Source organism: Sciurus carolinensis, chromosome 14, assembly GCF_902686445.1.
Source record: "Sciurus carolinensis chromosome 14, mSciCar1.2, whole genome shotgun sequence".
Classification (NCBI taxonomy): Eukaryota; Metazoa; Chordata; class Mammalia; order Rodentia; family Sciuridae; genus Sciurus; species Sciurus carolinensis.
In genome coordinates, this window is record NC_062226.1 from 40,186,853 (window position 1) to 40,258,941 (window position 72,089).

Consider the following 72,089-nt stretch of genomic DNA (forward strand, 5'->3'; position numbering starts at 1 on the left):
ATCACTGAAGCAACAAAAACTCATTTGCTGTAAAGTTGACTGTATAAAATTGCAAGTTTAACATGACACCATATTTCCACTGCTTTTTTAAAAAGATGCTTCTTGCTTTTTATAAAAATCAAAATTTACCTAGAAAAAGTTATTCTTCTTAGTATTCATGGATCTCATTTGTCTACATTTTCTGAGTCCTGCCTTCCTATTCTTTTTGGAATCCCTTTGTCTATGAAATTTTGTGTAACTATGTATTAAGTTTTCTAGGGTGTGCTTGTTTTACACTACAGGTCAGTTTAACGATTAACAAAATGGTATGATTGTTTCTTCCTTTGGATTAAACATAACTTGGGCAGAAGACTATTTCTCCAATTTGTTCATAAACCATAATGTTTTTTACAACAACAGTTGTCAACATTTGTTCTGACTCCTCTACAGGGAATAATATACAAAATTCATGTTCAACACTCTCTTGTGGGAATACCAAAGTATATGGGCTGTGACAGAAATTGCAGAAGTGTAAGAACTCTTGCTGTGCATTCTTTTTCTCATTTAGGATAAAACCAAAAGTGTTCTAGTGAGTGACTACAACTTTGTTTTAAAAATATGTACTTATATAATTAATACAAGTAAGGAAATTCACACTCTTCAGTTCTCTATTAGAACTCTATTAGTATGAAACTATCTGCATTATCCATTCCACTGTGTCAGGATGTTATGGTTAAGAACCATCTCTTAGAGAACATCTATATTTTGTTTGCTCAGAGACTTGGGAAGTGGCCACTCCTGGTAAGTTGATACCTAGAAACAGAATTATCTTGTCCCTCTTTGCTTTCTTGGGCAGGACATGTGCTGAGGAATCTGATGAAGCCTTGTGGGTAGACAACAGATTAAAAAACTCTCGGGACAAAGCAAGGCATACACAGATTAAAGTCATCTGAAACTTTTAAATGTTAGTGACCACATAATTTTTTTTTATTTTTATTTTTCCTACATCTATTTCTCCAGCACAAAACCTGAAACATAGTGAATACTCAGCCTACATTTAGAATGATGAACACTATCCAGGCAAGTAATGAACAGGGAGGAAGAACTGGGATAAAGGTCAAGATTCCTCAATGAGTGAAAAGGTTTAAAGACAGAAAATCCAAAAATCATTATTATGGCTAATGGGCAACATTTTCCAGGGAAGTACTATGTTATCTGAAAAGAGCTTTGTCCTCTAGAACAGGGATAGAATGATTATACTATGCACTGGTAAGGTTCCTGACAAAGATGAGTTAGGATGCTGTGCTAGAAAGTTGGACTGAAGAAGAAATGTACAGGGAATTCAATTGCCCTGGAAGAGCACTTTTTGTCACTGTATCTTGGGTGCAAAGCCAGAATGAATATGCATTATCTATGCAATGGCTACTCAAGGGGGGCCCATTAACTTTGCTGCTCGATTGATCTTTGTCAGACTAAAATTATGTGATTTGCTTTCCTGTTTGAACTGCATTCAGCCTGAGAACTGCAATGGGTTAAATGTGGTTTTTCTGGGGAGCATAGAGGCTAAAAAGTAAGAAGGAGTCTAATGTCATACAGATAGAATCTTCTCTTACACAGGGGTGTTGCAGCAGGGTGGTTATAAATATTATGGCTTTAGAATTCAGGATATAAGTATTGGTAGGTTGAACTCCTGCCATGCTACTTATATTACTCCATTTAAATGCATAAAGTAAAATCTTCCATCTTCTATTTTGAGACTATCCTAAGTGACTGAATAAATTGTATTGTCAAATATTATCAGTATTAACTGCAAATATTATCAGTATTAACTGCAAAAAAAAAAAAAACTCTTCATAGGTAGTTGCAGCTTAAACACTCTGGTGACGCTTGAACAATGAGAAATTGGAGTCAATGTTTCTTCTATGGGAAGTTATTAGCCTGGGCAATTATACACTAGTGCTTGAGACAAATTTCTATGAAATTCCTCAAAACTGCACTGAAGAGTATCTTTTCTCTGCCAAGGTATATTTAGAAAAGCATTCTGATATTTTTCATAGCCAAATCCTGCTACTCAGAAAAATCTTTTGTGAAGCCCTAGAGCTAGACAAAGCCAAGACAGTTGGTTCCCTGTTGTCATGAGTGTTAAGGAAGAATGGAGACTGAGCTCTAAATTCTCCTAAAAGTTCTTGGGATAATCCCAAATGATGGTCCAATTAGGGCGAGAAAGAGCTGATATTTTCCTTGTTAAGGGGCAGAAGACACATTAGATTTATTGATTCTGATGTTGTAGGTAAGTTATTATTGAACTAAAATCTTGCCAACATAAAATCTGACCAGTAGAATACAAAACTCAGAAAGTTAAAAACACTGGGTCTTGATAAATATGGACTAGGTTAATATTTCCTTAGGGATCATACTTCTAGCAATAACCAGGAAAGAGAAGGCAATTAACTGTAGGGTACTGTGACACTATTGAGTTTTTACATGCACAACCTCAGTTATGTCCACAATAGCACAGGTATTTTGTCTTCTATAATATGAAGAATTTGACAATGATAAAAGTTTTACCTCTTGCCTTCTTTTTTTTTCTAATCATTAGATGATGAATCAGGATATAAATTCAAGTAGACTGCATTTGGAGGCCTATTTACTTATTTATTGGTACCAGGGATTGAACCCAGGGATGCTTGACCACTGGGCTGCACCCATGGCCCATTTTATTTTTTGAGACAGTGTCTCACTAAGTTGCTTAGGGCCTTCCTAAGTTTCTGAAGCTGACTTTGAACTCACAATCCTCCTGCCTCAGTTTCCCCAGCTGCTGGAATTACAGGTGTGTGCCAGGGGGCTGGCAGGCCCATCATAAATATAAAATAGGTGGTATTTAACCTTTAGAATTTTAGAAAACAACTTTATGTGCACATTCAAATATGCACATCTCAGGGTTCCCTTCCAAGTTGACATCATTGACATTTAATAAAGAAATACTGGGGCACAGTTCACATCTCTTTTTTCATCTTCAACATTCCCATAACCTCAGCGACTTCAGGAAATTCTTGGGCTTTATTGATTCTTGTTTTTCTTCCTTTTCTTCCTTCTTTAAGTGGAAGACAGATTGATCTTTATAAATTAGGAATCAGGCCGTTTCACTCTCCTATGTATGTCATTTTCTACTGACCTTCATCCTCAAATGCTCTTCTTCCCCTTCATACTGTGCTCTAGTCACAGAAAATTCAGCAGCTGAAACTCACCTGGCTCTTTGCTGCGCAGACCTTCCCTACTTCTGGAAGTCTTTACCCATCACTGCCTGACCCCTTGCTAGTATCTATTTTTTGTGACTGGGTCAGATCTCCATGAAGACTTGACTACCCATCCCAACTTTCTGTCTCAGGACTGCTAATTTTCCTATTAGTGCTTATCAGAGGGTACTACTTTAAAGGTATCTTAAATTTATCCATAACACATTCAGGTACATATATGAAAGCACTTAAAAAAAAAAAAAAAAAGCTCCAATTCCAACTCAAAAGATGTCATCACACCCTAGGTAGGAAAACAAATGAAAAAATATTTATGTCTCTTCAAGTCTAAACATCCTCATTTTATTTAAAAATTCAATATATTCAAATTTTGCATTCCTATTATAGATTTTTTTAAAATGTACCTTTTTGATGATTTATCTTGGCTTAAACCCATATATCAACCTCGTTTATTCACAATAGCAGCTAAGACTTCTTAAGTCATATTCCATGCTCACTACGAATCTAAGCACTTTGCATTATGTTAACTGGTTTGTCCCTAAAAAAAAAATATGTGAAGTATGTACTATGATGGCTATTTTCACAGATGAAGAGACTAAATTTTGTATACACAGTTTTCAAATCTAATGAAAAGTTGACAACTCTGTATATTTTTATACATTTTTTTTTCCCATTTCAGACACATTGACTTAAAATGCAAATGGTTTAACAAGCAGGCAACATCTACAATGTGAGCAGTCGCATGTGACTTGGATGTACCAAAAGGCCTAAGATGTTAGTCCTGCTGTTGTTTTAAACCAGTCACTACACTTTTATCAAGAACTTCTGCTCTCCACACATGCCTTGTCCCACAATAATGGTACATGCCAGAGGGGCTCCTTCAATTATTCCCGAAATCAAAGGCAGATGAGGAGATACCCTCACATTCCACACCCACTCTTCTGTTGGTTTATATTGCATGTGTTTGCAGAAATAGTCAAGACATTGTGACAGCACATATTCAGGAGAAAAGGAATTTCCTCTCCACATATACTTTCCTCCACCTAGGCCAAACCCTGGGTGGGTCCCATGATTACTTGTCCAGTGCAGCTGCATATGGACTTGATGAATCAAGTTCACTTTACTGTTAAATTTCTTAAGTCGTTCTGAAAATGTGACTCAGGAATTGAACCCCTTCTCAGTTTTAGAGTGATGCCCCAGAGATCTTGGTTTTCAGAGTGGGTAATAATTTGTGCTTGGGGTCTTTATTTCATTCCCCAAAGAGAGCAAATTCCCCAGACAGTGAAGATGCTACAGCATATACCTGAGAACATATAATCAATCTAGATAATAAAATTAATGTTTTGCCCAAGTTTTATGTACTCTTTAGGTTGTCTAGGTATAGGAAGAAACTTGCAGAATAAATAAGATATTCTTTAAAATCTCCTATCCCCCCTTTTCCTCTGGCTACCTCACAAAAATGGGTTTGAATCTTATTTAGAAAAATGAATAAATACCTGCATAATTGTTTTACTATCTTAACAAATATTTTCCAGATCTAGCTTTACTTGAAACTAGTGCTTAAATTTTCAACCTATCCATGTTTCTGCACCTTCCTCATGAGAAACCATTAACTGAGACCAAGACTACATTCTTGTTTAAGCATTGCTATTGCTTTGTCTTCACCCAGTAAGTTCTCCCTCTCCCTCTCACCTTCCTGGAATGATTATGGTACCTGAATTCCAAGAATCATTTTTTTTTTTCTTTTTTAGAGATGAATGAATTGTAACAGTTTTATGACCAGTTATTATTTCTATTCACTTAGTTCAGAATGAAGTATGTATTTTTAGGGTGAAGCAGAAGATGGTCAAATTAAATCGATGATTTTTTTTTACTTAAAATATGCATTTTGTTTGCCATATGAATTGAAGGAAGAAAATAATTTTCTCTGCTAGAGCATAAAACAAATTAGACATAATGGTACATAAAGGGCAAACCATAATCACCCTCTTGAAAATTAATGCCTTTTTTCAGATATGAAGTCATCAAAAAAAAAAAAAATCTGTCACAACATTTTTAACTTAGTCTGGTTTCCATGCTCCAGCAACGTATCCACTCTCTGGAGATCACATTCTGGGAAGCTGGTGCCAATAATTAAATAAATCACATTGGAGGAAACTTAGTTTATTTAATGTGGCAACAAGTCAACTTTTAAAAATTCTATTACTAGTCTATTTCCTGACTCTAGAAATTTTTTTAACAAAATGGCTTTAGTACAGAATTCATTTTCCTCAGTGGTACATGTGACCTTTGGGAAAGATAGCTTATGTTCTCAGAAATAGGGGCAACAAAGCACTTTACTAGTAGTCAATTTTTTTCACCCAGCAAGGGCAAAATATATTAGGCTTAAAGTATCCATATAATGTGATTATTAGATTGACAAGTAAACAGATTCTCATGTAATTGTGTGAGGGAGACTAATGTGTATTATTATTATTATTATTATTATTATTTTTATTTTTAGAATTTCTAGCGAGGTACTTCTCTAAATCTCAGCCAGGTCAACACTGTGTAAGCTGTATGTGATTGAGGCCTAAATGTATACAACTCCAAGTCTTATTCTAACATTGTGGACATTACCTTCAAGTTTTAAATCTAGCTGAAAGCGTTTTTATGTGTGGTAGTAGGTATAAACCTAATAGCATTTATCTCCAATTTTGTAGCAATTGTTCCCGAAACACCATTGTGTATTCATTAACCACACATACACATTGGAAAATGTGTATAAATAAAACCAAAATGAGGGCAATAAAGGAAAGACATTGAAAATTTACTATTTCAAACTATATTTTTTTCTGATGAGCCTGTAAAAATTTTAAAGATAAAATAAAGCATTGTGGATTAAAAATTGTTTATTTACTAAAGATATGGGGTTAACGTTCAGGGTCCATAAAGAACACCTAGAAACAAGGGGAAAAAATCTTAATAGGAATATAGACATGAGGAGGAAATATAACTGATCAATAATCACATATAGAGATATTGGACCTCACTTGCATTCTGAAAACTGTGAATTAATCCTGGGACACTTACTTTCATACATCAGAGTATCAGAAAATGATTTCAAGTGACTCAACAGGAGGCATTCTCTTATATTTTTCTTATGGGAATAAAGTTTGGACTAGTAATTTCATCAGGTAAACTCCATTGAAATGTAAACTGTACTCTAATATTCCACTTATTAATGTATCCTGGCATTCACTTATAGTTGATGTCTGTACAAGAATGTTCACTGCAGTACTGATTATAAAGCAAAATATCAGAAGCTGTCATTTAACAATAACTTTATACAGTTAAACTATAGGTCATGTACACTATGAAATTCTATAAGATACTTAAGAAACATATTGAATGGAAAAATAATGATGTATATAGTATAAATATTTTATGTAAAAAGAAAACAAAATACACACACATTTAAATATATGCATATAAGAAGATATGGACATAAATAAATACATGCATATATATTTCTGTGGGTAAAACTATTTGTTATCAAATAGGAAACATTTGAATCACGAACTTACAATAGAGGTTACCTCTGGTAAAGCATCTCTGGGTACTTTGGTTATTTGTAATATTGGCTTTTGATTTATGGGAAAGTACTTATACATTATTTGGATAACTAAAAAGAAGTAAATATTTAAGAAATAAATCCAATCTACATTTCAACTGGATACCATTATACTAATGGATTACTTTCTAAAATGGGAAAGGAGTGTTTGAAAAGTAGGACCAAGGATCAATTTGAAATACATAAATGCAGATTCAAAAACGTAAGCCCATGGATTTTTTTTTTATTGTAAACAAATGGGATACATGTTGTTTCTCTGTTTGTACATGGTGTAAAGGCATACCATTTGTGTAATCATAAATTTACATAGGGTAAGGTTGTTTGATTCATTCTGTTATTTTACCCTCCCCCCCACCCCTCCCACTCCTCTTTTCCCTCTATACAGTCTTTCCTTCCTCCATTCTTGCCCCCCTCCCTAACCCTAACTCTAACCCTAACACTAACCCCTCCCACCCCCCCATTATGTGTCATCATCCACTTATTAGCGATATCATTCTTCCTTTGGTTTTTTGAGATTGGCTTATCTCACTTAGCAAGATATTCTCCAATTTCATCCATTTGCCTGCAAATGCCATAATTTTATCATTCTTTATGGCTGAGTAATATTCCATTGTATATATATACCACTGTTTCTTTATCCATTCATCAATTGAAGGACATCTAAGTTGGTTCCACAATCTGGCTATTGTGAACTGAGCAGCTATGAACATTGATGTGGCTGTATCTCTGTAATATGCTGATTTTAAGTCCTTTGGGTATAGGCCAAGGAGTGGGATAGCTGGGTCAAAGGGTGTTTCCATTCCAAGTTTTCTAAGGAGTCTCCACACTGCTTTCCAGAGTGACTGCACTAATTTGCAGCCCCACCAGCAATGTATGAATGTACCTTTCTCCCCACATCCTCGCCAACACCTGTTGTTGCTTGTATTCTTGATAATCGCTGTTCTAATTGGGGTGAGATGGAATCTTAGGGTGGTTTTGATTTGCATTTCTCTTATTACTAGAGATGTTGAACATTTTTCCATATGTTTGTTGATTGCTTGTAGATCTTCTTCTGTGAAGTGTCTGTTCATTTCCTTAGCCCATTTGTCGATTGGGTTATTTGCATTCTTGGTGTAGAATTTTTTGAGTTCTTTATAGATTCTGGAGATTAGTGCTCTATCTGAAGTATGAGTGGCAAAGATTTTCTCCCACTCTGTAGGCTCTTTCTTCGCATTGTTGATAGTTTCCTTTGCTGAGAGGAAACTTTTTAGTTTGAATCTATCCCAGTTATTAATTCTTGCTATTATTTCTTGTGCTATGGGAGTCCTGTTGAGGAAGTCTGGTCCTAAGCCGACATGTTGAAGCTCTGAACCTACTTTTTCTTCTGTAAGATGCAAGGTCTCTGGTCTGATTCCGAGGTCCTTAATCCATTTTGAATTTAGTTTCGTGCATGGTGAGAGATATGGGTTTAGTTTCATTCTGTTGCATATGGATTTCCAATTCTCCCAGCACCATTTGTTGAAGAGGCTATCTTTTCTCCATTGCATATTTTTGGCCCCTTTGTCTAGTATGAGAAAATTGTATTTATTTGGGTTTGTGTCCATGTCCTCTATTCTGTACCATTGATCCACCTTTCTATTTTGGTACCAATACCATGCCGTTTTTGTTACTATTGCTTTGTAGTAGAGTTGAAGATCTGGTATTGCGATACCCCCTGCTTCACTCTTTCTGCCAAGGATTGCTTTAGCTATTCTGGGTTTTTTATTCTTCCAGATGAATTTCATAATTTCTTGCTCTATTTCTGTAAGGTACATCATTGGGATTTTAATTGGAATTGCATTGAATCTGTATAGCACTTTTGGTAGTATGGCCATTTTGACAATATTAATTCTTCCTATCCAAGAACATGGGAGATCTTTCCATCTTCTAAGGTTTTCTTTAATTTCTTTCTTTAGTGTTCTGTAGTTCTCATTGTAGAGGTCTTTCACCTCTTTTGTGAGATTGATTCCCAAGTATTTTATTTTTTTCAAAACTATTGTGAATGGGGTAGTTTTCCTAATTTCTCTTTCTGAAGATTCATCGCTTATGTTATAAAAATGCCTTAGATTTATGTGCATCGATCTTATATCCCGCTACTTTACTGAATTCACTTATGAGATTAAAAGTTTTCTGGTGGAATTTCCTGGTTCCTCTAAGTATATAATCATATCATCAGCAAATAGGGATAGTTTGAGTTCTTCTTTTCCTATTTGTATCCCTTTAATTTCTTTGGTCTGTCTAATTGCTCTGGCTAGAGTTTCAAGGACGATATTGAATAGAAGTGGTGAAAGAGGGCATCCCTGCCTTGTTTCAGTTTTTAGAGGGAATGCTTTCAGTTTTTCACCATTTAGAATGATATTAGCCATGGGCTTAGCATAGATGGCCTTTACAATGTTAAGGAATGTTCCCACTATCCCTATTTTTTCTAGTGTTTTGAGCATGAAGGGGTGCTGTATTTTATCAAATGCTTTTTCTGCATCTATTGAAATAATCATGTGATTCTTGATTTTAAGTCTGTTGATATGGTGAATTACATTTATTGATTTCCTGATGTTAAACCAACCTTGCATCCCTGTGATAAAATCCACTTGATCATGGTGCACTATCTTTTTAATATGTTTTTGTATGTGATTTGCTAAAATTTTGTTGAGAATTTTTGCGTCGATGTTCATTAAGGATATTGGTCTGAAATTTTCTTTCCTCGATGTGTCTCTGTCTGGTTTAGGTATCAGGGTAATATTGGCTTCATAGAATGAGTTTGGGAGGGTTCCCTCCTCTTCTATTTTATGGAATACTTTGAGAAGTATTGGAATGAGCTCTTCTTTAAAGGTTTTGTAGAACTCAGCTGAGAACCCATCTGGTCCTGGACTTTTCTTTGTTGGTAGGCCTTTGATGACTTCTTCTATTTCATTACTTGAAATTGGTATATTTTAACTGTGTATGTCCTCCTCGTTCAGTTTAGGCAATTCATATGTCTCTAGAAACCTGTTGATGTCTTCAAAATTTTCTATTTTGTTGGAGTATAGATTTTCAAAATAGCTTCTAATTATGTTTTGTGTTTCAGTCGTGTCTGTTGTGATATTTCCTTGTTCATTCCGAATTTTAGTGATTTGGGTTTTCTCTCGTCTTCTCTTTGTTAGTGTGGCTAAAGGTTTATCAATTTTGTTTATTTTTTCGAAGAACCAACTATTTATTTTGTCAATTTTTTTGTATTGTTTCTTTTGTTTCAATTTCGTTGATTTCAGCTCTGAGTTTAACTATTTCCTGTCTTCTACTACTTTTGGTGTTGGTCTGTTCTTCTTCTTCTAGGGCTTTGAGCTGTAGTGTTAGGTCGTTTATTTGTTGAGTTTTACTTCTTTTATTAAATGTGCTCCATGAAATAAATTTTCCTCTCAGTACTGCTTTCATAGTGTCCCAGAGATTTTGATATGATGTTTCTTTGTTCTCATTTACCTCTAAGAATTTTTAATTTCCTTCCTAATATCTTCTGTTATCCATTCATCATATAATAGCATATTGCTTAAACTCCAGGTGTTGGAGTAGTTTCTGTTTTTTACTCTTTCATTTATTTCTAACTTCAATCCATTATGATCTGATAGAATACAAGGTAGTGTCTCTATCTTCTTGTATTTGCTAACATTAGCTTTGTGGCATAAAGTATGGTCTATTTTAGAGAAGGATCCATGTGCTGCTGAGAAGAAAGTGTATTCGCTCTTGGTTGGATGGTATATTCTATAAATGTCTGTTATGTCTAAATTATTGATTGTGTTATTGAGATCTATGGTTTCTTTGTTCAATTTTTGTTTGGAAGATCTGTCCAGTGGTGAGAGAGGCATATTAAAATCACCTAGTATTATTGTGTTATGGTCTATTTGGTTTCTGAAATTGAGAAGGATTTGTTTGACATACATGGATGAGCCACTGTTTGGGGCATAGATGTTTATGATTATTATATCTTGCTGATTTATGCTTCCCTTAAGCAGTATGAAATGTCCTTCTTTATCTCTTTTGACTAACTTTGGCTTGAAGTCCACATTATCTGAAATGAGGATGGATACTCCAGCTTTTTTTCTGAGTCCATGTGCATGGTATGTTTTTCCCCATCCTTTCACCTTTAGTCTATGGGTATCTCTTTCTATGAGGTGAGTCTCTTGCAGGCAACATTGTTGGATCTTTCTTTTTAATCCAATCTGCCAGTCTATGTCTTTTGATTGATGAATTCAGGCCATTAACATTCAGGGTTATTATTGAGATATGATTTGTATTCCTGGTCATTTGGTTCATTTTTTAAATTTTATTTATTTATTTATTTATTTATTTATTTGTTTTTTACACAACTTGGTTCCTCCTTTATTTGACAGTTCCTTTAGGATAATTCCTCCCTTTGCTGATTTACTTCTTTGTTTTTTATCTCTTACTCATGGCATATTTTGCTGAGAATGTTCTGTAATGCTGGCTTTCTTTTTGTAAATTCTTTTAGCTTTTGTTTATCATGGAATGATTTTATTTCATCGCCAAATTTGAAGGTAAGTTTTGCTGGGTATAAGATTCTTGGTTGGCATCCATTTTCTTTCAGAGCTTGAAAAATGTTGTTCCAGGCCCTTCTAGCTTTTAGGGTCTGGATTGAGAAATCTGCTGATATCCGTATTGGTTTCCCCCTGAATGTAATTTGGTTCTTTTCTCTCATAGTCTTTAAAATTCTGTCTTTATTTTGTATGTTAAGTATTTTCATTATAATGTGCCTTGGTGTGGGTCTGTTGTAATTTTGTGTATTTGGAGTACTATAAGCCTCTTGAACTTGATTTTCCATTTCATTCTTCAGATTTGGGAAATTTTCTGATATTATTTCATTGAATAGATTGCTCATTCCTTTGGTTTGTTTCTCTAAGCCTTCCTCAATCCCAATAATTCTCAAATTTGGCCTTTTCATGATATCCCATAGTTCTTGCAGATTCTGTTCATGATTTCTTACCATCTTCTCTGTTTGTTCAACTTTGTTTTCAAGGATAAATATTTTGTCTTCAATATCTGAGGTTCTTTCTTCCAGGTGTTCTATCCTATTGGTTATGCTTTCTATGGAGTTCTTAATTTGGTTTATTGTTTCCTTCATTTCAATGATTTCTGTTTGGTTTTTTTTCAATATCTCTAACTCTTTATTGAAATGATCTTTTGCTTCCTGTATTTGCTCTTTTAAATGTCTATTGGTGCTATCATTCAATGCCTGCATTTGCTCTTTCATCTCATCATTCAATGCCTGCATTTGCTCTTTCATCTCATCATTTGCTTCCCTGATCATTTTAATTATGTACACTCTGAACTCCCTTTCTGTCATTTCTTCTGCTATGCTGTCATTGGATTTTATTGATGTAACATCTAGATTTGTTTGGGGCATTTTCTTCCCTTGTTTTCTCATATTGTTCAGGAATCAGTGGGTCATTAAGATATTGCAGATTTCCTCTATCGACTTATAATGTCCCTGAAGATTGCTAGTATATTCCCTCTTATCCTTCAGTAGCCTGAAGTCTTGGAGGAAGTTGATAATGCGGTGCTCCACACGGAAGCTGCCTCTCTAGGGTTGGTGACCCTCAGGTGGGGTATATTCCCTGATAGTGGTCAGAGGTGCCTCCACTTGTTGACCAATGGTCATCCAAAGGGGAATTAGGCTGCGGGCTGAGGCAAGGCCTGTTTGTGCCTGTGTCTCTGGTTTTACCGACCTTGTGGGGAAACCTCACCCAGCAGGGAAGACTCACTCGGTGGGGAGGTCTCGCTGGTCAGTTCCCCTCCTAGAGGTTCCCCTCAATCTACAACTACCGCCTGGGCTGGGCTGTCTTCCTCTGCAATATTCCCAGGGGCCCGGACCTACCTCCTGGGCCTGGGAGCCTCACCCTTCGCAGACAAGTCTCCTTAGGCTGCCTCTCCTCAGAGAATCTGCCCGCAGTCCTGGAAACTTCGCTCCACCCCTAAGTGTGTCTCTGTGTGGCTCTTCCAGCAAAGAAACCACCTAGGTCCTGTTACCCTGCTCTGCACCTAATCGCCTGGCCATGCGGCCCCTCCTCTGAGCCGCCACCTGGAGCCCCGTACAGTAGCTCCGAGACCCAGAGACCTGCCACACACCTCCTCCTCCGGACAGCAGCCCGGTGTTCCGACGCAGTCACTAGGAGTCCAAGCAACTCACTTCGCTTCTCCTTCTCCTGCCAACCGCCCATAGCCCTAGGCAGTCACTCCGAGTCCAAGTGACCCACCCTGTTCCTCCTCCTCCTCGGGGTAGCCCCCTGGGTGTTCAGGAGCGGTCGCTCGGAGACCAAGCGACCCACTGTGCTCCTCCTCCCGGCAGGCCACCGGTGTTCAGGAGCGGTTGCTTTGAGTCCAAACAACTCACCACTCGCCTCCTCCTCTGGCAACCGCCTGTAGCTCTGATGCAGTCACTCCTAGACCAAGCGACCCGCCGCGCTTCTCCTCTTCCTCCGGGCAACCCCCGGTGTTCAGAAGCGATCGCTCTGAGTCCAAACAGCTCGCCATGCAGCTCCTCCTCAGGCAGCCGCCCTGAGCTCCAGTGGTTGCTCTGATTTCAAGCACTGTGCTGAGCCGCCTCCTCTATGATGATCCCAGTTGTCCGTGTTTACCGCTCCAGTGGGGGGGAGGGGCATCTCGCTGGGCATCTCTACTTCACAAAGTTCCCTGCGTTCCGGGGCTACCACCCCATCCGGGACACCTCCCCAACGGGAGAGACTCACCTGGCGGCTTTGAGTTGGTCCCAAGTCTCTCACTATCTCTTGTTTTGAATCCTGCGTCCTGGAGCAACATGAAATGCAGCCGCCCTCTAGTCCGCCATCTTGAAAACCAACCCCATGGATTTCTAAGATAGCTTGGTGAAAGTACCATCCTCTTCTCCATGGATATGATATAGATAAATAGGGACTTAGATTCAGAAAGCTAAGATTAAAATTCCATTCATGGAAGCCAGAGTCAGGCTTTTGTATTAATGAAACTATGTCTGTAGAAAGATTATTTGCAATCATTCCCTAGTTTAAAAGTAAAGCTTCTCATTTATCTTAGCAGTGGCCAGTCTTTAGGATGCTTATTTTGGCTAAGGACATTCATTATATTTGAGATGAAATAAATTTAAATGGAGAACAAAAGACTAGTCAAATGATTATACATAGCTTTATCAAATGCACTGTCAAAATAATATTTGTATATTATCCACATTGCTTCTAGCTTTCTGCTTGAAGGTGAGGATTTTGGGACTTATTTGGCTAAAAATGACTAAAAACTCACTAAACTGCCTTCAGTAATAGGGTAATTAATATATTAACAAGAAGTGTACAGGTAGATGTGACCTGATTTCCTTCAGAGGTTCATGGATATCAAGTATATAGTTCCTGCTATCCTGCTCCATGATCCTCCAAATGCTGACTTTTCAATCTTGTTATGTTTTGCTACGTTGTTTCAAAATAGCCACTATAGCCCCAAGAATCACTTCATCTTCCCAATATCTTTCACTAAAGAGAAAGGAGTATGGGAAAGGCTTTCCATTTCTAAATGTGGGTATTTATTTGGGAAAATAATTTCTTCCAAAAAATTTTTAGCTTATGTTATTCTTCTGTCATCTTACCGGGAACCTTTGTTCCATGATCCATGATATCAATAGAAACTGGGGAAATACATGGAAAAAGGGACTGGTATTATTGTAGTTGGCTTAGACTAATCTTAAATCTTCTATTATGGTTTGGATTTGAGGTGTTCCCTGAACTGCCTGTTAATGAACAAATATTCAGAGATAAAATGATTGGATTGTGAGAGCGATAACCTCATCAGTTCCTCTTGTTTTGAATGGACCAATTGGGTGGTAACTGTAGGAAGGTGGGGGGTGACGGGAGGAGGAGGGTCACTGATGGCATGCTATGGAAGAATTCATCTTTCCCACCTCCCCTTCCACCTTTCTCTCTCTCTCTGTTTCCTGACCCCATCATGAGCTGAGCTGCTTTTTTTCCTCTGAGCAATGGAGTCAGCCATTCATGGACTGAGACCACTGAAACAGTGAGTCCGAAATAAACTTTTCCTCCTCTAAGTTTTTCTTGTTGGGTATTTGGGTCATAGTAATTAAAAAGTTAACTGAAATATATTGGAACCAGCAGAGGGACATATTTTCCCTGAGTTGAGTATATATGCCTGTTTACATTGTTTACTTGAGTGAATCAGAATTCCATGAACAGAGGGTGTGTGTGAATGATGATGGCTTTTGCACACGCTCTGAACAATGGGGATCTTGGTTGTTCACAGAATCTTGGTTCCCAGAGTGGCGTAGCTAGCTTGGTGCTAAGAATTAAATACAGATGTTGGCTGTATGTTTCAGCTCATTCTACAGTGATGGGCAGGCTATATTTTAGATGAAAAGAATAAGGATCTTCCAACATTGTTTTCTTTTTTTTTTTCCCATTTCATAGGACAGAAATTGGAAGTGCACCTAAGATTCCAATTCTGCCTTCTCTTTACTTTATTAAGGGTGTAATTTATATTCTTGCTACCAGATTAGCTAGAAAACTCTGGATTAAGGTGACCCTAATTATAGCAGTGAGTTTTAGGCATTGTGCAAAAAATATTCTTTGCACCATCCTATTCAAGAAACCAATGAGACTCAACCCTCCAGGAGATTTGCAGGACATTTCTAGATGAAGGTCCAATGATTAAAAGATTGCGTAGTGAGTAGAAAGAGAGATGAGTTCTCAATGGGGCTATTTCCAAGACTCATAAAATAAACAAAGAAATAAATGATCCCCTGCCCCTGGAAACAGATGGACTATTTCTGTCTCACCACAGTTCTTGGATATTTAAGCATCAGGGCATTTGTTTTCAGTTTCACTGATTTTTGGTAGTGTGGAAATCACACTGGTGCCATCTTCCTTTGATCCTCTTCCCTTAGTTCTAAGTTCCATGCTTTTTATCTCCCCCTTTGTTAGCAGTCAATAATAATATAGTTTTTTTTTTAAATTTTCACTTAGATTATTTTTTATTTTAAAGAGAAAGTTTCTTTTTTATTTTTACAGACTACATTTTGATTCATTGTACCCAAATGAAGTACAACTTTTCATTTCTATGGTTGTACACAATGTAGTTTCATACCATTTGTGTAATCATACATGTACATAGGGTAATAGTGGCTGTCTCAGTCCACTATCTTTCCTTTCCCCACCCCTCCTGCAACGTTTCCCTCTACACAATCCAAAGTTCTTCCTTTCTTCTCTTACCTCTCTGCCATGCTCCACCCCCCCCCCCCCACTTATGTATCATCATCCACTTATCAGGGAAAACATTCAGCCTTCGGTTTTATGGGATTAGCTTATTTCACTTAGCATGATATTCACCAACTCCATCCATTTACCAGCAAATGCCATAATTTTATTTTTCTTTACTGGGTAGTATTCCATTGTGTACATATACCACAGTTTCTTTATCCATTCATCAATTGAAGGGCATCTAGGTTGGTTCCACAATCTAGCTATTGTGAATTGAGCTGCTCTAAACATTGATGTGGCTGCTTTACTGTAGTATGCTGATTTTAAGTCCTTTGGGTGTAAACCAAAAGAATGGGATAGCTGGGTCCAATGGTGGGTCCAGTCCAAGTTTTCTGAGTACTCTCCATACTGCTTTTTAGAGGGGCTGCACCAATTTGCAACTCCACCGGCAGTGTAGGAGTGTGCCTTTTTCCTCACATCCATGCCAATTCTTATTCTTTGTGTTCTTCATAATAGCCATTCTAATTGGAGGTAGATGAAATCTTAGGGTGGTTTTGATTTACATTTCTCTAATTACTAGAGACGATGAGTTCTTTTTCTTGTATTTGTTGATTGTTTGTATATCTTCTTCTGTGAAGTGTCTACCCATTTCCTTAGCCCATTTATTGATTGGGTTCTTTGTATTTTTGGTGTAAAGTTTTTTAAGTTCTTTATAAATTTTGGAGATTAGTGCTCTGTCTGAAGTGTGTGAGGATAAGATTTTTTCACACTGTGTAGGCTCTCTTTTCACATTATTCTTTTTTTCACATTATTCTTTCTTTTGCTGAGGAAAAGCCTTTTAGCTTGAATTCATCCCATTTATTGATTCTTGCTTTTAATTCTTGGTCTCTGAGGGTCTTGTTAAGGAAGTGTGGTCCTAAGCCAAATCATGAGGATTTAGGCCTAATTTTTCTTCTATTTGGTTAAGGGTTCTCAGGTGTAATTCCTAGATCCTTGATCCATTTTGAGTTGAGTTTTGTACATGGTGAGAGATAGGGGTTTAATTTCATTTTACTGCATATGGATTTCCAGTTTTGCCAGCACCATTTGTTGACAAGGCTATCTTTTCTCCTTTGTATGTTTTTGGCATCTTTGTCTGGTTTGGGATAACTGTACTTATATGGGATAGTCTCTGTGTTCTCTATTCTGTACCACTGGTCTACCTGTCTATTTTGGTGCCAATACCATGCCATTTTGCTGTATAGTAGAGTTTAAGATCTGATATTGTGATAACTCCTGCTTTGTTCTTCCTGCTAAGGATTGCTTTGGTTGTTCTGGGTCTCTTATTCTTCCAAATCAATTTCATGATTGCTTTCTCTATTTTTATGAGGTACATCATTGGGACTTTAATTGGAATTGCATTAAATCTGTATAGTGCCATTGGAAGTATGGCCATTTTGATAATATTAATCCTGCCTATCCAAGAATGTGGGAGATCTTTCTATCTACTAAGGTTTTCTTCAATTTCTTTTTTTTAGTTTTCTGTAGTTTTCATTGCAGAGGTCCCTCACCTCTTTTGCTAGATTGATTCCCAAGTATTTTATTTTATTTTTTGAGGCTGTTCTGAATGGAGTATTTTTCCTAATTTTTTTCAGAGGATTAATCACTGATGAATAGAGATGCTAAAGATTTATGTGTGTTGACTTTAGTCCTGCTACTTTGCTGGATTCATTTATTAGTTCTGGAAGTTCTCTGGTGGAGTTTTTTGGATCCTATAAATATAGAATCATGTCATTAGCAAATAGTGACAGCTTGAGTTCTTCTCTTCCCATTTTTATCCCTTTAATTTCTTTGGTTTGTCTGATTGCTCTGGCTACTCTTTCAAAGACAATGTTTAATAGAAGTGGTGAAAGAAGGCATTCCTGTCTTGTTCCAGTGTTTAGAGAGAATGCTTTCAGTTTTTCTCCATTAAAAATGATGTTGGCTATGGGCTTAGCATAGATAGCCTTTAGAATGTTGAGATATGTTCTTACTATCCCTATTTTTTCTAGTATTTTGAGCATGAAGGGGTGTTGTATTTTATCAAATGCTTTCTCTGCATCTATTGAAATAATCATATGATTCTTAACCTTAAGTCTATTGATTTGACGAATTTCATTTATTGATTTCCATATGTTGAACCACTTTTGCATCCTTGAGATGAACCCCACTTGATCATGGTGCACTATCATTTTCATATGTTTCTGTATGTGATTTGCCAGAATTTTGTTATGGATTTTTGCATCTATGTTCATTAGGGATATGGTCAAAAGTTTTCTTTCCTTGATGTGTCTTTATCTGGTTTTGGTATCAGAGTGATACTAGCTAGCTTCATAGAATGAGTTTGGAAGGGTTTCTTCCTTTCCTATTTCATGGAATACTTTGAGGAGTATTGGTATAAGTTCTTCTTTAAAGGGCTTGTAGTGTAGAACTCAGCTGAGAATCCATCTGGTTCCAGACTTTTCTTGGTTGGTAGGCTTTTGATAGCTTCTATTTCATTGCTTGAAATTATCTGCTTAAATTGTGTATGTCTTCCTGATTCAGTTTGGGTGGATCACATGTCTCTAGAAATTTTTCAATGCCAAGATTTTCTATTTTGTTAGAGTATAGATTTTCAAAGTAGCTTCTAATTATGTTATGTATTTCAATGGTGTCTGTCGTGATATTTCCTTTTTCATCATGAATTTTATTTTTCTCTCTCCTTCTCTTTGTTAGTGTGGTCTAGGGTTTGTCTATTTTGTTTACTTTTTCAAATATCAACTTTTTGTCAAGTTTTTGAATTGTTTCTTTTGTTTCAATTTCATTGACTTCAGCTCTGACTTTAATTATTTCCTGTCTTCTACTACTTTTGGTGTTGTTCTGTTCTTCTTTTTCTAGGGCTTTGAGATGTAATGTTAGGCCATTTGTTTGTTGACTTTTTATTCTTTTATTAAATGAGCTCAATGCAATGAACTTTCCTCTTAGTACTGCTTTCATAGTGTTCCAGAGATTTTGAAATATTGTATAGTCATTCTCATTTACCTCTAAGAAATTTTTTATCTCTTCTATTATGTCTTCTGTTATCCATGCTTCATTCAATATTATGTAGTCTCTAGGTGTTTGAGTAGTTTGTGTTTTTTATTTTATTGTTGATTTCTAATTGTATTCCATTATAGTCTGAGAGAATACAAGGTAGTATCTCTACTTTTTGTATTTACTCAGGGGTGCTTTGTGGCATAACATAGTGTATTTTAGAGAAGGATTCATGTGCTGTTGAGAAGAAAGTGTATTCACTCATAAGGGGATGGTATATTCTATATGTTTATGTTAAGTCTAAGTTATTGATTATGTTATTGAATTCTATGTTTTCTTTGTTCAGTTTTTGTTTGGAAGATCTATCCAGAGGTGAGAGGGTGTGTTAAAGTCACCCAGAGTTATTGTGTTGTGGTCTATTTGGTTCCAGGAATTGAGAAGGATTTGTGTGAAGTACAAAGATGCTCCATTGTTTGGGGCATAAATATTTACAACAGTTATGTCTTGCTGATTTATGTTTCCCTTAAGTAGTATGAAATGTCCTTGTTTACCCCTTCTGACTAATTTTGGCTTGAAGTCCACTTTATCTGACATAAGAATGGAAACTCCTGCTTTTTTACTGAGTCTATGTGCATGGCATATTTTTCCCTATCCTCTCACCTTTAGTTTGTGAATGTCTTTTTACATGAGATGAGTCTCTCGAAGGCAGCATATTGTTGGGTCTTTTTAATCCAATCTGGGAGTCTATGTCTTTTGAATGATGATTTTAGGCCGTTAACATTCAGGGTTATTATTGAGATATGATTTATATTCCCATTCATTTTGACTTATTTTTGGTTTTTAACGTGACTTGGTTTCCTCTTTGATTGGTTTTTCCTTTAGGGTAGTTCCTTTCTTTTCTGACTTGTATTATTTTGTTTTTGTTTTTTTGGTACCAGGGATTGAACTCAGGGGCACTTGACTCCTATGACAGATCCCCAGCCCTATTTGTATTTTATTTAGAAACAAGGTCTCACTGAGTTGCTTAGTGCTTCACTTTTTGCTGAGGCTAGCTTTGAACTTGAGATCCTCCTGCCTCAGCCTCCTAAGATGCTGAGATTACAGTTGTGTGTTCCCACGCCTGGTGACATTGTTTTTTTTTTTTTTTTCACTTCCTCCTCATGGAATGTTTTGCTGAGAATGTTCCGTAGCGCAGGCTTTCTGTTTGTAAATTCTTATAACTTTTGTTTATCATGGAAGGATTTTATTTCATCATCAAATCTGAAGATTGTTTTTACTGAGTATAAGATTTTTGGTTGGCAGCCATGTTCTTCAGAGGTTGGAATATGTTTTTCCAGGCCCTTCTAGCTTTTAGGGTCTAGGCTGAGAAATCTGCTGATCCATATTGGTTTCCCCCTATATGTAATCTGATGCTTTTCTATCACAGTCTTTAAAATTCTGTCTTTATTTTGGATGTTAAGCATTTTATGCCTTGGTGTGGATCTGTTGTAATTTTGTTCATTTGGTGTTCTGTAAGCCTCTCGTATTTGATTTTCTATTTTATTCTTCAGGTTTGGGAAATTTTCTGATATTATTTCATTGAATAATTTGTTCTGTCCTTTGGTTTGCATCTCTGTGTCTTTCTCTATCCTGATAATTCCTTGGTCTTTTCATGATATCCCACAGTTCTTGAAATTTTTGTTTATGATTTGTTACCATCTTCTCATTTGGTCAACTTTATTTTCAAGATTAAATATTTTGTCTTCTTGGCTGAGGTTCTGTCTTCCAAGTGATCTAGTCTGTCGGTGATGTTTTATATTGAATTTTTTGTTTGGTTTATCATTTCCTTTATTTCAAGGATTTCTGTTTTTTTTTTTTTTTTTCAGAATCTTTATCTCTTTCTTGAAATGATTTTTTGCTTCCTGCAGTTGCTCTTTTATCTGTTTAGTGGAATGATCATTCATTGTCCACATGTGCTCTCTTATCCTTTGCTTCATGGATCATTTTAATCATGTATATTCTGAACTCCTTTTCTGACATTTCTTTTAGCATGCTGTCATCAGACTCTATTAATGTAGAATCTTTGGAACATTTTCTTCCCTTGTTTTTTTATGCTGTTTGCATATCTTACCCTCTAGCAGTGTGGATCTGGGGTATTGTAGTTTCACCCCATAGGCTTATAGTGACCCTGCAGGTTTCCACCTCTCCTTTAAGGGTGAGATCAATATTAGTAGCACACAAGACAGAAAATATGCAGCCCTAAACCAAATAAGCTCTATGAAGATGTTAATAGTATTGTCATAATGAACAGGGAGGATGAGTTTGATTGTTATCTACAACGTAACCAATACATTTGCAATAATGTGTACTGTTTCTAATGATGAACAAAAGATGATGTGGAGGGGTGTAGGATGTAACTGTTAATGGGATAAGAAAAGAGTACAGAGGTACTAGATCATAGGAAGAGTGAAAGTGGAATCAAAAGAGATTGGTTGTTAGCATGAGAAAAGGGAGAAAGGGACTCCACGGAAACAGGTAAATAAAAGGAAAATAGAGTGAGAAAAATAATGAAATAAAAACCTAAAAATTTCAAAAAGGAGAAAACAATCTACACCCTAAGTCATATACTATTCAAACCTCCCAGTTTTCAGTAGCCTGATGCTTGAGAGGTACCTGACAATGAACTTCCTGTCTCCAGCAGGTGTCTCAGGATGATAGTTGCTCCACTTAAAGAATGGCAGCTTCTACTTCTGGTGTAATCCAAGATGACTGCACTGGTTTCCAAAGTGTTGGCAAATGAGGAGCCACAGTGCGGGTACTGACCAGGCATGGGTACTTAGTCCGTGCAGGGTGGGCCAGAGGTCCTGCAGGACCTGGCTGTTGTCCCAAAATGGTGGCAGCCACATGTGACCAAATCTGTGGGTACTGTGACAATGGGTTTCCAGGCAACAGCGGGCAGCAGGTGATCTGCTGGCATTCTGTGGGTGGTCTGCAGGGTAATGGCAGATGATTGGCAGGTGGATGTCAGGCCGTGGGTGATGGGTAGGTGAAAGGCAGGTGTTGGGCAGGCAAGAAGCAGGCAAATGGCAGACGATAGGTGGCAGTCAGTGAGTGATCTGCACTCAAAAAGTAGGCAATATGCTGGCAGATGGTGAGTGATCATGGTGAATGAATGAGGTAAAGAGCAGGGGATCAATGAGCAGCGAAGACTGCCTCACAGAGAAATAGATTTCTCCCTGCTTGAATCCCACGTTATGGAGAGACAAAGAACGCAACCTCCCTCTAGTCTGCTATCTTGGGTCTCCACCTTTTAGACTCTTAATATAGTCTTTATACAATAAATTTGGATTTTTTTTTTTTTTGGGCTACAATCACAGTTAAGTCTTACTTCTGCTTTGAAACGTTAGTGACTGATTGGATGTGACAATTACCAAATTTTCTCAGCCTGTATTTATAAACCATCAATGAGCTAAGTACATATATTGAGAAAAATCTATTATTTAAAAAATTCTTTGTGTTCTTTCTTTGAAAGTAAACTTATTTTCAAACTTTAGAGATGATGGTCCCTCATGATTATATTTTCTGTCAGCATTGTAGCCATGTTAGCTCATGTAGGTACTCTATGATGTGTGCACAAGCAAAGAATTGAGTAATGATGTACTTGTCAGAAGGTACTCCATTGTTAGGGATGCATGAGTATAACTTGACAGGTCATGACATGTCTAGAACAATTTGTTAGCTGTTAGGTTGGAAAGTCATCAGAGATGAGGTGTTCCCTTAAATAGGCTACATATCAAATAGGCTGATAAATAATTATGTGATAATTTCAAGGATAGAGTTCAGCTCTTTCTGTTCCAGATCTTGCTGACTAGAAGTATCCCTCAGTCTCTTAAACTTTAATATGAGAACCTGTAAAATTGTTGGATTATTTCCATAAAGACCTACTGCACTGTAACAAATCCACAAGGCGAGCTACTCAAAGCTCATGCCTTCCAATCAGAGTAACAGATCTTGGAGTGCCCTCCAGCCTATCTTAGTTCTTCTTCCTGTAGAACCACGTTTTGTGCACATGGGTTTACTTGTGTTTGCATCCCTGCTTTCCTGTTCCCTGTGTTATTAAGTGAAAAGCTTTCCTAAGAAAGTCAACTGCAGAGATAATGAGAGTCTTTAGAAGCCTCCAAATACATTCGTTTTGGAAGAAAAGTGAAGGACAAAAATAAAAATAAATGCACTCAGTGACATGAATGCATAAAAGATAATAGTAGAGCCATGCAGACAATCCCACCAAAACGATCATAAAGCAAAGAAGCATGGAATTTACTAAGGAATTTAGACTTAGTGAAAAGACCAGAAATGTGTTAAAGAACTGGTAGCTTCACATAACAAATTATTTAGTACTAAGGGATTTGCTCTTACTTTTGGAAAACAAGGAGAAGCCACAGATTTTTACTACCAAAGATATTTTATCTTATCCAGGTAAAATTATGTTGAAGCATATACACATGACCAAAGAACAGCAATACAACACTCAAAAACACAATCAAAGATGATATCTTGTGTCATTGGGTGCTACCTCGTCCCAGGCAATCAGTATTATGCTGATAATTTCACCCCATTACTCATTCTTGTTTTACATGATGTTATCTTATGTGTTGTTTAAAGGACTTGGAAGTGGTGATAAAAATCTGTTAGTCTGAATAAGTTTAAAACTGAACTTACATTATGCACTGTAATCAGTGTGGTTGAAATGCTGGAATTTCCCTGGTAAGTCAGAGAGGACAGAATCAGAAAGTTCTAGGAAATGAAAATATTTAATCTACTACCTATTTGGTTGGACAGTCCCTGATCCTACTTTACTCTGGAAAGGCCCAAAGGAAATTCCCTTCACCAAGGCATAGAGATAAATGTTGGTCAGAGAATATCAGTGTCCTTAAAAATCCATATGATGAACTTTACTCTTTAGGCTATAGCTTAATCAGGTTGTTTTAATTTATAGGAATAATGAGTGAATCCCAGAGTAACAGAGGTCTGTGGAAGCACTTAACTACCAGTGCTAAGATTTGTTACAGTACATCATAAATGCAGAGGAATTTGAGCCTCAGGAAGTAGTACTCAGGTATAGTCAATCATGGGTTCCTTAGGGGGAAAGTGCTGCATTCAGTATTATGTTTGTTATTTATGAAAGGAAAAGTTTCAGAGCAAGAGAGCAGAAATCTGGCTAGCCTTGGTCCCAGATTTAATTTGGCTAACAGATCCAGAATCTCTCAGTCTGGGTTCTTTGAAGCATAATTTTAAAACACAGTCACAGGTGTGTTCTGTGAAATGTTCCTAAAGCCTTCCAAAGATACACCTGCAACCCTTTGTGGAAATAACTCTGGGTGTTGAAAGAAAACTGTTGGTGGAGTTACCGAAATATCCTTTGGTTATCTTAGCCCCATGATGCACAGTTCTTCATCATCTTGATATCCTGCAGGACATCAAGTTCATCTATTAGGTTAGAGACATTGTAGTAAATGGATCTGGTGAAGCAAGCATCTTAGATTTCCTATTAAGACATGTGCTTGACAGAGGATGGGAGATAAACAGACATAAAAGATTGGAGTCCTTGAAATGTTGAATTTTCTAGGGGTCAGTGCCATGTCATGTTTTTCTCAGTAAAAGAAGCAACACATTTTCTACCCTAGACCTGGTAGTGCACAGAACAAAGAAAGTAATAATCCTTGGTGAGCTTCTTTGTGTTTCTGAAGTAACATAAACAGTTTTTGGGCGTGCTTCTTCAGTCATTTACAGCTTCGTGTGGAACCTGGACCAAGAAAGGAATTTTTCTACAAGTCCATGTTGGATACAACCTGCTCTACTATTTGTGTTTTATGATTCAGTAGATGCAATATTTTTGAAAGTATATGACTTAGATGGATATACTGTGTAGAGTTGTATAGGCAAACTTCAAAACTTCCTAGGGTTTTACGATAAGGCTATGGTTTATTTTGTAACTGTCTTCTGTTTGCAAAGTAATCCCTGAATTGTTGCCTTGGCAGAGATGGAATCTTTGACCATGTGACCCAAAATGCCCATCAAGAACTGGTATTATTTGATCAAATGAACCGCAAAATTGGACATGCACAGCAAGCAGCATTTTACTTTAAAATGAAAATGGCGTTTATGAGAATGGGTTCCAGCAGGTCCACAAAGCAGAAGCAAATCAGTGAACAAGTGGTTCAGACTCTCATGGCAAATGTTCCTATAGCTTTAGTGTCAAACTTCAACTTCATGGGCATTTTCTTATGGATGAAATAACTTATTCATTGTTATCTATCCTGTACAAGACTGCTTCTGACTAGTGGTCATATCTCAGCAAAGGGAACTATGACAGTGGTTCAAACATATGGAATCAGATATTCCAATATTCTTTATTACTCAGAAGCTGATGACTTGATACACTTAAAACAACTGTCTTAAGACTGAGTTTTGTATACTGTCCTATGGAATGTGTTATGTGCTTTAAATGAATGGGTTTATACTACATGTTCAGATCGCCAGAGTATAGATAATCAGGAACCAAAACATTTGTAAGAAAGTGTCCCCAACTTTCAGTATACCTGTGCTCTTCATTCTCTGGATCTCGGCATGTTCAGAAGTCTTGCATATGGTAGAATGCTTCCACCTGGAAAAGTGGGGAATACAGTCATGGTTCTACTGAACTGGAAGTTAATATTGTAACCATGAAAGGTCTGGTATCTCTATCACCCAATGAAGTCAATAATTCAAGAGACAGTGTTGGGGAAGAAAGCTTTATTGGCAACAAGTTTGCAAGTTGGAAGAATGGGACTTTTACCCTTAAAAATATAACCCCATGGAGCTTATAGTTTGCAGGTTCAGAACTTATATAGGGATTTGAGGGGAGACATAGCAAATAGGTGGGTATGAGTAGTTACAAATGTTGTGGTGGTCTGTTTTTCTGACCTACAGGCTGTTGTTATCTAGAGGTCACCAGATATCCTGTGTCACATGAATCTAGAGAAAAGTAATGGATTAGAAAGTTAAGGTTCATGTCTTTTCTTTTTAGTTTCTTTCCCCCACAAATAACTAATCTTATTAGTTAATCATTAAGACATGAAATGCATCTTTGGAAAATAGGGAAATAGCAAAAAGCAACTTTTGTGGGAGAACAGTTTATACCTGTTAGGTATCTTCAGTCAGAAGTGTCATCTACATCAAAGATAGTTGTGTAATTTACATGATTACTGATTTTTAAACTCGACTAAAAGCAATTGAAGCTAGTGGACTTATTTAGGCTTTTCTTCATTCATAATACCTTATCTTAGACATTTTAGCCTCCTCCTGCCAAAAAAACAAAAAGGGATTCACTCTATTGGCTAGAATTATGGAAATTGATCAGTGGGGGGGGGTTGCTGTTAAATTTGGTGGCAAGGAGAGATAATTCTGTCTTAATCCTTAATCCTTTCTTGTACAGGTGTCACGTTGATATACTCAGGTAATAAAAGGATGCCAATTTTGAACATATTATAGGAGACCACTGAACCGAGGAGAACATGAAATAGGTGTTGGGAAGGTAGTTATAGTTTTCTTTTTGGGCCTTGTGGCAAGGGTAGAAGGGCAGGAGCAGTTATGTTTCCTTTTGTTCCTTTTTCAATATTTATTCACCTGTATTTTGTGTGAAGAGAACTAGTGGTGGCTAATATATAAGGTTTTAGGTAGGAACATGGTTGTATTGATACTATAGCTCTTGGGACTCTCAGAAGTCACATATTTTAACTGATCTAAAGAACAAAAAAGGCACAGATAAGTCTAAAGGGGTAAATTATACTGTATAGATTCTGTCAGTTCTACCAGATTCATTTTCTATCTTTCTCTACCATTTTCTGTACTGTGAAAAGGTTGATTTTTATGAACACCATCTTGTCTTTTGTCTTTTTGATTAGTTTTAGTCAGTGGGAGTCACTAACTGGAGACTAGCAGATGAGAAATAAGAGCAGAACCATAAAATTAATTGCTCTGTTTCCTCCTTACTAGGTTCCAATAGTGGGTATAGTACCTTAGTGGAATAATAGATTTCTCATCAAGCAAACTTCTTCACACAGCTCTCTCTATGAATACTGATAACCACACTGTCCTTTACCCCATCATGGTTGCCTGAGTATAAAGATAGATTTTCAGAAGATTTCAAGAGATATGTCTAGCTGCAGTGGGATGTTATAAAATTGAGCCTAATTTTAAGACAAAGAGTTTCTTATGTAAGTGTTCTGTGTTTAAGAATGTTGGAGATCCTTTTGCCCCTTATTATCCATCTGAAACTTTTTTGCTATTGTCTTCCCTGTGAAATATTAAATTTCCTAAAAAATATTAAACTGAATTGCATATTTTATTATAAAAATACTTAAACTTCCTGGAGCTGCCATAGTTAGGGTCCATCTCAGCTGCTGAGAGATAGCCCACATAGATCAACCTGTCATAGTGAACTTCTCTGACCTCAGGAGTCCTATGGAGAACAGCAGGACACCCTAGAAGTGGGAAATGCAAAAACAGAGAGGTTCCAAGACAATGGATCAAAAGAACCACAGTGTTGGAAAATAGTGCTCCAAGAGTTAATTAAATCAGCAGTTCTAGTAGGAATCTAGAGTCATCAAAGGTTGGAATTAACATTTGGATTGCACTGAGTCTATGGGGTAAAGCTAAGATAAACCAACAATGCAGAATACACTTATTCATGGACATAGCATAATTTGGCAGATTTTCTTCCCCAGATATATCACAACAAATTCTTTTTATATTAGTTGAATAAATACTAATTAAAATAAATAATGGCAATAATAGTGATGGAAGATCAGTAGAATAAGTGGGTCAGGGTGAGGGAGAAAGTGAGGGAAAGGGAAGACACTAGAGAAGGAGATTGAGCCAATTGTATTATATTCATGTACTAGTATACCATAATGAATTCCACTATTACATATCATTATAATACACTAATAAAAAACACAAGACTTATTATAAAACAGATAACCATTCACCCAAAGAGCTCTTTATAAGAGAAAGATAAATCCATCTCAACATATGCTCAAATCTAAGACTTCTGAAAACACCAAAACACCAAAACTTATAATCCCCAAACAAAGGAATCCACGGACATTGAAGGAATGAAATTCTAAAGAAAGACCTTAAAAGATGATTATTGTTATAGTTTATATGTGAGGTGTCCTCTAAAATCTCATGTGTTAGACAATGCAAGAATTTTCAGAGATGAAAGGATATGGTTATGGGTGACTTAACCTAATCAGTGGATCCATCCAATAAGAGTGATTAACTGGGTGTTAAATATATGTAGAGAGGGTATGGCTAGAGGAGGTAGGTTGATGGTGATGTGCCTTTGGGGTTTATATTTTATCCATGGTGAGTGGAGTGCTTCTGTTTCATTGTTTCTACATTCTTCTACCTTGATGTTCTGCCTCACCTGGGACCCAGAAAAATGGAGTTGGCTATCTCTGAGCTGAGACCTCTGAATCCATGTGAGTGCCAAATAAACATTTCCTCTAACATTGTTCTTGTCAAGTCTTTTGGTTACAGCAGTGAGAAAGCTGACTAAAACAATAACAAATGATTAATGATATAAAAGAGGACCTGAGATGCAAATTAGGTGAGTAAATGCAGCATGTGAAAGAACATTGCAGAAGAGATGGAGATTCTGAAAATAAACCAATCATAACTCCTGGAAGTGAAAGACAAAACAAATCAAATAAAAATTCAGTTGAAATGATCACTAACAGATAAAATTATGTAGAAAACAGAACATCAGGCCTTAGAGACAGGGTATATGAACTTTTTTTTTTTTTTTTTTTTTTTTTTTTTTGGGTGCTGGGGATCGAATCCAGGACCTTGTGCTTACAAGGCAAGCACTCTACCAACTGAGCTATCTCCCCAGCCCTGGGTATATGAACTTTAATAGTCATTAAGCAATAAAGAAAAAAAATGACCATGATCAGAATATACAAGTACTGTGGGATATTAGGAGACAAAATTTAAGAGTCACTGGTATTGAAGCAGACATAGAGATACAGACTAAAATCATTAAGAATTTTTCAGTGAAATAATGGCAGAAAATTTTCCAGATATTAGAAATTATGTGGATATCTACATACAAGATTCATATAGAATTCCAATACATGAGATCAAAAACAGAACCTCTCTAGGACATATAATCAAAATGCCTAACAGAGAATAAGGACAAAATATTAAAAGTTACAAGAGAAAAGCATTAGGTTACATTTAGAGGTAAAGCAATAACTTCTGACTTCTCAACTCAGTCTCTAAGTTTTGGCATGAGATAATCCAGGATTTGAAAGAAAACAATTGCCAACCAATATTGCTATATCCAGCAAAGTGATAATTCAAATTCAAGGAAGAAATAAAAAGAAATGATAAAATAAAAGAATTCCTGACCACTAAACCAGTACCACAGAAAATACTTGAAGAAAATACAGAAGAACTAATAAAACAAACCTCAGAGCTTCTGTGTAAAGATTACTAGAAGAGCAAGTAAGCAAATGAAAAGTAAGACCAAACTAATATAACAAATATAAATGACAGAAAATAATAAACATCTCTTCAGAATAGCTCTGAATATAAGCTGTCAACTCTTTAGAGAAAAAACAGACTGGAAGATGGAATTAAAAAACAAGACACGATGATATGCTATTTGCACAAGATGTATCTTATAGCAAAGACATACATAGACTGAATTTCAAAGAATGGAAAAAGATATCTGATGCAACTGAAGTCCAAAAGAAAGTAGGAATAGCTATTCTCATATCCAACAAAGCAGATTTCAAGCAAAAATTAATTAGAAGAGACAAGGAAGGTCTTTACATACTGGTAAGGCAAATCATACAAGAAGAAGATATAATGACAGTAAATATTTCTTCCCCAAATACTGGTGCACATGATTGCATAAAATAAACAAACTTCTTGACATTAAGTTCCAGATAGACTTCAGAACAAAAATACTGGGTGATTTTAAACACATCTCTCAAAAATAGGCAGGCCACCCAGGCATAAAAACAATAAAGACACTTCTGATCCAAATAATACCATAAATCAAAAGGACTTAAATTATGTTATAAATCAAATGGACCTAACATACACCTATAGGATATTTCATTCTACAACAGTTTAATTCACTTTCTTCTCAAAAGCTCACAGAACCTTTCCAAAAGACCATATTTTAGATCACAAAGACTATCTTAGCAAGTCCAAAGTTTGATATAACCCCTCACATCTAATCAGATCGTAATAGACTGAAATTAAAAATTAACAGCATGAAAAATTATAGAAACCACTTAATCACATGGAGATTGATAAATACACTTGAGTGAGTAATTGATCATAGTAGAAATGAGAGTAGGAATAAAAATTTCATAGAATTAAGAATAGTGATGCAACATACCAAAACTGGCATACTATGAAGGTACTTTTAAGAGAAAAGCATTAAGTGCCGACATTAAAAAGACAGAAAGTCCCAAATAAGTGAATGCTACATCTGAAGAACCTACAAAAGCAATAACAACTAATTCCCAAACTAGTAGAAGACAGGAAATAGATCAGAGCTGAAACCAATAAATTGAGAATAAAAATTACAAAGGCTCAATGAAATGAAGTTTGGTTCTTTGAAAAGATAAATAAGATTGATAAATCCTTAGCCACATTAACCAAAATAAAGAGAAGACACAGATCAACAGAGTTAGGAATGAAAAATGTGATATAACTACAGATATTTATGAAATACAGTGGGTCAATTAGGACTATTTTCTTATCATTAGGGAACTTATAAATCAATAAATTGGAAAATTTAGAAGATAGCAACAAATTTCCCTGTACTTTTAACCTACACAATCTGAAGCAAGTTGAAATAGAAAATGTAAGCAGACCAATACCAAACAGAGATTCTGGCAGTAATAAAACAACTCCAAACAAAGAAAAACCCAGAACCAGTTGGATTTTCATCCGTGTTCTACCAGACCTTTAAAGAAGAACTAAAACCAATCCTTCCAAAAGTATTCCATTAAATAGAAAGGGAGAGAACTCTTTCAAATTTATTCTATAAATCCAGTATCACTATGATATCAAAACTAAATAAGGACCCAACAAATAAAGAAAATTACAGACCAATATCCCTGATGAACACAGATGCAAAAATCTTTAATAAAAAATAGAATCCATCCCAAGGGTGCAAATCAACAAATGTAAGTCACCACAAATAGAATTAAGGACAAAAATCACATATCATCTCAATAGATGCAGAAAAGGGAGATGATAAAATCAAGTACCCATTCATGTTAAATACACTGGAGAAACTAGGATTGGAAAGCACTTACCTCCACATCATAAAGGTCACATATGACAAACACAGAATGAACATCATACTGAATGAAGACTGAAAGCTTTTTCTCCAAAATCAGAATCAAGACAAGGATGTCCACTCTCACCACTCTTATTCAATGTAATTCTTGAAACTCAAGCCAGAACAATCTGATGAGAAGGAAATTAAAGGGATGCAAGTGGGAAAAGAAAATCAAAAGATCTCTGTTTGCTGTTAAAACAATGCTATAATTAAAAGACCCCTCCCGCCACAGAAATAATCCGGCAGAAGACTTCTAGAGTTGATAAATTCAGCAAAGTAGCAGAGTATAGGATCAACACTCGAAAATCAATAACTCCTCTGTGCTCCAACAATGAATCTCCTGATAAATAAATAAAGAAAACAATTCCATTTGCAACAAACTCAAAACAAAACAAAACAGTATTTGGGACTAAACCTAAATAAGAAAGTTAAATTTGTCTACAATAAAAGTTGTAGAACATTGAAGAAAGAAATTGAAGAAGATCTTCGAAAATGAAAAACCTATTATGTTCATGGATGGGCAAAATTAATATAGTCAAAATGATTATATTACATAAAGTGATCTACAGATTCAATGAATTCCTCATACAAATTACCAGCATTTTTCACAGAACTAGAAAAACAGTCCTAAATTTCATAGGAGGAATGTAAGACCCAAAATATATTTCAGGAAGCCATCCATGACTAGCAAATAAAATCAAGCTTGGTTGGGCCATCAGACACAGAAATCTGGCTTTTGGGAACTGGCAGTCATGAGAGATTGTTTCAGATGACCTGAAGCATGTGGTTTCCGTGCAGAGTGACTCACCGCTGGAATTTGGGTGTCCTAGATGTGCCACATGACCTGATAGAGCAAATGACTTGCTTAACTCCACATCACCCTGTTTCTTACAAAGAAGCTCCTACCAGTCCCCCTTTGATCTGTACACTATAAATAAAGGAAAGGTGGGCTCTTCCATCTTTTGTTAGAGCCAGATCCTTAACATGGCTCAAACCACCATGCCCCCTGATTCAAAAGATAATTTTCTCCTATGGTTTTTCTATTAAATAAGTTTCTTAGCGATTAATTTATAGCCAGAATTTATTTCTTCCACCAGAAACCATTTCCCTCACCCACGCAGGAGGTGTGATGAGAATATACAAAATAATACTAACTAAGATGAGTGATGCTGGATACCTCACAGTAAGTGATCTCAAATTATCCTATGGAGCTATAGCAATAAAAAATGCATGGTATTTGTATGAAAACAGATACGAAGACCAATGGAATAGAGTGAGAGATACAAAGACAAATCCACATACAGTTATCTGATCCTTAACTAGGTGCCAAAAATATACATTAAAGAAAAGATAGTTTTTTTTTTGTTTAAACAAATGATGCTGGGAAAACTGGGTATCCTTATATAGAAGAATGAAACTAGATCCCTATTTTTACCATGTATAAAAATCAATTTAAAATGGGACAAAGACTTAAGAATTAAACCAGACACACTGAAACTGCTAAAAGAAAATAGGATCAATATTCCAACAGATTGGCACAGACACCAACTTCCTTAATAAGAAACCTAAAGCTTAAGAAACAATACCAAGAATCAATAAATGGGACATCAAATTAAAAACCTTCTTCACAGTTGAATAAAAAAAAACTTTAAAACATGAAGTAGGAGCTTAGAGAATGGGAGAAAATCTTTGCTAGATATTCTTCTGATGGGAGATTAATGTCTAGAATATATGAAGAAGTCAAAAACTTAACACATACCAAAAAACCCCTCAACAAATAAATGGGAAAGTGATTTAAATGGACATTTCTCAAAAGAAGAAATACAAATGGCCAACAAATACTTGAAAACATGTTTAACAGCAATCATGGAAAAGCAAATCAAAGTTATACTGAGATTTCATTGCATCACAGAGTGGCAATCATTGAAAATACAAAAAGCAATTACTGGTGAAGATGTGAAGAAAAAGGTACACATTGCGGTTGGAACTGCAAATTAGTATAACCACTTTGGAAAACATTATGGAGATGCCTCAAAAGACTATAAATGGACCCAGCATATGGTATTGTTACAAAAAGAGATATGGAGGCCAATGGAATAGAATAGGTATTTATCCAAAGATCTATAATCAGTAAACTATAGTGATACAGGCATAACAGTCTTTAGAGCAGTACAATTTACAATAACCAAGTTATAGAATTGTCCCAGATGCCCATTAATAGATGAATGGATTAAGAAAATCTGATATATATATACAAAATAGAGTTTTACTCAGTAATAAAGAAGCATGAAATTAGGTCATTTTCTGGTAAATGGATCGAGCTAGAAAACATGGTAAGTGAGGTAAGCCAGACTCAGTTAGTCAATGGTTGGATGTTTTCTGTCAAGTGAATATGCAGAGAGAGGGGGAAAGGAATTTAAAAAGGTGGAAATCTTATGAAAATAGAAGGAAGACCAATTGAGTAGAGGATGGGATTTTGGAGGAAATGAGTAGGGAAGGGAATTAGTATTAAAGAATGAAATCTATCAATTTATGCTATTTCCATGTGTGAATATACCATAATGAATCTGAATCCTGCATATGTACATATTCCACTAATTAAAATATATATTAATTATATATAACATAGTAATTAAAATAATAATGATGTTAATAATAGAATGAATAATTATAATAAAAGAGATTCACAGAGTAGAACAATTAAATCAGTGTAAAGGAGAAGGTGGGGAAAAGGGAAGGTACTGGGGAATATGATTAATCAAACTGTTAAGTGCATGTAGAGATATGACAATGAATCCCACTGTTATGTATAAATATAATACATCAATTTCAAACCTAAACTTATGCTTCAAAAAGTGTCTGAAGAAAGCATGACTGAAGTTAAAGTCTCTTATAACTAAACACCCTAAATAGAGCTTTGTAGATGTCAGGGATGTGCAAGTTGTGAGGATACTTGACCTGTAGTCCATCAGAGGTTACACTATAGTGTTTCAAACTAACTAAACTTGTCCCCATTAAAGAGTTTATCTCTTGATCTGAGGACAAAACTTCTGATTTTTCCTACTAATTATATTAATTATGGCTTTTAATAATTATCTTTTGAAGTTTATTTCTGTTCTAGATTTGCTGACAGGCTTTTTAGGATTAAATGTTGGATAGTTCTCTGCTTTTTCCTCCCTATTGAGAGGAACATATAAATTTTCTTACTATTAAGTGAAAGGCTATTAAATAAAAAATAACCTTTCATTCCATTGACAGATATCATTTGGTTATGATGTATGACCCTTTTCTGTTATGCACAAATCACCGTTTCTAAAATATCTCAAAATATTATAGCAATTTCACTCTTACACTCAATTTTGATAATCTGTATGTTACTTTTTATTTCTGATTAGTCTTTTTTTCATTTTTGTTGATATTCTCAAAATATTAGTAGTTGGTTTTATTTATTTTTTTCCTATTTTTAATTTTTATTTTATTTATTTCTGTGGCTACCTTTTAGCACATGCTTTTTGGTCTGGATTTTTCAGTTCTCATGTTTAAGATCTTTATTTCATCTTCATTTGTCAAAAATGTTTTTGTAGGGTAAAGAATTGTAACTGGATAATTCTTCAAATTTTTAAAAATGTCCCTTGTTTTATAACTTGCATAATTTCTGAGAAAAAATTATTCTCATTCTTGGTCATTTTATACATATTATGATTTTACCCTCTGACAACTTTCAAGATTTTTCTCTTTATAATGGACCTTGATGTAGTTTTTCTGTGTGTTTCTTTTGCCTGGTATTTGCTGGGCTTCTTTCATCTGTAGGTTTATGCTTTTTACAAATTTGGAAATTTGTAAAATTTTTGACCATTATTTCCTTAAGGTTTTTCAATTCCACATTTCTTCTTGCTCCAAGGACTACATATTAGGCCACTTGAAGCTTTTTCATAGCATTCATTTTTAATCAATCTTTTTTAAAAAATTTTACATGTTTTAAAATTATTCCACTTTAATTTCATTAAGCCTTCCTTTTGTAATGTCTAATCTTCCATTAACTATATCCAGTGTATATTTTATTTCAGTTATATTTTTCATGTCTTAAGTTTTTATTTTTATCTGTTTTATTATCTTTCATGTTTCAATTTAACATTCTCAACATTCTATCTACATTTTAATATATGTAACATAATATAATATAGCATAATATAATAATGTTTAAATATTCTTCTCTATTAATTCTTTCATTTGTGATATTTTTGTAACTATTTCTATCATTATTTTCAGTTTAGTAGTATTTTGTTGTTTCATTTCATGCCTAGTTTGTATTGTAGGATAGAATTACTACTTTAACTTTTTATTGCAACACGCACACATACACATTTCTGAGTTTGTTGTCAAATCTACCTATCTCACTTTAAAACAATGTAATCTTAGGAAGTGTGCTTTTAGGCTGTGATAAACAGAATCTGAGCAATCTTTCATCACATAACTTAAGCAGTAAGTTTCTATTGAGACACCTACCTTCTAACCTCTCTGTTGTGTCTGCTTGCTGGTAAGGATTGTATATTAGTTCATTTTGTTGCTATAACAAAATACTCAAGTCTAGGCACTTAATAAAGAAAACAGGTTTATTTTCCTCACAGTTTTGGAGGCTGGAAATCCAAGATTGAGCAGTCTCATTTGTTCAGCTTCTGGTGAGGTCCCCTGGGGTGGGTCATAACATGGAAAAACAAGAAGAAAAAAGGCCACATGCAGAAGGGACCAAGAGTCTGGTGTGGTCTCACTTTGTATTAACCTCCTCTTACAGAAACTCACTCCACAAGACCATCATTAAGCTCTTCCAAGGGTGATACCTCCAGTGATCTAAATATCTTGCTTTATATACCCTTCCACTTAAAGGTTCCACACCTCTCCATATTTCTACACTGAGGACCGAGCTTCCTGCATATCACCTTTTAAGGAATGCACTCAAACCACCTCTAAACCATGCTAGACTCCAAACAGATACAGGCCAGTGAGAGCTTATAATATTTTTTTAGTATTTCTTTCCCTGGGTTGTTGCTTTATTAGGTATATGCTGATCAGTATGTACTATAATTCAGATCTTGAAAGTCCCCCATAGATAGGCCTATGTGCTGAAGGCTTGGTCCCCAGACTTGTGGTGCTATCAGAAGATGGGGGAAACTTTAAGAGCTGGGGGTTGGTAGGAAAAAGTTAGGTCACAGGGTATGTGCTCTTGAAGGGGATATGGGACACAGTTCCTTCCTCTTTCCTTTTCACTTCCTGGCTTCCATGAGGTAAGCAGCTGACTCTAACAACATCTCTGCAATAATGTGCTGCCTTGCCACAGGCCTAAGAACAACAGAACCTCCAAAACTGTGAGCTGAAATAAATACTTCCTCTAAGTTTGTTATCCCAAGTATTTGGTTACAGAAACTGAGTAGCAGTCTGTAACTAAAGACTCAATGATGTACATCCACAGACCTCCAGCGTCCACTTGGTGAACAGCATTCTCTTCTGCAGTTATTTTTAATTGTAAACTCTAGCCATCTTAGTTTCCTGGAACTTCCAGCTCCACCTCCCTCATTTAGAGCATCTGCTAGGCTCTTCTGGAGTTCCACTTTTTACCCTGTGGCCTGGAAGCTCTCCATTCAGTACACCGTGAAACCCATGGGGCTTATTGTATTTGCTTTGCCTTTCTGGTATGTGTCTGTCCTCTGCTGCTTGATGTCCAGCATCTCTAACAATTATTTCAAGTCTTTTGTCTACTTTATGTTGTGTTTTCCTGTGGAAGGATTCCCTCCAATCAATTGGTCATAAATGGAAGTGTACTTTTAGTGTTTTAAGTGTTATAGAGTTAAAATGAGATGGTGAATGAACCATAGGATATATTCAAATCATTTTCTGTAGGAGATGATAATTTATTAGGGAAGTGCATCTTATAAAATAGGATTATTCACAACTAGAATGCCAAATGATGTCTGTAAGAGCAGTGTGGGTGAGTCAGGGAATCAAATCAAAGGTTTCACTTCACACCTACATACAAGAGGATAAGGAAGATCCTTTATACATAGATTTGAGAGACATGAATCATTGTTAACTCTGACAGCTTCATTTTCTCCTCATCCACTTAGTCCCTCTCCTTGCCTTGGGGATGTCTGTGCACTTGTTTGAAACACAGTCAAGCAGGGTGCACTGAAACCACAGTTGCAGCTAAACATCCCTCACTGTGCTTTCTCTCATTAAACCCTATGAAGAGCTGATCTTCCATTCATAAATCTTCATTTGCCTGCTTACTCTTTGCTGAGATTCAAAGGCTTTACATTGTGAATAATAAGAGCATCTGGTTTCTCCAGACCAAAAAATCGGTACCATTTTAATTACAAAGGAATTGTACAGTACTTTTTTTTTTTGAATCACCTAAATATACTGAAAATCAAATGAAGGCAAAAGTTTTATGTTGCACTGAATGCTTGTTCGTTTTGGTTTGTGTTGTTTTTTTTTTTAAAGCACCACAGACAACGCAGTTACTGTTGGCAGCAAATCCTTCATATATTTGATAGGCTTGCCCATTAAATTATGAATTAAAAAAGTATTTGCTTGATCTTCAATAAGTAGTCCTTGTGAAGCCTAAATTTAATATCCTTTCTGTTGATCAAAAAGGTGTTTAGTTTTCTCTGATAGCAAACAAAAATACCAAACTTTCAACAATCTAAATATTTCTAGTTTTTCTATCTTTAGCCCTCATCTTAATTTTCCGGTCCTTTTCATTCACCGGAAACAAATCTTTTTCAATGAAATTTTGTTCTAAAGTTTTCTGATTGACAGTACGTTAGTTTGATATGTCAACCAAATAAATCTTTTCTAAATAGCCCCTTTCTCTGTCCTAAATTAAATAAGTGATTTATAAAAACAAAAATATTATTTTGCTATGGTGAGAATCACCCACACGACCTGCTTCTTGTCACAGAGAATTTGTATTGGTGAACTAGAGACAGAAACCTAAAAAGAGAGAAAAGGTGGACACATGCTGTTGGCAATTCAAGCCCGAGTGGCTGGGAACTTTTGTGAGTCTCGGCAATGCATTCTGATTCTTAAGATGAAATTTCAAATGTGTAAGAGGAATCTTCTAAAAAATGTTTTCTTCTTTTTTTCCCCAAGGAAAATACGGTTTTGAAGCTACAGAATTATTCAGTACTTTTAAGAATTTGCTATGCTCTATAGAATTAATTTATATTTGGTAAAATACCATAATAGCCATAAGAATTAAATTTTTTTTTGGAAATATGGCATGTGGTTTTATTAGAAATATCAAAGAATTAATGTTGAGACTGGGGTCTAACTCCAGTACTGAGTCTAATGAGAAGTAGGATCTCAGCAATTATTAACTCTCCCTGTGTCTTAGACCCTTCTTTAGTGAAAATGTACATTGTCTATGAGGTCAGTTTAAAACCTAGATTCCATATCCATGATTTACTCATTTGATGAAAGAGGAGGGAGAGGAAATTACATTGTACTCAGTATGTGCAATGGAGATCCACCATGTGATGTGGAAGGACATTTGAATATACCACTGGAGGACCAGGTTAACAACCCTAAACTCCTCACTACAGTACTGTGGTCTTTATGAGTCATTCCTCTAATGACATAGTGCACTGATTAATTGTCAAGAATTTTTCTAGGGTTATTGACTTTTTCAAGGTTGATTTTGTCTGCCTCATTGGCTTTGCTAAGCAGCAGATTCATTTATTTATATTGATATAAACCTTTTGTTCAAAATTGAGGGATTTAAAAATCCTTAATATATGATAAGTTGGTGATAATTTTGTAGACATCTCTAACTATAGACAATGAATTTTTAATTAAAGAGAGTGATGGAAATGTAATGAAGTAATTACTTACTAATTGCAGTTTTATCACTTATATGTCATTGCCCACCCTCTTCTTTCTGAGAATACTGCTGAGGTATGCATTTTTATATGTATTTATGTATTACAGAAGCGATGCAAGACAGTTAGCAGTGAATGCATAAAATATAATAAAATAATAGAGATGAGTGGATAAGAAAAGAAAAATATCAAGATGAATCAAGTAATTATGGCAAATAAATAAATATCTCAAAGGTCTACAGTTGAAACTATAGGGTAAGAGAGCTTTGTCATATCTACCCATGTCACATCCAGTATCTCCTGGTACATCTCACAGTTATTAATTAATGTCCATCATATATAAATTGTTGTTGTTCAGGAGAATCACTGGGATTTCTGATTCTCAGGCAAGGAGAAAGAGCATAATTCTGGAAAATCAAAGTACTTTGGTTTAGATCATAACTTTGCCCATATTGTAACCATGTTACCTTAGGAGATTCAATTTACACTTAATACCCAATAACTTCATTCATTAAATAGGGATGACTAGTATCTGCCTCAGAAGTTGTTCTGAGGATTAAATCAAATAATACATACAGAGAAATTAGCACAATATCTGAGAATTAAATGAGTTGATATAAAATTCACTATTTTCGTTCTTTTATTAGAGAAGACATAAAGTGACCTAAAAGTCTTTGTTTTAAAAACCCATGCAAAGTTAAGAGTCTGTTTTAATCAGTTTTTTTCTTTTTTTGCTGTGAGCAAAGGACCTGATAAGTACAATTAGAGGGGGAAAAGTTTATCTAGTAACTTTCCATGTTTAGCTGAACCTGTAACAGTAGTAACGTCTAAGACTTATTGCATATTTACCACATAGTATTTCATGTTGTAAGGACCCACTTTGTATTCATAAAGATCCCATGAGAAGACACCTGCATTATGTCTGTGTTTTCCTTTTGAGAAAACTAAGTGACAGAGAGTTTATGTTGCCCAAAGCACACAGTACAAGCTACCCAATTCCAGAGGATGACTGAATTTTAATCAGTATGACACATTATTTCTGGGATTCTTAAAAACATGTTTGAATAGGTAAGATATTCACATGTTTCAAAGACTGAAAGGATCAACATGATATATAATAAAAAATTTACTCTGACTCATGTCTTCTAGCCACTCATGTCACATTGCTAATCCTAACAAAGACTTTTCCTTCCTTGTGTATAACAGATACAGCAAATGTTCCTTTTTTTTTTTTTTTTTACAAAAATGGAAAATCACGATGCACAAAGTTCTCTATTTTGTCTTTTTTTCTGGCCTGTGTGGTGGTGATGGGTGTCTTAACTGTATATCATGGAGATCATTTCATAACCATCCATAAAGAGATTATGTTTTTTTTCTCTTCAGAACTGGGTGTTCATAATTTAACAAGTTCTCTGTTCCTAGACATTCAGGTTGCATTGAATTTATGGCTTTTATACCTTTTGTGGAATAACCTTGTACACATGTCATTTGTCATTTGGTTCTTCACTGCATTTTTTAAAATAACAGCTTTATTGAGAAACAACTGATATACAGCAAGCAGCACATACTTAAATGTATAATTTGATGTTGTGACATATGTATATGACCATGAAACCATAATCACGGTAAAAATAATGAACATATTCATCAACTGCAGGAGGGTTCTCATGTTTGTTTGTAGTCTTTTATGCCGTCCCTTCCTTAACCCTGCAACTTCCCCACCTCAGGCAACCACCGATGCGATTCCAGTCACCACAGACTGTTTTTCACTTGTCATTTTATAGAATATAGTCTGTCTTCTTTTCAGTCCAGTTTCTTTTCTCAACATAATTATTTTCAGATTGATTCATGTTCTTGCATTTGTTAATTCTACATTGCTGTTTTATCGATATGTTGTATTTTTTATTTTGTTCATTCTGTCTTGATTCTTACTATTTATCTTTTCTTTTTCCATTGGATTTAACATTATCATGTTTACTTTTATTATTATTATTTTTTGTCCTGGGGATTGAACTTAGGACCTTATGCATGCCAGGCAAGCATTCTACCAACTGAGCTACATCCCCAGCCCTAAGTTTCTTAAGGTGGAGGTTGAGACCCTTAGTTTGAGAAATTTCTTCTTTCCTAATTAAGAAGAGATAATGCAGTAAGTTTCCCCCTATCTATGCTTATCAGCATCTTCCAAGTTTTAATATGTTATGTTGGTAGTTTTACTCCATTTCCAAACCATTCTGAATATCAGGGTAAAACTGGTGATGGCACGTATTTAATCAAAAATTATCACAACCTACAAAGGAAAAGGAAAATACAACCTATAGAATGAATGATAAAAATCAATCAATTGAAAATGACTCAGAATGAACACAGATGTTAATATTAACAGACGTGGGCATTAAAACAGTTAAAATAATACAATTCTACGAGTTAGGAAATTGAGAAAAATCTTGAAACAACATTCAAAAGATACAAATTGAACTTCTAGAGATGAAAACTACAGTACGTGGGAGGAAATACTGACATGATGGGATTAATGAGAGATTAGAATTTAAAAAGAAAAAAACAAATAGTGAACTCAACAGCCCAACAGACATAGTAGTAGAAACAATCTAAAATAAAACTTAGTAGAGGTGAGGAAGAAAATCCAAACAAATAAATAAATAAACAGCATCAGTGGTCTGTGAAACAGACAACTTCAAGTATCCCTAAACATAAGTAGTGGGATCCTAGGGAGCGGGGAAGATAGAACAAAGTTTCACATTTGATGAGAACCACAAGCTCACAAAACTGAGATTGCTGTCACTCAAACATAAGAAACATAAAGAAAACTGCAGGTCAAATCAAAAGTAAAAGGTTCAAAACAGTGAGGCGGAGGAAGATTTCTCAGAAATGGCCACTGGGTTGTGGGGTGGGGAGGCATGTCATTCACAGAGGAATGAAGAGATTTTAAATTACTAGTGAGGCAGCTGTGAGAGGGAGAAGCCTGCAGCTTGGTGGAGCTCTGTGGTGTGCACCTCTCTTCTCTGGTTCTCTCGGGGGAATTCCAGCCATTTTCTCTTATTTTCTTGGCTCCATCCTTCCACTCAGTCATCAGGGCTGTACCTTGTCCCCTTCTCCCAGCACCACAACTTGGAGGTTCTCCAAAAGTGGTAGGCTGAGGTTACCAAAGGTGTCACCTTGTTATTTTTCAATCCATCCCAAATCACTGTCCTATGTTGTGCGATGTCCAGTGTCTTGAATATTGTTTCATATACTTTGTCCATTTTAGTTGTTTCAGATGGGAGGATAAATCTGCTTCTAGGAACTCTCTTCTGGTGGGAAGTGAAAGTCCTCACTGTAGCTTTAACATGCAAGCACCTTAGCATCAAAGTGGTTGGGCATCTTAGTGAACTTAAAGACATAGGCACAGGAACTGTTTGAAATGAAATACTGGGAAAAAGAGACAAAACATGCTTAAGGGACTGGGGCTGTGGCTCAGCGGTGGAGCACTTGCCTCACATGAGTGAGGCACTGAGTTTGATCCTCAGCACCACATAAAAAAAAATAATAAAGGTATTGTGTCCATCTACAACTGGGGAAAAAAAAAACAAAAAAACAAAAATCATGTTTAAGAATTGTTTACACATTCTTTCATAAGCATGGATTTTCATGACTTTCTTGTTTCTAAAATGTTTCAGTGTTTTTCTTCTTAATTTTTAGTTTTCTTCATTATGTACTTTGAACCTTTGTTATTAATTTGAATTTCTTTGCCCTGAGCTTTTTAAATCACACGTCTTTAGATCACATTAGACTCTACCTGTGTGAATAGGCAGGGGTTTCTAGTATCACTGTTTGCTTTTATCTTTGACACCTGACTCTTTGAAGTCGCTTCTGTGATCTGCAGTCTTCTACCTTGGAGAAAATGACCTCCTTGTCCACAACATTCACCTAGTTTTGGCCATTCATGTGCATCCTGATGTCTCTAATACACTTGAATATCTATAGGTGGAATAGATGAAATTTATTTGAAGAAGTTGAGGTTCAAAATAGGAGCCTGTACCACTTCTAAAATATATATGCCTCCTTCTTGCGGCCTTCAAGTATTGCATCCCAATTATTTCTACCTCAAAATAAACACACAAACAAAAAACAAAGAAATGTCACTAGAAATCTTGCTGCTTAAAAGAAATTGATAACTTTGCTGTTTTGAAACTTATTTTTAATATGTCTTAGACTTTTTTAACTTAAATTTTGAGGATGTCATTGTTGAAAAATGATTGCTTAATGTACATGTTAAATAGAATTATAATTGAAGATAACTATTTCATGATTACTTGTTTAGTTTCCAGACTTTTTTGCTAATATAGGTCCATGGTCCCTCTTTGAAATTCTAGAATCCCAAAACACTTAAATTTAAAGAATTTTCCCGTTGATTGAGAGGCCAAACCTAATCTTGCTGACTTTATTTGATGACGAAACATGACTTGAAACTGTTCATTCTCTGTATTTTTCTGCTCAGTGTGAATAGTCATAGGTTTTGCTGTAGAAATATTACTCTTGTCTCCCTGAATGCCTCCTATGGTAGGTCATAACACAAATGTGCATACACATGCATACATGCACTGGATATGATCTTTCTAAAGTTAGAAAATAATTTTGAATGGTGAGTTTTTCCTAAGAATGGATTGCACTAGATAGACTTCAACCCATATCTGTAAACTCAAGCATATTTTAAAAATAATTTCTAGAACAGAAATTGGTAGACAAAAACAAGGAAAATTTTTGGTTGTTATATATAAATTTTCTCAAAAAATTTAAACAGTTTTTTACTCTCTCTAGTATGGATTTTATTACTATTATTTTAAACTTGATAGTCTGAACGTCTAAAAAAATCTACTTTTTGCTTTTATAATTAACAATATTGACACTTTTGAATGAAAATATATCAATAGCTTAATAATTTCCTTTAGATTTTCCTTCTTCTCCATCTCTTTATCCTTCACCTTATCCTACCTCTCTGGATTAATCACTATACATAAAGATTATTCCCACATTTTAAGTTGACAAAAATATATCATAAAGTATACACATATCAAAAGTGTACAGTTTGAAGGATTTTTCCAAATGTATACACTCATGTAACTATTATAAGATCAAGATATTAGAATATTATTTAGTCCCACAAAGCGTTTACTCTTTTCCTCTTCTAGACAATAAACTCCTAAAATATTTTCCCTTTTTAGCTATAGTCACTCTTAGGTTTGCTTTGCCTGTTTAAAGGGATACATTAATGAATTCATACTGTACACACCTCAATGTGGTGATTTTGTGGAGGATTTCATGCATATTGCTGAAAGTAGAAATTGTGCATTGGTTTTCAGTGCCCTGTAGTATGTAATTTAATGAATAAACAACAACTTATCTCCTCTACTATGGATAAGATTTGAGTTATTTTCAGTTTGGAAAATTTGAGTTATTTTATAAATTTTGTAGCTATAAAGCATTTTTGTTTTTTCATGAATATTGGTAGATGTACCTATTCAAGCATATTGGATCGTCACCTAGGAATGTGATCACTTCCTCATAGGATGTGTGTATGCTCAGTTTTACCAAACAATGCCAACGGTTTGGCAGATAGATTCTACCTCTTTACACTCACAGCATTCATCATTTATTGTGTCTGTTCAAGTCATTTGCCTTTTGTTTTTACTGGATTTTATTTTTCCAAAATATTTGTAGGAGAGACATAATTTCTGGATGCAAGTCTCTTGTCAGATATGTGTATCATAACTGCTCTATTTATGGGTTGCTTTTCCTCGGGGAATAAGCGATTACATTTTACTAAATCACTCTGATGATGGGAGGCAGAGTTCTGGATTTTTGAATTTACTCAAAATTGTCACTTTACTTATTCATCAAGAACACAGGACAAAACTGTGTAGTTTCTTAATTTTATAAGTAAAAGATAAGTTCTAATTGAGTAAATCAATGTTCATATCACCATGAAATTTTATGAAAAGCTGAAATTAGAAGCTACATGTAAACTTTTAAGTTCCAGGTTATTCTTTCAGAGAACCAGCTCTTCTAATACTTGTTTCTTTTCAAAATTTCGGTCTTTTTCCTATTTTATGGAAAGAAACAAGATAGGAAGAATCAAATATCACATTGCCTGGGGCCATTTGTAAAAAAGAGAGGTAGGGATCATTTTTTAAATATATACCATTTCGTACAGGCCAAATGAACTCTGTGACTACAGATAAAGATATCTTGTACTAACCAAATACTTCCTATTTCCCAAACTTTCCTTTAAGCACTTCGTATATGTCATCATATTTAATACATAAAGCTATATAAGTACTAGAAAATAGACTCAAACCTTTTAAATAGGAAGATAATACAAAATACTATCAACTCAGACTCAGCATGAGTTACGGGTCTTACCAAAGACTCGTTTTACTAATGCTTCCAAAAAATACTGGAAATTAAAGATACATTCTTCCCTTACAGTGTCCCAAGACCATTGATGTTGCTTCTTAAATGACTTCTCATAAGGCTTCTTGATGAGCCTTGATGAGAGACACATTCAAAAGCATGCCACACAGAGGGAAGTACTGGCTACAGAAGTGTTAGACAAGAAATTATTACCAACAGAAATAGGGAGCCGATGCATTAACCAGGAGTCGGGATGTGTCAACATTTTCAGGGCTAACATGTGGAAAGGAAAGGGAAAATGTAAAGGTGGAAGTATAACCAGACTCTCCTCTCCCCTGGGTACATCTTTTCCACTCTGATGCTACCTCTAGTCTATGCTGAGAAAAGAGGAGAGTAAGTGCTTTATGACACTGAGTCTATAAAATTATTAGCATTGAGTATTTAGGAGCTAGGGTGGTAGTTTTAATGGTTAAGAAGATCTGAAAAATTATAGAAAGTAGTTGATACTTTTTTTTTTTAAACATCAACTCCATCCTGCTAAGAAAGTTATCACAAGAGATATCGAACTGCTTTGACCCAGTTCAATGGAATTAGAATCTTTAGGAGTAGCTCAGTAGTTTTTAAAATTTCTTAAAGAATTCCAGTGTGCAACTGGCATTGAGAAACAGTGCTCTGGATATTAATCTTCATGAGTCTATGAAGTCAAGTTAAAATTTGGACAAATTTATGTAGTCCTTAGAGTTGTACAATAAAAATAACTGTGTGACCTGACACTGTCACAACAGTGAAAACTATGGATGAAAATAACATGGTGCTTTATCACAGAGTATGTTTAATCTTTGGGGAGCAGCATCAAGGGATTATTAGAAATTAAATTTTTGTGGTCTGTATCTCCTGGATCATAATATCAAAAGGGGTTCTGTGACTAATTCTGGTTGCCATATTGTAAGCAGAAGTGTCACTTTGTAATCAAGCACTTAAAAGTCAGTGTCTAACACTCCAGCTCTCTCTTCATCTGGCACAGCAACAGAGGTTACATCTAAATAATAAAACCACAATGTAGTGGAACCTTTGTATCCTGGGTACTTGAGTGGCTGCAGGAATAGTGTTCTGACTTGAGTTGGGCATGCAATATGAGCAAGACATACATATTGTTATTTACATTATTAATTTGGGGATTGTTTGTAGTACAGTGTAGCCAGACTAATCTTCCTGATAAACAGGCTAACTCAGATCAGCCAAGTTTGGTTGGTGCAGCCTTATCAGAACTTTTATCTCAGGAACGAGGCAGAGGAGAACTGAAGGATGATGAACCTTCCCCTGATGTTTTATGGACGGCACATTGGAGATTGTAGAAAGTGGCTGCTGTGGTTGGAATGAATGTGTCCCTACAGAATTCTTATATTGAAACCTAAATCCCAAGGTGATGTTATTGGAGGTGGAGTCTTTGGGAGCCGATTAGGCCTGAGAGCTCTGCACTCAGTAATGGAATTGACGCTCTTCTAAGAGAGGCTGCTTGGTCCTTTCATCTCTCTTGCAAAATGAGGACACAGCATTTGTCACTTTTTGCCTTTCTACCCCTTTCATGCATCAGTAGGATGCCATTCTAGAAGCAGAGAGAAACCATCACCAGACACTAAATCTCTGGTGCCCCGATCTTAGACGTCCCAGCCTGTAGAAGTATTAGCAATTTATTTCTGTTGCTCGTAACTTACCTAGGGTAAGGTGTTTGGTTATAACAGCGAGAATGGGATAATGCAGTGGTTACCAGGAACAGATTATCTGTAATACAATATTCCATATCCTATATTCTAATAATATACATGAGCAGATGACATAGGGAATACTTTTAGTGGTTTTAGAATCGAGGCATAGTGAAATACAATTAATTAGTCCTATAAAAGATAGAATTTAAATATGAATTTTGCTGATGTAAGGATAACCAATATGAATGATCATTCAGATCAATTGCACATATAATGTAGCTAGAGTGTTGATGAATGGAACTTTAATCAAATGACTTTTAAAGCACAATGCAGCTATGCTATTTCTGTGTCTTGTTTCATTGAACATTAATGTTATGCTTGCACAATGCTACTACATATATATGTATGTATAATTATAATTCATGGTCCATGACACAGGAATTGAAAGATACCAAAAGGTAGACCAAGAACAGCACACACGGCCAGTTTTTCTTTTTTATTAAGAGAATTTATTAAGAGATATCTTACACATTTGCATACATGTATACCTTTTACCATATTAATGGCATGCACAGTGCAAAGTGTTCATCACATTGATTGTTTCTTTCATGATCCCTTTCAGCAATGCTCAGCAGTATTTTCTGTTAAGAGCCAGATAAATATTTTAGACTCCACTTCTGCAGTCACAGTCTATAAGATGTATGGGCGTAGTTTTGTTCCAATAAAACCTTATTTACAAAACCAGGTTGATGATCCAGATTTGTTCCATAGGACATATCTTTTAACCTGTTTTGGAGAGTTTCTATATCTATCTTTCTATCTATATATTGTGTGTATATATATATATATATATATATATATATATACATACACATATATGTTATATGTATATGTATATATGTATACACATACATATATACATATACATATAACATATATGTATATATATTTCATTCCTTTAAAAAATTATTTTCTAGTCTTCTATTGAACTCCTGAGTTATATATATTTTTTCCCCTGGCAAACAGTACAGTAGATGAGGAAATGGGGCAAAGAGGAAACATAAGTTATTCTAGATCTCTAAGATAACCGGCGGTAAAGCTTTAACTTAAAGGCACATTTTCTTGTTCCACTCATGAGCATCCCCACATGCTGCTTCCACTATTTAGTATGATTGACAGATATGAGTCTGTTTCAGAAATGAGTTCTCAGTTACACTTCCTCCACCTTCAGTGGTAAAGGCCACTTGAGTTCTCTGATTCCTGCACCCTGGGAATATTGTCCCTGGGTACACCACGGCTTCTACATGATGTCACTAGTGACACCAAAGATACTGATGTTCTGGCTTCCTTCTTATTTCTTAGCCTTAATTTGTTGACCAGAGTAAAGCTGTTCATACATACTAATCTCTCTTAAAATAATGCCCATTCACATAATGCCTTTTTCACCCTGATAGCAAACATTTGGCTCTTTGGATTTTGCAGAATTCACTTAATTTGTAGTGGAGATCTCTCAGTATAAGGGATGGGTGAATTGGAAATTACAGGCTTCCTGTTTGTGAACAAATTCTATACTACACCAATATCATGAAATATCAGTGGGTTAACCAACACTGAACTAGTGTCACACACTTTCTCTAGGAATCTGATTCGATACGAATCTGATCTCAAAGTTCCCAGCTCCAACTTTCTGTATCATCTTGATTCATATTCTTTGCTTACTTTAAATCTTCCATGCCTACCTACCTTCAATCCTTTGTACATGTTAGCACAAGTCTCCTTTCTCAAGATCTTACACATTTTGTCCAAATTTTGGTAGCTAATATCACTCCTAGAATTTTATTCAGAACATTTAGTCTAGCATGATATGTAGAACAGCCATTTCAATAATAACTGGTATTTTTTTTCAATCTTATTTTGAAAATAAGGAACCTCACTTTTTACACTAACTTAATCAAACTCATCCCTGAAGAGGTCACCTAGAAATCTGTGGATCTCCAGAATATTTTTATGCTCACCAAAATTGTAGAAGCACTCTTCTACATTATCCTGTAATATTTCAGTAATCTCATAAAATCCCAACGACTAAACAGAACTAAGTTTTACTCTTGGTCAAAGCATAAGCAGTACGCTGCAGGGTAGGGAGTTGTCCCCTAATGAAGGGATTCACATCCCTTACATTTCATGATGTCATCCACATGTGGTCTCCATGGCCACTGTCAAAGAAAATGGATGACCAAATAGGGGTGTTAGGGTTAAACTTAAAAGCATTCTACATTATTCCTCCCCTCATGCCATTGGGCAGAATTCATGTACGTGACACCAAGCCTACTGCAAAGGGGGCTGTGAAACAGGGAGATCATGGCTTTTCAGGAGCACCAGCAGTCTGTGCCACCCAGGGACTGTGGCCTTTGCTTGGTTCATTCTACTCCTTCAGATTTCAGTAAATATGTCAACTCTCCATGCAGATCTGAGGCTGTTTGCTTTGTGGGAGGATACTTAAGGTTTAATTCTGATAAAAAGGTTTTACCTTTTAATCTTGAATGGAAGTGTGAACAAGTGTGTTTAACAATCTACACATCCAGAATTTTCATATTTGCATAATGAAAATAGTACACTACCCTAATTTAAATTCAAATTAAATTATTAAAGAATCAGTTCATATTCTTATGACACTGTTTCTCAGATTTTCAACCATATTCTTAGTCTAATTTACTGAGGTATCTCTCATGCCTATCTTTTCTATAAGGGCTTCTGCCATTTATGAAAACATTTATTTGTCCTGAGATTAATGATTGATTTTTTTTTGATCCTCTCAGAACATTTTGGATTTAGTTGTGGATGGAAATATTAATATTTGTACTTGCCATATTTCATATTTTTGAGATTATTTAGTTTCTTGACAGATTTAGAAGACCTTCCTGATTTCAACATCATGAAAACATTCTTTGTTTTCTTCTACAACAACTATGGATGAAGAAAAAAGAAAAAAAATCATAGGAATTCAAGAACTTCAATGGATACTAGAGGTCTAATAAACCTGAGGAAAAAAGACTATTCTTTAAAATGAGCTAAAATGGCTAAGTTTTCTAAAAGATCCAAACCCAAAAGTGATAGCACTGTCATAGGAGTCCTCCAATAAGCCAACTTACAATTTCTGAGCAAGTTGGCAAGAGGAACACTTCTGAGAAATAAGGTTCATTTTATAGTTATGTCACTCTGGGACAGGGTAGTTATTTGATTCAATCTCATAGTGGGAACAATTGCTCTTTTTGCTGAACCCTGCGCTTCCAAAAATGGGGTCCACTGAATAGCACTTCAGCAGACAGAAAAATCTCACACCTAAGAAATTTTTCTCACTGGTAGGCCTTATTTTCTTTTTTCTTTTTTTTTTTAATTTATTTTTATTGTAAACAAATAGGATACATGTTGTTTCAGTTTGAACATGGAGTAACAGCATACCATTTGCATATTCATAAATTTACATAGAGTAATGATGTTTGATTCATTCCGTTATTTTTCCTTCCCCCCACCTTCCCACCTCTCCTTTCCCTCTATACAGTCCCACCTTCCTCCATTCTTGCCCCACTCCCACCCCCCATTATGTGCCATCATCCGCTTATCAGTGAGATCATTTGTCTTTTGGATTTTTGAGATTGGTTTATCTCACTTAACATGATATTCTCCAATTTCATCCATTTGCCTGCAAATGCCATAATTTTATTATTCTTTATAGCTGAGTAATATTCCATTGTAAAAATATATACCACAGTTTCTTTATCCATTCATCGATTGAAGGGCATGTAGGTTGGTTCCACAGTCTGGCTATTGTGAATTGAGCAGCTATGAACATTGATGTGGCTGTATCTCTGTAGTATGCTGATTTTAAGTCCTTTGGGTATAGGCCGAGGAGTGGGATAGCTGGGTAAAATGGTAGTTCCATTCCAAGTTTTCTAAGGAATCTCCACACTGCTTTCCAGAGTGGCTGCACTAATTTGCAACCCCACCAGCAATCCTCTCCAACACCTATTGTTGCTTGTATTCTTGATAATCGCCATTCTAATTGGGGTGAGATGGAATCTTAATGTAGTTTTGATTTGCATTTCTCTTATTATTAGAGATGTTGAACATTTTTTCATATGTTTGTTGATTGCTTGTAGATCTTCTTCTGTGAAGTGTCTGTTCTTATCCTTAGCCCATTTGTTGATTGGGTTATTTGTATTCTTGATGTAGAGTTTTTTGAGTTCTTTATATATTCTGGATATTAGTGCTCTATCTGAAGTATGAGTGGCAAAGATATTCTCCCACTCTGCAGGGTAGTTTCCTTTGCTGAGAGAAAGCTATTTAGTTTGAACCTATTCCAGTTGCTGATAGTTTCCTTTGCTGAGAGAAAGCTATTTAGTTTGAATCTATCCCAGTTATTGATTCTTGCTTTTATTTCTTGTGCTATGGGACTCCTGTTAAGGAAGTCTGATCCTAAGCCAAAAAGGTGAAGATTTGGACCTACTTTTTCTTCTATAAGATGCAGGATCTCTGTTCTGATTTCAAGGTCCTTGATCCATTGTGAGTTGAGTTTTGTGCAGGGTGAGAGATAGGGGTTTAGTTTCTTTCTGTTGCATATGGATTTCCAGTTTTCCCAGCACTACTTGTTGAAGAGGCTATCTTTTCTCTGTTGCATATTTTTGGCACCTTTGTCTAGTATTAGAAAATTGTATTTATTTGGGGTTTTGTCTGTGTCCTCTATTCTGTACCATTGATCCACCTGTCTATTTTGGTGCCAATACCATGCCGTTTTTGTTACTATTGCTTTGTAGTATAGTTGAAGTTCTGGTATTGCGATACCCCCTGTTTCATGCTTCCTGCTAAGGATTGCTTTAGCTATTCTGGGTTTCTTATTCTTCCAGATGAATTTCATGATTGCTTGCTCTATTTCTTTAAGGTACATCATTGGAATTTTAATTGGAATTGCATTGAATCTGTATAGCACTTTTAGTAGTATGGCCATTTTGACAATATTAATTCTGCTTCTCCAAGAATATGGGAGATCTTTTCATCTTCTAAGGTCTTCCTTAATTTCTTTCTTCAATGTTTTGTAGTTTTCATTGTAGAGATCTTTTACCTCTTTGGTTAGATTGATTCCCAAGAATTTTATTTTTTTTGAGGCTATTGCAAATGGGGTTGTTTTCCTCATTTCCCTTTCAGCTGTTTCGTCGCTTGCATATAAAAATGCTTTAGATTTATTCATGTTGATTTTATAGCCTGCTATTTTGCTGAATTCATTGATGAGGTCTAGAAGTTTTCTGGAGGAGGTTTGTGGATCCTCTAAATATAGAATCATGTCATCCGCAAATAGTGACAGCTTAAGTTCCTCTTTTCCTATTCGTATCCCTTTAATTTCTTTAGTCTGCCTAATTGCTCTGGCTAGAGTTTCGAGGACAATGTTGAATAGAAGTGGTGAAAGAGGACATCCCTCTCTTGTTCCCGTTTTTAAAGGGAATGGTTTCAGTTTTTCTCCATTAAGAATGATGTTGGCCATGGGCTTAGCATAAATAGCCTTTACAATGTTCAGGTATGTTCCTACTATCCCTATTTTTTCTAGTGTTTTGAGCATGAAGGGGTGTTGTATTTTGTTGAACGCTTTTTCTGCATCAATTGAAATAACCATATGATTCTTATCCTTGAGTCTATTGACATGATGGATTATGTTTATTGATTTATGGATGTTAAACCATCCTTGCATTCCAGGGATGAACCCACTTGATCATGGTGCACGATTTTCTTAATATGTTTTTGGATGAGATTTGCCAATATTTTGTTAAGGATCTTTGCATGTATATTCATCAAGGATATTGGTCTAAAATTTTCTTTCCTTGATGTGTCTTTTCCTGGTTTGGGTATGAGGGTGATATTAGCTTCATAGAATGAGTTCGGTAAGGTACCCTCCTTTTCTATTTCCTGGAATACTTCGAGAAGTATTGGAATGAGTTCTTCTTTGAAGGTCTTGTACAACTCAGCTGAGATTCTGTCTGGTCCAGGGCTTTTCTTGGATGGTAGATTTTTAATGGCTTCTTCTATTTCATTGCTTGATATTGATCTGTTTAAATTGTGTATGTCCTCCTGGATCAGTTTGGGAGGGACATATGTCTCTAGAAATTTGTCAATGTCTTCGGCAGTTTCTATTTTGTTGGAATACAGATTTTCAAAGTAGTTTCTCATTATGTTCTGTATCTCAGTGGTGTCTGTCGTGATATTTCCTTTTGCATCATGTATTTTAGTAATTTGAGTCTTCTCTCTCCTCTTTGTTAGTGTGGCTAAGGATTTGTCTATTTTGTTTACTTTCTCAAAGAACCAACTTTTTGTTTTGTCAATTTTTTGAATTGTTTCTTTTGTTTCAATTTCATTGATTTCAGCTCTGATTTTAATGATTTCCTGTCTTCTATTACTTTTGCTGTTATTCTGTTCTTCTTTTTCTAGGGTTTTGAGCTGTAATGTTAGGTCATTTAGTTGTGGACTTTTCATTCTTTTCTGGGATGCGCTCCATGCAATGAATTTTCCTCTTAGTACCACTTTCACAGTGTCCCAGAGATTTTGATATGTTGCATCGTCATTCTCATTGACCTCTAAGAATTTTTTAATCTCCTCCCTGATGTTTTTTGTTATCCATGTTTCATTCAATGGCATATTATTTAGTTTCCAGGTGTTGGAGTAATTTCTGTTTTTTATTTTGTCATTGTCTTTTTTATTTTGTCTTTTTTATTTTGTCTCAGTCCATTATGATCTGATAGAACACAAGGTAGTATCTCTATTTTTTTGCATTTACTAAGGGCTGCTTTGTGGCATAACATATGGTCTATTTTCAAGAAGGTTCCATGTGCTGCTGAGAAGAAAGTGAATCCACTCGTTGATGGATGGAATATTCTATATATGTGTATTAAGTCTAGGTTATTGATTGTGTTATTGAGTTCTATGGTTTCTTTGTTTGGATTTTGTTTGGAAGATCTATCTAGTGGTGACAGCAGTGCGTTAAAGTCACCCAGAATTATTGTGTTGTGGTCTATGTGATTCCTGAAATTGAGAAGGACTTGTTTGATGTACAGGGATGCACCATTGTTTGGGGCATAAATATTTACTATCGTTATGTCTTCCTGATTTATGCTTCCCTTACACAGAATGAAATGTCCTTCTTTATCCCTTCTGACTAACTTTGGCTTGAAGTCTACTTTATCTGATATAAGGATGGAAACCCCTGCTTTCTTACTGAGTCCATGTGCGTGGTAGGTTTTTTCCCATTCTTTCACCTTTAGTCTGTGGATGTCTTTTTCTATGAGATGAGTCTCTTGCAGGCAGCATATTGTTGGGTCTTTCTTTTTAATCCATTCTGCCAGTCTATGTCTTTTGATTGATGAGTTTAGGCCATTAATGTTCAGGGTTATTATTGAGATATGATTTGTATTCCCAGTCATTTGGCTTATTTTTGGTTTTTAAGTTGGCTTGGTTTCTCCTTTGAGTGGTTTTTCTCTAAGGTAGTTCCTCTCTTTGCTGACCTCCATTGTTGTTTTTCATTTCCTCCTCATGGAATATTTTGTTGAGAACATTCTGTAGTGCAGGCTTTCTATTTGTAAATTCTTTCAACTTTTGTTTATCATGGAAGGATTTTATTTCATCTTCAAATCTGAAGGTTAGTTTTGCTGGGTATAGGATTCTTGGTTGGCAACCATGTTCTTTCAGAGCTTGAAAAATGTTGTTCCAGGCCCTTCTAGCTCTTAGAATCTGGGTTGAGAAGTCGACTGCTATCCATATTGGTCTCCCCCTATATGTAATCTGATGCTTTTCTCTCACAGCCTTCAAAATCCTATCTTTATTTTGAATGTTAGGCATTTTCATTATAATGTGCCTTGGTGTGGATCTGTTGTGATTCTGTACATTTGGTGTTCTGTAAGCCTCTTGTATTGATTTTCCATTTCATTCTTCAGGTTTGGGAAATTTTCTGATATTATTTCATTGAATAGGTTGTTCATTCCTTTGGTTTGTATCTCTGTGCCTCCCTCAATCCCAATAATTCTTAAATTTGGTCTTTTCATGATGTCACATAGTTCTTGGAGATTCTGTTCATGATTTCTTACCATCTTCTCTGTTTGGACAACTTTATTTTCAAGATTAAATATTTTGTCTTCATTGTCTGAGGATCTGTCCTCCAAGTGGTCTAGTCTTTTGGTGATGCTTTCCATTGAGTTTTTTATTTGGTTTATTGTCTCCTTCATTTCAAGGATTTCCGTTTTTTTTTTTTTTTTTTGAGAATCTCTCTCTCTTTGTTGAAATGATCTTTGCTTCCTGCAGGTGCTCTTTCAGCTTATTGGTATTATCATTCATTGCCTGCATTTACTCTCTTATCTCATCCTTTGCTTCGCAAATCATCTTAATCATGTATAATCTGATGTCCTTTTCTGACATTTCTTCTAACATACTGTGATTGGATTCTATTAATATAGAATCTAGATTTGTTTGTATCATTTTCTTCCTTTGTTTTTTCATGTTGTTCATGTATCTTCCCCTCAAGCAGTGCAGATCTGGGGTACTGCAGATTTCCCCCTGTAGGCTTATAGTGGCCTGGTAGGTTTCCAAAACCCTTTCATTAAGGGGAGATCAATTTTAGCAGTGCCCAAATCAGACACTATGCAATCCTAGACCAAATAGCCCCTATGGGGACAATAACAAAATTGTCATAGTAAACAAAATGAGTTCAAATATTATCTTCGGTAAAACAAACAGGTTTGCAATAAGGTCTGCAGTTTCTAATGAAGGATGAAGGGGATGCAGAGGGATGTAGAATGTGACTTTAATGGGATAAGAAAAGAATATACAGAAGTTGTAGAAAATAGAAAGGGTGAGAGTGTGATCAAAAGAAATCGAATGTTAGAATGCAAAAAAGGGAGAAAGAGACTCTTAGGGAACAGGTAAATGAAAGGAAAAGAGAGCAAGAAAAGTAAAGAAATAAAAACTTAATTTTTTTAAAAAGGAGAAAAAAGAAAAAGAAAATCTACTATATAAAAGTCATATACTAATGAAACCTCCCAGTATTCAGTAGCTTGATGCATGAGAGGTACCTGACAATGAGCTTCAAGCCTCCAGCAGGCGTCACAGGATGGGATTTGCCCCATCCAAAGATCAGAGCTGCGGTTTCCAGGATTATCCAAGATGGCCACTCTGGCTTCATAATGTGTTGGCAAATGGGTAGCTGCAGCTCAGAGGTGGTCGTGGTCAGCTGGAGGTCCTGGAGATGGGATGCAGTTGGTCAGGCAGGGGTCCTGGAGGTCTGGCGTGATTGGTGTGGTTGCGGGATCCTGGAGGCCAGGTGCAATCAGTCGGTCTGGGGTCCCAGTGATAGGGCTCAGTCAGTTGGTCTGGGGTCCTGGCAGTGGGGAGTAGTCAGTCGATGTGAAGGCCCCAGAGGCAGGGAGTGATCGGTTGGGCTGAGGTATCCTGGAGATGGGACTCAGTCAGTCCGGCCAGGGGTCCTACAGGGCCTGGCTTTTGTCTCAAAATGGCAGCAGCCACGTGTTATCAAACCTGCAGGTACTGTAACAGTGAACTTCCAGGCAACAGCAGGCAGCTGGTGCTCCACTTGTGGATGGCAATCAGTTTGTTGACTGTTGTCAGACGATCAGGAGGTGAACCTCGTGCGTTGGGTGATGGATAGGTGTAAGGCAGGCGATGGACAGGCGAGAGGCAGGCAAATGGCGGATGATAGATGCCTGACAGTGAGCAATCTGCACTCAAAAAAGGCGTTGATATGCTGTCAGACTGCAGGTCATCACAGCAGACAAATGGGGTAAACACCAGGGAATGGATAAGCAGCAATAACTGCCTCACCGAGAAACAGATATCCTCTGCTTGAAATCGGAGTTACAGAGCGACAAAGAACGCAGCCTCCCTGTATTCCACCATCTTGGATCTCCTCCGTAGGCCTTATTTTCATATCCCAAGTTGAATTTGACAATTAGACTAAAGCCTTTGTATTAAGTTACTTACTGACACTTCTCTTTCACCATTGTAATCTGAAAGTCTACGTTGGAAATGTATAATCCCTTTCAGCAGCTCTGTGTCCTCCCATCCTCTTAAGAGTATGCTTGCAAGACTGCTGCCATACTCTTAAGAAGGTGTCCTGGCAATATTACTGGTCTTGATATATCTCTATCCTCCTTATTGCCAGTCCTGACTCAGCTCTCTCCTCCCAAACAAAGGATCGGGACTACATCCTTTACCTTCTCCTTGTAAACCTAAGGTCTTCCTGATTGAGCTTGATTGCATATCTGATTGCCACCTGACCCTGAATAAATAGGACTCCCTGTAAAATTTATTTAAATTTTAAAAATTTATTATTATATTGTCAGATGATCCACTAATTTCAATTATTTTCACTCTCTGGAGTTCCCCCCCCCCAATAAAACATCAGCAGCTTTAAAGACTCTTCACTACTGAAACAAGAATTGAATTTTATTTTAATTGTAGCTTTGTGAAAAGATTTTAACTAAAATTTGTGAAAGTATATGGCCACACCTTAATTATTCAATGTACAAAAACTGTATTACTGTCTCATTTTAATCTGTGTAGGACTCTTAATTTAGGTAGACCTATAAATCTATCAGCAATGTATTTTTTTCTTCATAATGTTTCTTGTATATGTAAAATGCCCTTCATACTGCTGTGCTCTTTATTACTTAATAGTCTATTTTGAAGATCTTTGTGTCTCAGGGCACAGAGATCTGCTTCAATTCTTTAAGTACTGCCAGGGTTTCAGAGTGTTATGGTTTGGATCTGAAATGTCTTCTAAAACTTCAGGTGTTCAGAGGTGGGTCTTTTGGGTAATGATTGGATCATGAGGGTTCTGGCCACATTAATGGATTAATCCTTCATGGCTGAATGGACTTTGGGGAGTTGGAGGAAATTTTAGGAGGTGAGACCTAGTTGGAGGAATAGGTCACTGGAGGTGTGCCCTAGAAGGGTTTATCTTGTTCCCAATTCCTTCCTCCCTTCATATCCCACTCCTGCCCCATCTCTCTCTCCTTCCTGGCTGCCACAAACTGAGCAACTTTCCCCCTTTCATGCCCTTCTATCATGGTGTTTCTGCCGTGCAGCTGGCAGACCATAGACTAAAACTTCTGGAACCATGAACCAAGGTAAAATTTTCCTCGTTTAAGTTTTGCTTGCCCATTATTTTGGTCACAGTGATGCAATGCAACTAATCCAAGGAGTTATGCTTATATCAATTCACATATCTGCTCCAAAGTAAAGGTGAATTTTTTGTTTGCCAGACTCCAGAGCTAATATGTTTTGCTCCTACAACATAATGCTTAGAAAAATCAGTGTTTACTTGCTGAATTTGACCATGAAATTTCTAGCCCAAATAGGTCAGGTAACTTCCATGAAGTTATTATATAATTGGTAGAAATGTTGACCAGGTGCCTGGTGTTTCTTTCCTCCACCCCTAAATTTCAAAGTAGAATTCGTTCATATTATTTTCTTTCAGAATGAGATTTATATGAAGAGTACATGAGACGGAAGGTCTCCTGGTACTTTATCTAGGGTTAGAGAAAAAAAAAAGTGTTTGTAGGAGATTGAATGTAAATCACAGGATTGCTAAGGACAAGCCTATTTTCTGTTAGAAAAATGAGAAGAACAAGGGAATTTTTTATAAATAGATGCTCCTTGACTTATGAAGGGATCATGTCTTGATAAACCCATTGTAAATGGAAAATACGGTTAATTTGAAACTGCATTAAATACAACTGCCCTAGTAAACATTATTACCCTGTGTACATGTATGATTACACAAATGGTACGAATCTACATCGTGTACAATGATAGAAACGAAAAGATGTACCCCATTTGTGGACAATGAATCAAAACACATTCTATAAAAGTAAAAAAATAATTTAAAAAATATCATAACTTAGCCTAAGCTAACTTAAATGTGCTCAGAGCATCTGCTTAGGCCACAGTTGGGCAAGATAACTAATGCAACGCCTACTTTATAACAAAGGTTTGAATATCTCATATAATTTATTGAAAACTTTTATCCAAACCACTGGCAGCATAGTATGCTATAGAGTATAGGTTGTTTATCCTCAGGATCCCTTGACTGACAGGAATTGCAGCTCACTGCTACTGCTGCTGCCCCACAATCTCAAGACTATGATATGCCATATGGTTGGCCTGAGAAAAGATTGAAATTTTAAGGAGATTTCTACTGAGTGTCTGTTGCTTTCCCACCACCAAAAATTTGAAAAATCTAAATGAAATCATCAAGTTGGGAACTATCTGTATTTCAGGAAAATTTGAGTGAGGAAAGAAGTCAATTGAAAACTGACACATTGCTTTCTTACAGAGAATAATTTGTATTTTGTAAATTCAATTTTAATACTTTACTATCCTAAAGTTTCATAAATGAGAGGTGGGAGGTAGGGGGAGAATATGTGTGTGTGTGGGGGGGGGAGTGAGAAAGAGAGGGAGCTTGAAAGAAGAGAGAGGCATTTATCCATGTCCTATACACTGATAACCAAGGGTAGAGGTTTAATCCCCAAATTATGGATTTGCATGTGCCCTCAGTAGCACTGACATCAAAGTTCAAGTGAGAAGTTGTCAAATATCTCAGTCTTCAGCCTTCTTGTTTTTAGCTGTCCCATTTGAAATTTTTGTTCTTTCTTGTGAACTCAGCTTTTTATTTAAAAGTGGTCAATAGGATCTATCCAGGCTCTTGCACTGAAGGATTCTTTAGACCATTTAGTTAGCCACAATGCTGGAAGTGGAAGTCCCTCTGAAAAAATTTTTTTTGTAATTTTAATGACTTTTACTTACACATACATATAGACAAGTGCACAAATGGTAAATGCAACTTTATGACTTTCAAAGTGGACTCAAATGTAACCAGTGCGGGAACCTGAGATGAAACATCAGAAACATCACCATTCCTACTTTTATCATTATACCCACATGGTCAAGGATAACCATACTATGCTGACTTCTAAGAAGATATGCTATTTCCCCCTGTGTTTGCACTTCATGGAAATGGGATTAAGTAGATTGTTCTCTATGTGCAGACTTCTCACACTCCATGCTATGTGTGTGAGATTTATTCATATTGTATGTGAAACTATTAATTTTCATTGCTGTGTAGGATTCTATTGCATGCATATATGAAAATTTATCCATGTTGATGGACATTTGGCTAGATCCAATTTGGAGTTTATATCAGTTGTGTATTTAAAGATTCTTGAATATGTCCTTTGGTGAATATATGTACACATTTTTATTATGTATATCTGAGTATGTCTAAGTCATAGATATGCTTGTTTTCACATTGTATTTAGTTGTCTATATTTTATTGATTTGGGCTGTTCTTGATATTTTCTGGATATATGTTCTTTGACAGATATAAATAGGAGATTTCTTTCTCTATGACTTGTTACTCTTGATGTTATCTTTTGATAAGTAGTCTTAATTTTAATAGCCTGGTTTTTCAAAATTTCTCAAATTTTCAGTTATCATTAGTGCTTTTTGATGCCCCTTTAAGAAATATATGTCTATTTTAAAGTCATAAAGATGTTCTATATTTATTCTAAAATCTTTATTCACTCTTTACTTTTGGATGTGCAATCCATTTGAATTGATGTTTGGATATTTTTTTTTTTCAGGGCCAAAGACCAAACTCAGGGCCTTGCACAGTGAGGCAAGCACCGTGTCATTGAACTAAATCCTCAACCCCTATGGTTTGCTTTTGCATCTATGGTATAGTTTGTTTTACTTCATCACAACCAAATGACTTTTTTTAACCTTTGTACTTCTTACACTACTGTGCTTTCATGAAGGTTAAGTAACTCTAAGTCCAATCATATTCAGTTTATTGAAAATATTTTGTGACTTTCCAAGGAAACCACAATTTTCAAAAAAGCAAGACTATGAAATACTTCACAATTATACTCTATATTAATTACCTAACATCATGGCTTATACCCCTATGATTCTCCACAATCAATTATCCAGGTCCCCTTCTAGCTGTGTGTTAGTGGGTCAGTCATGCTTTTCCCTTGTACTATCTTTTACTATTCTCTATTATGTAAAGCCTCACTCATGTTTTCCAGAATAAATATATTCCATACTAAATCTCTGTTCCCCAAAGCAACTTTATTGCATTACTCCCTCAGCTGTTCTTGAACTTATTCTTATTCTTATATCATCTTGATAAGGAGGTACCATTATTGTCTTCCTTTTTTAGATAAAGAAGATTTAGGAGAGTATTGTCAAATAATTAATATGCCAAAAGTCAAATGGATATATAGATTTGATGGACAGGTATGCTTACATATTCCACTAACAGTTTATGACAACCAGTTTTTTAGAACTTAGAGATTTAAGAAGCATTGATATTTTCCCAAAATATTGTGAAAAAGGAAGCAAAGTTCACTGCTAACATTGCAAAGAAAGCTTCTTATGAGGCTTTCTTCACTTACAATGAAATATATATTAATGTATTCAAATCATACTAAATGAAATTAGAAAGGAGGACATAATGCAGGGATTGGGTATAATCTTCATTCCTGAAGCCCAGCACCATCCCATCATTCCCTTCTTCTCAGTGGGTCTGATAGGCCAAATGTGAGGTGTACTTTGACATTTTGCAGACCACAGTATGCAAAGTGAGCAAATCCTTTTCCTCTTCATAAATGATGAGAGGAAATTTTAAGAAATATAGTCAATATTGTGATACACAAAATCTCATGAAGAATAACTTCTCAGAAGAAAACAATTTGTAAACTTATCTTCACATGCTTTGTTATTAAGCCACTTGGATTCCTAAAATGTTATACTGAACATAACTGAGAACCTGAAAGAGTCATAGGTGATTTATTCTTCATCTGGTAGTGGAGTTTTTCTTAATATGAATACCACTTTTCCTTTGCAGAATCTTATAATTTCTTATTCATGATTCCTAAAGTTGCATCTGTAGTGTCATTTTAAAAAGCCCAGTTGAATGCTGAATTGCTATCTCTCAGGTACTTTATAATTCTGTATAGCCTGCAAATTGCTTCTTGACATAGCTTATATTCGCTTTTTAATAAATCTTTTTAAGAAAGTGAGATTTAATGTGTATGTGATTCTGCTCCTCTGAATATAGCAAATATGACTTGAAAACTACTTTTTAAGCAAGGAAACAGATGACAGTAACCTGGGGGAATAGCAATGAGGCCCATTTGTTTCATAAATTCAGAAGGTATTGATAGTTTATGTTTTCATTCATTTACTTTATCTTAAAATTCTTTAAGCCATATTTTGCCTTCCATACATCCCTCTTCTCTTCATTTAACCATCTTTTTTAGTCATATTGTATACAATTGTATTTCTTTGAGAATTCCCTATAAAAGTACTTGGCATACTTTTATATTTTTTTCATTTGTTTCTTGAATTGTAATTATTCAGAGGGAATTGTTTGTTGAGTATTTGAGGGGTGACTTACTACATGGTATTAATTGCCATATATATATTTCATGTTTATATATATTTCATGTTTTTATATATATTTCATGAAATACATATATATATTTCATGTTTATGTAGTAATGTGTACATCATCTATGTCTTTAGTTATACTCTTCTTTGATCTTTTTCATTCTAAAATTTATGTTTGTTTTATAGTCATGTCTGCGGGACAGGGGTAATAACTCTGTTTTCCAAAGCATGGGCAAAAGAACCACAGGCAAATGATGCCATGTTAACAGATTAGAAATCAATGAACAGTTTTTATCCTTCCACCCTTCTCTCCTTTCTTCTCCTCTCCTTGTATTTCCTCTCTTCTCCTCTTCTTTCCCTTCCCTTTTTTCCTCTTCCTTCCTTCCTTCCTTTCCTTCTTCTTTCCTTCTCTCCTTCCTTTCTTCCTACCCTGCATATTGAAAACTAAATCCAAAGTTAGTATGTTTTATTTTGTTGGTTTGTCCTCTATAAACAGCCAGAATCGTGAATTCAAAAAATTCAAAAAATCAGGAGTTCTGTGGACTTATACAAATGTTTCTCAGCTTAGGTCATTATTATAAGTACTATGTAATTGTATTTTGCAAAATAAAACTATTTTAGAATTAAGTTCCACATGAAGATAGGAAGAACTTATTTTAATATGATCCCATAGTCAAAAAAACAAATATACTCTGTCTCTTGTTTGGAGTACTATACCAAAAGTGGAAGCTGAAGCAGTTTCATACTGAACCTCCTAAAATAAACACATGAAATTCTCTAAAATTCTCTCTAGTAAGATCACTTTTCAACTTGAAATCTAGAAACTTTTAATTTAAGTAAACTTAAATGTGATTTTTCTGTATTTTTAACTTATGGAATGAAATTAGAAATCCATTTTTTTTTCCAGATTACATAGGGCCACATTTCATACTCTCAACTCAAGGGAATTTCACAAGAAAAACACGCACATAGATAACAAGGCAAATGCAAATTAGCCATGGACTCCTGGAGATACCAGAACCAGAATATATCCAGTCTCGGAGTATCATAACCTCAAAATAACACAAATATACCCATGTTACTTAATAATATGTTCAAATCTGCTTAAAGTGTTATGATGAACTTTTACTGTAACAATCTGAGAAGTAGATCACAGTTCAAATAAATTAACTCAGTATTCTAATCCAAGGATTGGCAAACTCTAGCCCTTTGACCAAATCTCAACATGCTCATTGTCATACCACAATAGTAAAGTTGAGCAGTTGTTAGAGATTGTGTATCTCACACATCCTAAAAGATTATCTGGCTGTTTATAGAGGACAAACCAACAAAATAAAACATACTAACTTTGGATTTAGTTTTCAATATGCAGGGTAGGAAGAAAGGAAGGAGAGAAGGAAAGAAGAAGGAAAGGAAGGAAGGAAGGAAGAGGAAAAAAGGGAAGGGAAAGAAGAGGAGAAGAGAGGAAATACAAGGAGAGGAGAAGAAAGGAGAGAAGGGTGGAAGGATAAAAAACTGTTCATTGATTTCTAATCTGGGACAGTTTAATATAGGATTAAACTTGTCATTCAGGTATAATTCTATTATAGTGCATATTTAAGAAATTAATCAATGGTAAATATCAGTTATCTGATAAAACCAGTTCAAAATCAAACACATACTGTCACCAATTCATTGTCTTTGAAACCAACTAGTGACAAAAGATAAAATCCACTTTTCTAATTTCCTAATGTTAGTTAACATTTCATGCTGTGAACAAAATGCCTGAAAAGAACAATGTAGAGGAGGAAAAATTTTAAATTTGGGCTCATAGCTTCAGAGGTTTAATCCATGGTTGGCTGACTCCAATGCTCTGGGCTGATGGTGAAGTAGAACATCATTGGGGAAGGGTATAGTGGAGGACGGCTACTCAGCTTGTGACAGCTAGGAACAGAGGAAGAGAAAGAACACAAGGAGCAAGGGACAAAAAGGCGGGCCCCTAGTGGCTTACTTCTTCCAGCCATGCCCCACCTGCCTATAGTTACCACCCAATAATCCATTCCAATTATTAATTCCTCAAATGGATTAATGCATTGATTAGGTTATATTCCTGTATTGTCTAGCACATGAGCTTTAGGGGACACCTTATATCCAAACCATAAAACCTATTTACAAACTTATTGGTATGTTCTGAAACAGGAACTAGAAATAAACAGGAATCCTGGTTAAGAACTCTCTCTCTCCCATTGTTTAAATCTAAAAACCCTAGACAAAATTCATCAAGCAACTATTGGATAACTCTAAAAACTAAACAAGAGCAAGTAGACAGAACTGAGACATCAAAATTTGAAGAATGATCACACTTTTTTCTTTTTTTGGGGGGGGAAAGGGGATACCGGGGATTGAACTCAGGGTCACTTGACCACTGAACCACATCCCCAGCCCTATTTTGCATTTTATTTAGAGACAGAGTCTCACTGAGTTGCTTAGTGCCTTGCTTTTGCTGAGGCTGGCTTTGAATTTTCCATCCTCCTGTCTCAGCCTCACGAGCTGCTGGGATTACAGTTGTGGGCCACAGTGCCCTGCTGACCACTCTTTTATTTGCTTTTCTGTTTTACCTCCCATAGCTCCTTGGTTAGACATCTATGTTTTCTGGAGTTGTGAGTGTTCAGAGGCAGGAAAGATGTTTTTGTAAGAGCATCATGGAGGGGGTTTCTTGCAGAACTCTTTTGCCTTTCCTGTCTGCACCTGAGAGAGTCTCAGTAATGGTACTGCAGGCTAGTGGCAGGCAAAAATGGTGACATTGGCAATAAAAGAAGGGAAGGTGATAAAGGCAATGAAGACTATGTTCTTTTCTTCTGTCTATTTGCTCCAGTTGGATCCAGTCTTGGAAATGGCACAATAATACAGGAGTCAAAGCCTAGGCTTTTTAGCAGAGCAGAAGGGGAACCCCCCACCCTAGTGAATATGATATACCCACATTCTTGGGGGGGCAGAATAAATTGGCACAATATTTTTCAGGAAACTAGTCAAAATATGTCAAAGCCCATACAGACGGTCGTATCTTTTGGTATAATATTAATTTGAGGACTTTTGCCCTAAGGGGAAAAAACCCTCAATTTTATAATCAAAAAAAATTTATTGGAGTTTCATTTATTATGAAGGAAAGTTTTGTTACATAATCAAATGGTTTATGTTAAAAACAAAATTTATACACTCAAGTAGTGTTCAACCATTCATGGGATTGTTATAAAAACTACAGAAATTAAAATTCATATAAAATATTACTATAAGAAAAATACTTTTGGTTTGAATTTTAGATATGAATAAAATACTTGTGCAATGAAAAGGATTTTTTTTCAGAATTTTTGCATACATTCAGGTTTTAAATATTAATCATGATTTGGTGTTTTAAAGATGTCTTAATTTTTATTTGGAGTTCAACAGTTTTAAAAATAAAGCCATTTTTTAGTACAGAATTACTTCTTGTGTATTAGAGAAGACTTTTCAGCACCATAGATGCCTGTAATTCAAAACAAAATAATTTAAGAAAATGTGCAACCATGGCAAACATTTTGGCATAAGTATAAAAACTCTTAATGTTTTCCCCTAAACAACAATTTGGGGAATATCATTCAAAAAAACCTGACAAAGCATATCATTTAGTTTTCTATTCCTGAAATAATTAACTGACACTTTTTAAAAAAATTTGGCCGAATCTGCCTTGTTACAAAGCAGGCTGGGAAGGTCATTGGGGTAAAAATAATCATAGGGTCTATATATCTAAAATCTCTGGGCTATGATTTTTTTTAATTTCACAGAGCTTTGCACTCACATCTTCTGGCTGAGAATGGAGGTGGAAGTGAGTGACAAGAACACAGAGTGTCAGTTCCAGTCATGTTCTCCACTCCTCATGGGCAGAGTGAACTGAGACATTGGAGATATGGGCAACAGTCTGTAACTCAATTCAGTTCATCAAACATTGACTGCCTGCAATGTGCCAGGCATGGTCCAAATTCTTTGAATTCAGAGAGATGATAAAACCCCTGGTTGCCTATCAGAAGAGGCAGGAGCAATGCAAATACTACGATGTGATGAGAACTATGATAAAGAAATATATTAAGTGATATGAAAATATAAATGACAGAAATAGTCAACTCTTCCTGGGATTTGGGGGAGTTCAGAGGTTGCCATAACAAAGTGACCTTTAGTTTGTCCTGAAACACCGGGTTAAGAAAATTAAGACAAAGTTACTGGACCCATGAAAAATCTTGTGCTATCTGTAAGAGGATGCAACATTTCAGATGGTATTGAAATCACTCAGATTGGAGACAATGCAGGTTCAAATATGGCATCGCCTTTTAAGATATACACAAAAGCAGGTTTTGTAATTATTTATGAAAGTTTTGTTATGTAATCAAATGGTTTATGTTAAAAACAAAACTTATCAACTCAAATAATGTTCAACCACTCATAGGATTGTTATAAAAACTACAGAATTTGGTGACTAAATTTACTAAGCAAGGACAATTTCCAATTTATTTTTATTTTGAATATGGATCAAATGTTGGTGCCATTTAAGTCTTGCAAATTTAACTTTAACATGACTTGAATTGCCATCTTTCATTATATTTTGATGCCCTCAATCACCTAAAATATGTAGAAGTAGATTTCTCACATCTAAAAAAATACTCAGGAAATTTAGTAAGTTACAAATGGCATGTATTCATTGTCTTGCCTCAAAATATATGTATATGTGGAGGTTAAATCTTCAAGGTTTAAGTTAGTCTTACTGAAAATTCAAACTGCACAGTAGTTGTGCCACTAGAAAACACATTATATCACAAAGATGCTATGAAAATTGTTATGAAATCAATGCTATTTACTATTCCCACAGTACAAATTTTGATTATAAGAACCTGTAGTTTGTCTCCTAGTAACTCATGTACAGAAGGAAAACTGCAGACATTCATAATCAATACAAATCAGTCATACAGTCTTTGTATAATAACATTAAACACCAGTGAACTCAGAAAATTTAAATCTCATATCGAAGGAACTCATATTCTGAGTCAAATAACTAAAAATGAGTTTGCAATTTGGAAAATAAAAGAATTAAGTTCTCCTATAAATGAGATTCATTATAGTAATTTTTGTAATTCTAGCAAAACTCATTGTAAGTCTGAAAACTAGACAAATGAATATTATTGTAAAAAATTCTAGATGTCTATATAAAAAATAGAAGAAAAATATTTTGTGTGCATAAATTCTATCAAATTTAAGTAATAATATTAAGATGAACATGTGCCTTAATAAGAACATAAAATGTAAAATAATCATTCATTTATAGGATTAGCATAATTCTAGTTAGTCTCACTTGTTAAAACTAATAGAAATGGATTTTTTTTATTGTCAAGGACAAATAATGTAAAATATTGGAGAACAACAAAGGGAAAAATAAGAACACAATCTTACAAGATGTAAAATGGGCAATAAGTGGTGACTCGATAGGAGAAATGTTAAATGATTAATGGGGAAAAACTGAGAGACATCCATCCAGATCTACATTTTAATAATAAGCTTTAAGAAGGGCAGGAAAAACTGGCACTGACTACTTCTGTATCTATTAGTGAAGGATGGGTATTTAAAAATATTTGATAAGCAACTAAATCTGTGGTTTGCAACCCTGGCTATATGTTGCAATCACTAAGGTCTCTGACACCAGGGTCCTACCAGATATTATGAGTTAACTAGTACTTGTATAATTTCAGTTTATTGACATTGAGAAATGATGAGTCCAGATTGGAGTGTTTTGATTCATGATTCTGGTCAATTGAGAATAAAAAAACCACCATTTCTGATATTACTCTGATTTTTTAAACTGATTTAACTACTGGAGCATGGATATGCAACCATCAAAACAAGGTAATAAGCCAAGAATCTAGAAAAATTATAACCAACAGAAAATTGGTAATTGACCCAGGAGGAGGAAGTTCCAAGGATCTGAGCAAAGTTCCAGGATAACAGCTGTGCAGCAGAATTAGAGAAGCCAGTGTAGATAGCGAAGGGATGGATGATTCAGAAATGATATCTTTAAACAAATTGAAATAATGAAAATGAAGTAATTGACCATGTGCGATATTACACTTAGAAAGCTTAGGAAGAAGTGTGAATGATTAACAAGTCCAAAGAAACATGAACAAATTTTTTTAAAAAAAGTTAATCAGATAAATACTGAAAAGAATGCTTAGCTGTGAATACTTGTTTAGGCAAAATTATGTATATAAAACTGAATGCTTATTTAACTAACAAATTGAGTATAACTTTCAGGAGGATATTGTAGAAGAGAACATTGTAGTAAAAGAATTGAATGTTATCTGCATAATTTAGTTAATTGATACTATATTTAATTGGTGAAGCAAAAGATAGAGGGATATGTTATTTGGAAAACTGGAATGGTGAAAAAAATTAAAAAATAGCTTAATAATAGGAGAATGGTTTACTGGTGGGGTCTTTGGCAGGATTTCTATTGACACTGATATTTGTCGTGGGAATCTATCCTGTGCACCTTAGGATACTGAACAGCATCTCTGGTCTCCACCAACCACATACCAATAGCAACCCTGTCCCCTAAATCATGACAACTAAAAATGTCTCTGTACATTGCATAATGTGTCCTGGGGGACAAAGTTGAATCACTGGATAGGAGCGGAAGAGGGAATTGATACTTCATTATAGACATTTATAATTTGACTTTTAAAACTATGTACTTATACTTTGATACAATAAATATTATAGAGATACACTAAATATTAACAAAAAATAAAGAGTGTCAAATTAGATGATTTTGAACATCCCTTTTAATGTTACACAGTGAGATTTCCCAATTACTGCTTTTATAATGACATTTTTAAAAAGTTTTAAACAGTCTTTGTGGTAGCAAAAGCTCTAGAGAATGGTTTATATCAGTGTAGTTTTGTAGGTAATGCTGGACACACAGCACTATGTAAAATCTGAGACCTTGTTTCAGATGGTGTCCAGACGTATCTAGCCATTACACAGACAACTAGGTAAGGGTGGAGAAATTTTGGAGAGGTTTTGGAGTCAGAGGAAAATATTCTCACTTCCCAGATTTTCTTCACATGAGATCTTTGTCCGTGGGCAATGTCTGGCACATCTTACACATCGATGTCTGTTCCAGCTGCCCTTCTTCTGAAAATCTTTTGCAGATTTGAAACAAATTATGGAAAAATGTTTAATTGAGTTTTACAAATAATGAGTGCTTATTGGTATTGTGAGGAAGAAGCAACAAGACCCCTGAAAGTATAGCAGAACCTCCTTATAGGAAAGCTACATCTTCTTAAATGCATAAGAAACAGGGCTACGTGTCTTCTTCTTTATAGGCAAGACAGACCAATGACCCTTCACTCCATTCTCAGAGTAGGACCTTGGTGGAGTTTAATTTTTATGTTGTAACCATGACTAATCTGTCTCTGACCTCTTAAGGTATTTGTTTGATATAAATTCCAACATAAAAATGATTCCGCTTAAAACTGGAAATCAGGCTCTGGGAATAAATTTCTCTCTTTTATTTTGAGTTTATCAAGGTTGTTGGGTTTTAACATATGCTAAGAATTGCACAAACAGTATTTCTGGTGACTAAAATTTAAGATGCTGTTTAAATCTAGGTGTAAATATGGCTTTAGTGGTAATTCCATTAAATCAGAAAGTTTTAATATATTTTCTTCTGATCTGCCTTTCCAGGATAATTATTTATTATTTCTAAGAATAATGTTCTTTATCCAAAATCAGTTTTGTTGTGGTCGATGCTGTTATTATTTATTAATACCAGTAGAACCAAGGGCATTTTCACCTAGCATGGAAGTAGATTTTTATTTTTTCAAAGTCAAGAACAGACTGAAGTTTGCTAGTGAAACTGCTTTGGTAAATACCATCAATTCTGATGACAGATTATTTTCAATAATCCTAGGCAATTCTGTTACACTGCCGTTATGTTTAGGTGATAGCAAATTAAAATGATAAAATGTCTTTATCTCTTTCCTGCAGCTGTTTTAGCAATTCCATAAAATGAGTTTATACTGTCAGCTGTACCTGTCCAGAAATATATAAATACAGGTGGCATTGTTTCTTAAGTGTTCCACTAGTCAGCATGCTGTATAGACAATCTAATGGCCCATTTCTAAAGAAAATGCTTCAGTGTCTGTTTTTCAATTATTTGAGAAATAGACACATTCATTGCTTTGCCTAGTGTCAGGGTCATATCACCGTATATATTATGGTAAATTACTCTAATAGGAGTACTTGGCATGTCTCATTAGAGTGAAAAGGAAAAACAGATTGGATGGAAATAAGAATTCATTCTTCCCCTCTCTAGTGTATATGCCCTGACTACCACCAGGGGAGCTTATTAACCTTTCTTCTATTGTAAATGTTTCCAGAAAGCAGAACTGAATGGAACGAGCTGGGCAAGTCATACTAGCTTTCTCTCCTTCTATGTAAGAGAGATATTTCTTTTGTAGACAACTTAAAAAGAGCTACTTAAACATGAAATTGGATTTAGTTTTATTCTCCTCAATACACTCATATGGATGGTTTGTTCTCCTTTATGTGCATATGTTTTATATTTTTTTGGTGGGAAACTGATATCCTGCCCTTGTAAGACCCTTTATATTAAGTTTATGGTTTCATTACTTTCTTACATTTTTACTAAGTTCTTATTAGAAGCACCATGTTCGGCACTTTGGCCTGAGCAGGTAGCACTGAGACCTTTAGGAATCAAGTTCATAGATCTCATGAATGTCTATGGTTGTGTAGTCACTTTTAAGGCTCAGTTCTTTTTTCCAGAAACACTTTCCAGGTTTTCAATGTTTACTTTTCTCCTGGTAAGTTTGAACATGCTTAGAGTAATAAAAATTAGAATTCATTTTACTCTCTCTCTAGTGTATATGCCCTGACTACCACCAGGGGAGCTTATTGACCTTCTTCCCATTGTAGATGTTTCCAGAAAACAGAACTGAAACTGGAGAAACTGCACAGCCACATAAGTTTTCCCTCATTCCATGTCATTTCTTACCATTGT